A 69,650-nucleotide genomic window follows, 5' to 3' on the forward strand; every position below is an offset into this window, starting at 1 on the left:
ACCTCCTAACCCAAAAACCACCATGACAGTTGGTCTAGAAAGAGACAGAACCCATGACAAGAGAGTAACAAGTCTTCCAAGCGCCCATACCCAAGTATGTGCTCAAGATAATAAGTCTATGACTTGTCGATCGTCCAATGCAACAACCGGTTCTTAACCAACACAGATAGGGAAAACGGTGTAACCAAGCTATGCCCCGTGACCGCAGGACACAACCTTTTACACCCACCAATACTCAAACCATATCCCTGCCCGGTCACCATTTTGCTTTCCACCATTTACATTTTTCAAGTGATAATAATACAGCAATATATTTTCTATCTCTCGTGAGTGGCAGGCAATCACTCGACTTCTATCGGAGTCATGTAGCATAGCAATCTACACGATCCTGTCAAACTAGTAAGACTCATAGGATAAAGATAAATATGCAAGTGGGTTTCATTCAAGTCCTTAAAACTTAATGCATAAATATAATTTAAAGTGCAGAAAAATAGAGGTTATGCACCGAGGCTTGCCTGGGTAAAATATAACCAAAAGTTAGTATTTGCATCTTTAGATCATCCACCATCATCTGAATAAAAAGCCCATTGCATCATCTCCTGGAGAGAATATCATTACACCATCTTTAGATTCCCACTCATCCTTCACTTGATCTGTTGATCCATTATCGTACCTATAAGATATGCAATGCAAAGACGTAAATAATCGACTGCAATCGTGACTCATAAAAATACAATTTACGCCTTTCAAGTCAACGAGCTAGTTCTAACGACTAACGTATTAATCTATGTATCAACATCATCGAGAAAGATATCATTTCCCCACAAGTGTTTTAATTATACAATTTCAAGGTGTTTCTTTATTCCATTCTATTAATTTAATCTTTATTCGAAATTGGACATCATTAACTACTCTAGTAAACTAATTATTCTGGTGCTACAGAAATTACATGGAGCCGCCAATAATATTAGTAATTTACTGTAAAGTTTTTAGAGTCAACACTATCACGAAAATTCCTATAAGTTTACATTTTTAACGATATTAAGCATGTTAAAACAATTAGAGCAACCTTGTAAACATTTTAAAACTAGATGAACCAATTACGTTAATACATAGATCATGATTTTAGGAGCCTAACAAAATTGGTTTCATAATTTTTGGATCCCTATAATATTTTATATTGATTTTACAAGTTAAACTAGAAACCTATATTAGAAAAGCATTTAGGAAATTGAAAGGGTCGGCGGTCACCCCTTTCGGCCCAGCAGCCCTTACGCGGCCTCATCGTGGCCCACTACCGGCGAGTGTGGCTCGGTTCGCAGACGCACAACACGTGGCCCAGGCGCGACGGCACAAGGCCGACCTAGCGCGGGCGAGCCCACAGGCGTGCTCAACCGGCGGCAAGCAGCAAATGGTGCGGACGGCCCAAGCAAACATGCAGGCCGCAGCCCAGTAAGTTGTCCCACACGGTCCGAGCGATGGCACGTTTGTGAGTGGCCCCTGAGCTTCTAACAATTCACCCCGTAGTACAACCGCACTATTCACTTGGGTCACGTATTTTACACCGAGAACCCTCTATTAGCTTCTATTCACCTTTTCTCTTCTTCAAAAGCAAAGCACAGCCAGGGGAACCGGCCGTCGGCCAAATCCGACCGTGAGGTCGTCGACGGCGGTGAGGAGGCGGCGTCGCGGCTTGACCGCTGCCGGGCGCACCCGCAGGTGGACACCGCTCGGCCAGAGCTAGAGCGTGGAGCTCCGACCATGTGTGTAGGCGCATCGGCGCGGTACACGGTGGTTCCCAACGCTGACGGTGGGGCACTACGGACGGACCGGCTGGCAAAGCGTGGCTCCTCGGCGATGCGGGCTCGGGCGACGACGGGCACGGCCTTGGCAGGTGCTCCGAGGCAACGCGGGCCAGGCATGCGCTCGCGCGAGAGGGGGAAAACCGACGAGAGGGAGGCGCAGGAGCAGGCGCTGAAGCGGGCGACGGCGAGGCAAACGCTCGGGAGGGGCAACACAGTAGGACCGCAGCTCCAGCATGGGACCGTGGGGTTACGCGCGCAGGCGCGTGAGGGGAAACCGAGTGTTGGCGAGCGGGAGCTGGGGCACATCCACCGCAACCGTAGAAAAAGGAAGGGAGGGGGCGGCGCGTGCGCTCGCGCGGGGGAGGAAGAGCAGAGGGCACCAACGCTGCACCCGGAGGAGAGGGAGCAGTAGGGCGCAACAGTGGGTACTACAGGGCAGCGGCATGGCAGGCGTCGACCCGACAGCCTCAGGAAGCGACGTGGCCTCAGGACGTCGTGGCGGCCGTGGTGCTGCGGGCACGCAGAAGAGGCAACGATCTAGAACGGGCCGTGGGGCGCGACGTCAGGCCGACCTAGGTGCGTCCATGGTCGGCTGTAGTGCGACTGTAGGACACGACGACGATGCCTCTTGCTGGAGGGAGCGAGGGCAAGGATGAGGAGAACTAGTGCACGGTAGAGAGAGAAGCAGCGCGAGGATTCGGTCTCCACTTGAACGCGAACGCAGGACAGCGCAGGGATAAAGCCAAGATAGACAGAGACAAGCCGAGGCAGGCAGCAGAGGCATCATGACAAGGTCATTAGTTCGACAGGACAACGGAGGCAGTGGCTACTCGGTGGTGCACGGCAGAGAGAGGGGAAACGGACGGAAGCAAGAAAGAGCAGTACACGGTAGCAGCAGCAAGGACGCACACACATGGCGTCGGGTGCATGACAGCAGTGGTATTCAAGGTGCAGCAGAGAAAATGCGACGAAGCTGGCAGCGACCACGAGCACATGGCCCGGTTGGCAAACAAAAAAAGACTAGGCGCGATGCATTGAATCGTAGCAGGGGGTCCGAGTAGGGTCGCACGAGAGGAAGATACAGGCGCTACGACTTGGGTTCGTCACTCGGGCACCAGTTCACGAACTGAGTTCCGGAACATGAGTTACAGCGCGTTTCGAAAGAACTTTGGGATATTTTTGGGGTAACCCCGCAACGTCAAACCAACCTATGAACTACACCAAGCCAAGGTACTCGCCATGAATTATCGAACTATACAAAAACATGAATATATTGTTTTATCATTTTATGTGAGTTTAAAAATTTTAAAACATGAGAGCTTGGTTAATTAATTTCTTTTAGGCCTTAATCAAGGTGCTAAGCGAGCTCGTAACACCAGAGGTGTTATAGCCCATAGAATCTCCATCAAGGAGAGGTTAGCAAGCCACCTGAGTAGCCCTTTGGAACGGCTCGGGCATCTGCTGGGAGGCGGGTTAAGGAGCAGTGAAATACCACATGAGGGCTATACCGACCCCGTCACAAACGACGAACCCAGATTCCACTCGAATATGCCCGGTAGCGAGCTCACCGAGCACGTCACTCGAGGCATTGAAGCAAGTAACGTTAGCTAAACCCCTCCAGTTGCGGAAACCACGGATGGGGCGACGATCGCAAAAGACGAGCCAACCCTCGACCGAACCCCTGCTACACGTGGGGGCTCAAGGAAAGTTGGACTCTCAAGGAGACCGAACGCGCGGTCGCAGAACGATGGCTCAGAACCTAAGGAGGGGGTATGTGCGAAAACAGGAGACGTTTTCTCCTACTAATTTCACTATCCTTTCCTCGATCTTTAGTGAGACCCGACCCCCGCAACGGCAAGGCGTCGGATCTCACTCGGGGGTTGATAAGGGTATAAATACACCCTTTCTGAAACAGTCGCCACGCCCGACCCCTTGCTCATGTTAAACCTAGTGGCTAGGTCTGCGGAAACGAACGACTGAGCAAGGCTAGTCGGACTGCAAGAAACTGCAAGAAACCTACGCCACAACAGCTACGACACTCTTGCTTACCAGCGTGATCAGAGTTTTCCTTCTACACCTCGGGCCCTACGGTCTTAACAAACGGAAGGGTCAAAACACATGAACCCCTTTTCACACATAAAAAGGGAGGAAAAACAAATTCGATCAAACGAAACAAAATGATAAGTTTGTTTAGATAGTACAGAGGGTCGGATCTTGCCCACTTGTTACATGAATGATTGCCCAACCTATCTGGCTAACTAACCCCTCTGTAGGAGAACTATGCTCTCTATTCTGTCCGCCAGGTCCTGCGAAAGGGGAGCCACCGCCGCTTCCATCTCCTCTAGCTCGTGGACTTCATAGCTAGGCGCGAAGCCGTGGCTCATCGCCTCCAGGTCGATGTTGTCCCCATAATGAGAACGAGCAATCACGAAGGATTGGTTGACCCCGGTGCAAAGCACATTCCTCTCGAGCTGGCGCACCCGAGCCATGATCTCGATGGCAAAGGCCGCGAGCGAGCTAGTCCCCTCCGACCGCACCACGTCAAGGTCATCGCAGACCATGCCAAGGGCGACACTCAGGATACTAAGCTCGTCGCTCTCCGCTTGAAAATTCCTCCTCACCTCGGCGAGGTCCACGGCCAGCCCGACAGAGACGCTCTCGACCTCCAGCTTCTCGATCGTTGCGTTTTCGAGCTCGGCCTAGAGGGAGCCGACCTTCTGCTGCGCGTCGTCACTCGTTTGGCAGGCCCGGTCACGCTCTCGAAAGGCCTAGTCACGCTCCTTGCGAGCCACGCCACGCTTCGAGCGGAGCCTCTCCATGGTCCAGAGCAGCTCATCCCGCTCCTTGCGCAGCTGGGCGATCGCCTCGACATCCAGGCTTGCCCTCTTCTCTAGAGTCGCGAGCTTATTCTCAGCCCCCAGATTCAGCTCCCTTTCCTGCTCAACCTCGGCTAGAAGGTCGAGGATCCACTAGCAGGTCTTGGCGTCCTTCTGGAGCAGCTCATCCCGCTCCTTCCTAACCTTGGCGGCCTCCTCCTCGTCCCGCCGCAATCTCACCGATAGAGCCTCGAACACCCTCTCGGCCTCATCAGCATGCCGATGGGCATCGGCCACCCGCGACCGAAGACTGTCCGCCTCCTCGACAAGGGGAGTCAGCTTGGCCACCCTCTGCTGGGCGGCAACAAGCTGAGCGGTCACTTCCCCACGCAGCTGTGCCTCCTCGACGATGTGGTCTCAAGTTTCCTTCTGCTCACGAAGGAACCGAGACTTCTCCTGGCTATGAGCGATAAGGGACTGAAAGGCGACGATGGTCAGAAAACAAAAAATATAGAGAAAGAAAAGGGCGAGAAGCAGGGTCAAGCGAATACCCGGCCGAAGGGAATGACAACGTCGCGCAAGGCACCTCGAGCGTGGTCCAAGGCTTTGAGCACGGAAGCAACCCCCACGTCGAGGCTCTCCCGCTCCTTGCTCTCTACAGCATTGTCGAGAGTAAAGAGCATCGACGTCGGATCCTCCAGACTCGCCCACCGGGGCCCGCTCCAACCGCCGCCGACCCTTCTCGCCGTGACGTCCCTGCCGGGACACTCCCTTCGGCGCTGGAAGGGGTCAGCGATACAGGCGCTGACTCCTTTCCCAGCACCATGACCTTCGGGGACCCCTCGGCCGCGTCCCCCTCCGTCTAGCCCACGCCAGACGCCGTCACCTGGGCCACCGACGTCGTGGGTCACACCGGTTCTTCAGGCGCCACCACAATAGCGCCTGGCTGTGACCCGCCTGTCACAGCTGCCGCCACCTCCTCCTGTGTCGGTGGAGTCCTGACCGGTTGCATCACACCCGCCACGGTCGACGCGCGCGAGCGCGGTCGGTAGCCCTGTCCGCCCCGTCGTCGGCAGCAGTATCGCCGCCATTGTTAGCTGTTCCGCGACCTCCGAAGGTGTCCCTTGAGCCCCCGCGTTCGCCCGTCCTGTCGAGGGCACGAGCGCCACCGTGGGCGCCACCTGACCGGCCGGTGACGCAGTCACACTGGCGCCGCTCCCGCCCGATACGGGCGCGACGCCAGCCGACGACGCTTGAAGGGCGACGCTCTTCTTCGACGCCAACGCCAAAGGATTACGCTGCCTCCCGATGCTGCAAGAGACAAAAAGATAAGTCACGATGAAATCCGACCAAGACAGGGGAAAACAGAGGAGCTGATGACTCACCTCAGTGTCGTCGGACGGCAGATACGTTTGGGGGGCGAACCCCCTGACCTTCGCTCCGCCTCATCGGAACGAGGCCGTTTCGAGCCCGCCCCTGCTCCTAGGCAGAGGGGCTAGCTCCCCTTGACTTAAGTTGCTAGCCCCGGTCCCCTCTAAGATTTCGCTCAAGCTCCGCCACTATCTACCACCACAGTGGGCGGTGCCGCCTCGTCATCCTGCCAACAACCTACCTCTACCGACAGGCTAACAACCTCCCAAATCTCCCACAAACCTAAAACCTAACCCAAAGCCTAACCAGAGTGTGTCCTATCGCCGGAGCATCACTAGAGCACTGCCACTATCAATGGGTTACACCGGTTGGGTCTTTGTTGCCTCTTCTATTTATGTTCTTACTTCCAATTTTGTCCTTTTTCATCCCATTTTTGGATTTCCTAGTTCAAAAAGAAATTTGGTTTCCAAATTAGGGGGCTCTCAATTTAATCCCTCACGGTTTAGCTTTTAGGTTTAGAAATTGGGGATGGGACAGAAAATTGAATATGTGCATTCAAACACTGTTGGCTCCAACTTTGATCAAGCTACTGGTCTCAACCCCTAAATATTATGCTCAAAGATAAAAGAAGACATAACACTAAGTAAGTGCTCCCAACACTAAATTGTACTTAGACACTACCATGTCCTCAGCGTTCACGAATGTCCTTGCTCCATATGCCAAATCCAAAATCTGAGGGCCAAGATAACTATATGGCCTTGACTAATCATGTATCATTAACCCAGCAAAACAAGCACTCGAACCAGAAAATAAGGCCTCAATGCATTCACAATCGTGATTTAATTTGGGAGTGACTACCCATCACCCGGTTGATAGTTGATACAGTGATCATTCAATTTTTGAGCCAATCAAAATTAAACGTCATCTGTAGGATATATATTTTTATAAAAGGCAAAAAGAAACCGATTGAAAAAACATAATAAAACCAACCAGATTTTCTATGCAGAGCAGCAAAAAAAACTGATTGACAAGAAACAAAAAATCAACCAGATTCTCCATCTCTACCAAAATGCAACAACTCAAAGTCACGTGCCCCTCTGTACATATCCAACCACACCCTTTTTGCAGTAGTCTATCCAGAAGGTTTCTTAAAGTTGAGCATATTTTCCTTTCTAAAAAGTAATATAAATAATACTGAACAAACTCAAAAGATTTGGACAGTGAAAAATCTTAATACATATGTACTCAATATCAATGACAACATACCTTCCGCTTACAAAAGTCAATAAACTTTTCCAACATTTCTAAATGAGCAGCAAACAGAACAGACTGAAAAAAGAAAACTCGAAACTAATAAGAATGTAAAAACTGATATAAAAAGGGTTTCAAGAAATGATATGATTACATTCTCCTTATCCTGTAGATCTTCAAACTTTAAAAAGTTGTGGTGTTGGCCTCCTCGTAGAGAAAATGAATGATCAACATGCTCAGTACGATTTTTCCTTTTTTCTGCCACCTAATTCAGAAACACGACAAGCTTTGAAAAACAGTGACACTTGAATAAATGTATCAAGGCTATTTAGCCATACACATATAAATACCAATAACTGAAACATGAATAAAGAAACACAAGAGTGAACTGAACTACAAGACAAACACACTAAGAATGAATAAGCCATTGCTGGTACACAAGAGTTTTGATGGATAATCTTGAAGTACATGATATTAGCTAGGGTTCTCAGTCAATAGAAATAAAAGAAAAACAAAATATAATAAATAATTCACTGACTATCCACAGCAACTAGAAATTGAGACAAGAGAAAAAGGGTGGGTGCGTACGTAGATACTGAAACTGATGAGATTTTGCTATGTGCGCAAGGGGCCATGTGTGCATTGCAGGCACCAGACGGGCAGCGAGTGGAGACACAACAGATCCCTCTCCCTCTCTCTTTCTTGCACCAATAACACACTAGAACAAAAAGTCAAGCACCAATTTGTTCCGGCACAGACAACACAGGGAAATGTGGGAACAAGAATCCTGGACATAGCAACCAGAACTAAAGTTTCCTTTGAAGACGGTCCAGTCCTATCGTCCCTGAAGCAGTGGCGGAGGAATGAATTAAATTAGGTGTGCCAAGATGCCGAACTAGAGGATATAACTACTTAGGTAGTGTAAGATTTAAAACTAATGTTGCTTTCTATGCATATAAAATTTAATGATTTCTGTTCATCAAGCATGAAAAATACAAACAAGAATATATAAATAATATGTAGAAGAAATCTAACATTAAAGAAGAATACTAAAAAGTGCAAGTGACCCAAAATATTTTTTTCAGTTCCAAGGTTATGTCAGGAAAGGCTAAAAAAACTATATGGGTCAAACTCCGAACTCACAAATCTGAAAACTGAAACATGTGCACTACAGAAAAAAAAATAGCGGAAAAGTTCAGGTGGACTATGAAACATGAGCCACACAAACAAACACTGAATCTCTGAACTCATTCAACTGAAAGTAATGGAAACATGTTACTTGCAAACATTTAAACTGAAACAGAGTTTCTGAAAATCAGAAAACTGAAACTGAACATTGACAATAGATCACCATTGCTTGAAAAATGACACATCATACAACTGCAACTTGCAAAAGGAACTGAACTGAAAAAAATAGCAATGTGTGATGAAATATTGAATCTCTACAGTGATTTTCAGTGTTTGTCATACTCATACGAGGCAACTAACCAATGCTTCAATAATCAATGGTAACTGCGAAACGAAAGAGGAAACCAACCAGCCAGAAACATCATCATCAGCTAGTAGCTTAGCAACAGAGACCTACTACATTTACCTGCACTAGCAGTGGCCATCCCAATTAACGAGAATTTTTTTTTTCAGAAGGCACACGAAGTACACATTCCACTAGCTGGAAACTGAAAAAACCATCAGCATCAAACGGTGTCAGGCACAAGCATCCGGAGCGGGACACCAGGAGGTGAAAAGGAATGCGTGTGAGGGTGTCCCATCCCATCTCGGATGAACCTGAATAGATTGGGGGATACTAAATCACATTAAACAAATAATCATCACACGACTACAGTGCATGAAAACACTACACAATGAATTTACAAGACAACTAACTGATAGCCAATTAAAAATGTCGCATCCAATTCAAAAGAATAAACCTATGGCGAACTAATTGACACATCACGCTGGAGGCGAAATGCAGAAGGGGATGGAGCTGCCATCCGCTGAACCTAAATAGAATGAGGGAAACTGAACCGAATCGGAGAAACAATCAACACTGAACTTCAGAGACGCGCACCTGTCGGGCGGAGCAGCCCACTCCGCCCACCGGCGACATCCTGTACATGGCCAAGGGACCCTCTCTCGTAGCACAACAGGCGCGGTGCGACGAGACGGAAGCAGCTCAGCTAGATCTCAAAGAAGCATACCTCCTCCCTCACGTCGATGATAAGTACTCGCGCCCGCAACTTCGCCGGGAAGGGAACAACTCTGTATGGAGTATGGAAGAAGGCGAAGCTGAAAAGATAAGACCAAAGACGAACAGAAACTATCTCGAATCTCTCCTCTCCACGACACATACTGCAGCAGCGCAACAAACAGATGAAATTGAGCCCACGACACACAAATGGCAACCAACAAACAGTGGATGATAATGTGTAGAAGAAATTCCGTTTGCACCAGCCTACTCTATCTATTGGCTAAATGGGCGCTCAGCTGTGAAATGACTCATGGGCTCACCAAAAATGTCCTGGACTCCTGGGCCAAAAACCAGATATTGATTGCCTTTCAAAAAGAACAGTTGGGCTTAAATCTAAGATACAGCTTGTGGGCCCTTTGGTCCTTAAAAAGAGTCCCACTTCAGCGTACAGCGTTTTCCTTTTTCCTTTACGATATTCTTCGCTTCTACCTGAGGAAAATAGATGCACTGGGAAATCCATCCGTGCTTTACTCCATTCTGTTCATGATGATCAGAGCTCAACCAGCAACTGGGTCATCCCAATTCTTAACCAATTTATTATCATCAACATTATTATCATAATCGTTTCCCAATAATTCTAGCCTCATTCCGGCAAAATTTGTAGATATAAACAACAATACAGTAGTTGAGTTGGCACTCACCGGCCTCCACTAACTATGTACGGGACGACGATTCCCATCCCATCCCATGTTTATTTCAATTTCATTCATCCCATTCCCATTATCAGGTCTGCTCTGCTCTGGATATATATTAATCATAATGCCGTACGTCCCTGGTATCATTTGGACGATGGCCGGGCCCCCAGGACCACCACCTGATCCTGAATCATGACGAGCTCCACCGCTCCACATCCATCCCAGTCCCGGAGAGATGAAGATGATGCGCCGAGCCCTCTGTCATCCGCCATCAATGGTGGTGGTGCTGCGAGAACGGCCACCATCTCCTCCTCTTGGTCGTCGTCTGTGATCTCGGTGCATCTGCAGTGTTCACAAGCCACAAATCGTCTTCACCAACAACGAACAGAGCTTGCTTGCATATGGTTGCACAGGATTCCTACTACTACTCAAACAAAAGAAAGACTATTGACAATATACAGCATGTTGGTTGCATACATTGGCGGTGAAGGCCCGGCATGCCAATGGCACGCCTACTCACCATTCTGCGGATATATGGAGTTGTAGTGCACCTCTGCCCAGAAGCTCAACAGTACCACTGCAACCACAGGCAGGGAGGCACACTTTAGATGCCTGACACCAATAACCAGTAAAGGATTGAAATACCAGGCGGTTAGCCCTTGAGGACTGCAAGGATCAAATGTTTACCTTTGTTGGACTTCTGAACCTTAGGCTGGATCTCGATGTAGCAAGTATCCTTGAACGATGTCATCACGAAGATTTTTACTCCATACTGCACCAGATTGTTGTCTTACATTACATTAGGACGACTAAAAAAATTGCATTCTTGTCAGCTCCTATACACAAGATATGCCAGGAATGACAGCTGGAACATAGATTGTATAAAGACTAACCTTGTCAGCAGCGGCCTGTAGAGTCACATGGTCACCCCATTCACCGTTTCTGTTAAGTTTATAAGCAGTAAAATGCATGTTAGACAAGCATCCACATGCACTTAATCTGTGCTCCGTTCTAAAAAAATTGTTTGGCATGGTGTGGAACTGACCGTGCAACTTTCTCCAAGTAATCATCATATGCCATGGGAACGTATCCATCATAGGCGTCACGGTTAGTTTTAAGCTGTAAGGGATGGTTTATCAGAGAAAAGACAAAAAAATGTACACATGGCTAGCAATTGCAAAACAAAAGTTTATGTGGTTAAATACCTGGTTAATTATCTGCTCCCTCACAAACTCATGGTGATCTGGACTTTGGTAAAGCTGGTCTGATAGTGCTCGGAACTGTGGAATTGGGGGCGTGCAATTAGCATCGATTGGTTGTGAATGTGATACAGACTCTCAATTTGTGAGGAAAAAAGAGATAAAAGGCGGAAAAAGGGAAGAGAAAAAGAAAGTGCAGAGATCACTTGAAAAAAGGAAGACAGGAGGTGGTGAAGGAAAGAAAAAATAACTATTTGGGTGAGGAATACGATGGATGATACCTGACAGTTGCCATCTCCTTGCACCTTGTGTTCAACCAGCTCATACAGCTTCAACCTGAAAGATGATAAATGAACATTGAACAACTCCAGCAGAAAACGTTTTGCAAGAAAAACTAATGGAGCAGAAATAATATTATTATATGCAAGTAATCTAGCCTGTTATGGAAATGCAAAGCCTAAAAGACATTTAATGACAAACAGAGCCAATGATAAGTTAACACTAGCAAGCATACTGTAGAACATAACAGTAGTAGTAATTCACTACGAAATGAAGCCAAAGGACTGACCTTTCTGTCAGCCTTTCATGGTCCATAGTGGCTTCATCAATTGATGGGATTTCTCCATTAATTTTGGGGACATGCTGGACAAGGCAGACACAGATTATTGGACCACAGTTGGAAATGGAGTCAGAGGCACAGAAAAAAAAATACAGATACAGCACAGCATTCACAACAGGTTCATTTCCTTCATAGCAACAAGGATAGGGTGTGGGGGAGGAAAGTTTGCCACACTGTTATCAAGATTATTGGATAGTAGCATTCTAAAATTTAAAAGCAATAACAAATAGGAATACTATCTGAGGGCAGTTGAACTGCTAGTAGCTTTGAACAAGTCATACAGTGTATAAGAAAAGTTAATACCTACAGCTTTGTTCACAGAGGTCTACCAATAAAAGTAGGTAGACATAATTTTCGCATCCGCATAGGATAACTTTTCGAAGATACACATTAAGACCAAGAATATGCAAAGTTAATTAGCCATTCAGTTAATTAAAGACTTCTAGTGGAATTTGATGTCAACATCATTTCTTAAAGTCATTTGGCATTTAAGGTCAGTGGTCCAACTGAAAGCGATATCCATGTTGTTTTTTCCTCTTCCAATGAGATTTTGGCTATAGAACAAACATATACAGGAAATTTTGCTGATGATCTAGGTAGGCTTCCTTAGAAGCGAAACTTTCATTATTCTGGTAGCTGACGAAGCAGATCCAAATGTTAGCCGAATGAAGCTAGACAACACAATTTCTTAACCTGACTTCAAAGGATCAGTAGACTCACGGGAACTGGGACCATGGGGTAAAACCTCTTCCCTACTTCCTCCTCCATCTCAAAATAACCGTCACCAGCTGTGTCTGGAGAGGAACTAGATGGCTCTACATATACTGTCTCGTGCTCATGCTCATGGGTGCTTCCTGCAACTACCAAGAACATTAGGAAAAACGTAAAAGTGGTATGCTGAGAGAAATAAAACAATCAAGTCAGATTATAGATATTTCCAGCACCAGGATGGTAGATGCCTACTGATGGGTTGTACAAATCATATGTGAGTTGAGAAGAATGCAACTGAGTCTCATCTGGATGTGCTGCTACCAAAAAAAGAACATATATATACATGAGTTAGGAATACTGTCTACATGTTCCATGGTTTATCACATCCACGAGATGAAAAGGAAAATGAAAAATCTGCATGTATTCCACAAGTCAGACTACTACCTCTACCGTAATGGAGGTCACAACAGTGACCGTCACAGTAACCGGGAGGAGGCCCGTAGTACCCGTTGGGAGGAGCAAAAGGGTCGCGGAACAGGTCGTATCCCCATGGCAAATTCTGATCTTTCTCACACATGCTCATCCGTCGAGCTCAAGCTGTCCGTCCGTGGGAGCGGAGCGCTGCTGCAGTAGCAAACAGATTCAAGCGGTTTACTTCAGTACCATGGCAACAAAGAACAGGAAACAATGCCACAGCTAACTTCGCTGGGCTGCATCGGAGCTAAAGCATCTCCGGTGAAAAGCGAGACCTAACAGAAATCAGCGATTCAATTCATCGCGCTCGCATTAACGCGCGGAGAACTATACTAGTATTATTATCAACTATATATACGAAGAAAAGATTGCGGGCAACAAACAAAATCATCGCGCAATCCTCCGCGGAGCACTAAGAGCATACGTGAGAGCCGCGCGGAGCAGGGCTCAAAAGCAGCGAAATTTAGGAAGCAAAAGCGACCGAATCGAATCGCATCGGCCGCGTACAAGAACCGGGTGGGTTGGATTCCTCGCGGCGAGAAAGAAAGATTCGGACAGGATTGGACTGCTCGCCGGCCAGGACAGAAACAAAGCACCGGCCTTGGAGCAATCGAAGCGAGCTACGCTAGGGGTTCCGGGGCGGAGCGCGGGAGAGGAGAGTTGCCTCACCTTGGATTGGAGGCGGCTGGGTGGGGCCTGCGCGCGTCTTCTCCGGCGCCGGAATTGGATCGCGACGAATGGGGGAGGGAGGGGAAGCCGTGGGGAGAATGAGGAGTCCGGGGTATATATGGGTGTGTTTTATTTATTTATTTTGTTTCTTCTTTTCTTTTCTTTTTCTTTTTTTTCTTTTTTGCTGGCACGCGGCTTGCGTTCACTATCAGAGCCGAAAGATGCTCTCTTGTGAATAGTACACCCTACGTTTTTTTGGGCGAAATTAAATTATTATTCCTATGTATAAATATGTATATAATTATATATGGCAATAGTTTTTTTTTCATGGTTTTGAGCAATGTTTTTTTTTCTAATCTTGTGGATTGGAGTGAGCAAGATGATCTTGTCATCCTGTGGCGGCGGGAGAACGCCCTCTTCAAACCTTGTTAAAATTTGTTTTATGGTTTTGTTGACTTTCTATTTGCGTTTGTTGAGGTAGGAAAGTAGGCTAAATAAAGCACGCACCATTGATTGTTTCTTAAAACCTATTGATTGATAGTGCTTAGTATATTATATGGGTGGGATTTGATTCCATTTATTTGTACATCAACCAAAATGTGAATAAAGAGGAGCATTATATTCTCTCTTTGTTTCAACTTGTTCGTTTCAGTCGGGCTTATCAATCATGGTACAGTGTTTTTCTATCACAACAAATCAGTCGTACGAACCAGCACAAACAGCTTATCGAACAAGCGAACAGGCCGTTTAAAAGGCGTCCGTATCTCCCTGTACCATCGCGTTTATCGTGCCAAAGAAAAACGAAATCAATGAGGAACTTTAGGTCCTAGTTCAATACTCCCTCCATTCCTAAATAATTGTCGTTGTTGGTGTGTGTGCCACAAGTTTAACTCGGTTTATACAAAATGCGTGTATCATTTGTATCTCCAAATAAATTTATTAAAAAATTAGATTCAAAGATCTTGCCAATGATACTAATTATGTACCATAAATATTAATATTTTTTAATATATATTTACTCAAAGTTATTTCTCGGAAAACGAAAACGATGGATATTTAGGGACAAAGTGAGTACGTATCGGTCAAACAATTTGGCTTTATTAGATACACAAAGAGAAGACTAAAAAGCTTCCACCTTTTGTGACTTCAAGGTTTTTTCTCTTACAGTTAAATATATAGCAGCCCCTGAATTTATAAAGGGATCTCACTTACATCTATGAATTTTAATTTTTTTAAGATCCCTAAACTTAACAAGTTGTTAATTTTTCTTTTTCTTTTTTTTAATCAAGTTGTTAATTTTTCTTATAGTTCAGGGGACCATTTAACATGTTAATTCCCCCCTGCCAACTCACTCTTATGGTTTCCGACTCTCTATCGCGCCATCCCATCCTCGCGAGGCCCATTTAGTGCAGCTCCCGTTCTTCCGGCGACACACTCAACCCCATCGACTCCCTCCCGTGCACCATCTCTGGCGCTTCTCCCCTCATCTCCCATTGCTCATTTGATTGGAGTGACGATGGATGTGGCTGAATGACAAGTGAGTTCTTATATGCTAGTGTCTATTGAAATAGATTTGAAGGCTTTGCTAGAGTAGTCAAGAAAAATACCTAAAAATAAAGAAAGCTCACAAATCAAAATTAGAAAGTCTATTTTCGTGACTTTTGCTCAGTCCCTAGCTCGTAGGAGCCTTGGTAGGGTAGACCCTTTATCACGTCAAAGGTTAGGGGGGGGGGGGGGGATAAGCATAGGGTCTGTTTGATACACGTGGCTAGTTACTAGTTGGCTAAAAATTACTCCCTCCATCCCAAATTATAAGTCATTTCAAAAATCTTGAAGAGTCAAAGCATCTCAAGTTTGACTAAATTTATATGATAACATAATCACATTTATGATAACAACTAAATATCATTATGTTCTTCATTAATTATATTTTTATAGTATATCTATTTGCTGTCATAAATATTTATAAATTTTTCTATAATTTTGGTCAAACTTGGGATGCTTTGACTCTCCAAGATTCTTGGAATGACTTATAATTTGGGATGAAGGGAGCAGCTTAAATAAGGTATAGTTGTCTAGCTAGTTGGCTAACATCTAGTTTGAAGACTAGGTAAAAAATTAACTCATCTATTAACCCTTCTTCAACTAAAATTATCTAGCTAACAATTAGCTCATGTATCCAAACACATGCCCTTAATATATGAAGCCAGGGAAATTGTTCAAAAGAATGAAGCAGGGAATTTCCTCGGAAAAAAATATGTAGCAGGGAATCTTTGCATAGGGGGTGAATTTGGATGGTACTCCTGCGGGCACCACGGGACCGTGACGCCGGACCAGGGGAATCGCGGCGGGCCCGGGGCTGTCAGTGTCAGCGTGGGGCGGCGACGCGGCGCTCACTCGCGCTCCGAGGGAATCTGGGCGCTCTGCTCGGCATCTGACGGCTGTCAGAGGCGGCGGGACCCGCGGATCGTACCCGCTACAAGTTAGGATCAGGATGGGCTCGGCCCTCGGCTCATGGGCTCATGGCCCACTCTGCAGTCACCCTTCCCGCTCTTGCTTGTCTTGTCTCCTCACGAAACGACACAGCCTCTAATAAATTTCAAGACAAATCTACAATTTGATGCTGTTCTGATGTTTTGATGAAACTGTTCATTTTAATTTCAAGACAAAATCTACAATTTGAGGCTGGTAGGCTAATAAAAAACCATGATGCTTTCTGCCTCTGTTTCACCTCAGAGAGACTGAACATCAACTGATAAAACTAATAAATAATGTAAGTAACTTGTGGATCTTAACTTTGACTCTAATCGCGTCGTGCGAGAGGCTGACTGGTTACTTACATTCCATGACCAAGACATCTTCCAGCTTGATGCTTGCTGCATCTATCTCACATCTCCATCTCACGCGGCTCAAAGAAAAGGTTCAGAGCTCTTTTGGAAAGCAGCTCATTTTACAGAAAATGATATACATGAAATTTACAGGATTTAGGGCATGTTTGGATACTATAGGCTAATCGTTAGTGAGCTAATTTCAGCTCAAATTATTAGGTCTAGTGCATCCAAACAAGGTGATTAATTGGTGGCCTAATTTCTTTTGCCAAATCTTCAACTAGTTATTAGCCACCTAGCCACCTAGCTAGCCAACCATGGTTAGTTTTCGCAGAAAAACACATGAAACATGAGAAATCCCGCAGTCTAAAGGGCCTAAATGGTTTCTTCCCTCCTTCCTGGCTACAACATACTCCGTTCCAGAAAGAAAGTCATTATGGGATGTATGTAGGTCAAATTTTTTTTAACTTTGACTAGGTTTCTAGAAAATTCGTGCAACATTTATCTCTCTAAATAAGTTTATTATGAAAGTATATTGAACGATCTATCTAATGATACTAATTATGTATTATAAATATTAATATTCTTTTATATATAATTAGTCAAAGTTAAAAAAAACTTTATCGGGAAACGAAAGGGAGTACTGTGGTATAGTGCGCTATGTCTCTGCTGCATCTGCATTTGCATCATGAAAACTGATTATTGCAGCGCTGCTTGCCTGCTTGAACAAATCAAGCACGCAGATTCGGATCCTGCATCAGCATCATCATCAACAACAAACAACAAGAAGGTTGCTGTTTGTGTACGTTCAGCTGTTGCTGACTCTGCATACATCCATGCATGCATTTCACGAGCTCTGTTTGTTCGTCGTCCTTGCATGCTGAAGCTGCCGTGTGGTTTCATTTCAGTCCCAGGCCATGGCTGGTACGTACATGAACATTCCTCTCTCTCTGCGATTACTATAGAAGGTGCATGCCATGACGATGCTGCCTACTATCCTACTACAGCACGGCCTGACGAGCAGCAGCTCGTTCGTGCTTTTGACTGTTCCCTGAAAGCGATATGAACTGAACATGATGGAGCAAGACAAGGAAGGATTATTTCCGATCAGGATTAGTACTCAGAAAGCAGAGGATCCGGTCACCGCGCACGCAGATCTTATTCAACCATGACCTGGATCCAACGCTGCTGGATCCCGTCATGAGACTGATCGACCCGTCGCCGTCGGCGGCCCGGCCGGCCGGCGGCGGTTTGGCGCCTCCAAAGCTGCGTGTCCCATAGAGATATTATTTAGAAATTTTTAGAGGGAGTGCATGACTTGTGCATGCCTCGAGCCCTCGACGGAGCAAAAGATGGCCAGATTAAAATGTCGTTTGGATCTGGCCCAGATTAGAATGATGCATTCATGGTCTCTCAGGAGGATTCATCTGCAAGCTTCTTTCTTTTTAGCCTTTTGTTTCCCCCTCGGTTTTGGTTTTGGTTCTGAGAGCAGGAAACGGCAAAAGGATGCATCCAAAGGTCCGATGGCGACTTGACGACGATAGGATCGAGAACTGAAGAAGAGCCTTTGTTTTTCCTGACCTGAAAAAACATTGCCTTTTAGTTTAAAAAAAAAATTGCTTTTTTGTGCGTGGTTTCATCCGAACCTAACAAACTCAGTCGGCGTTTGGACGTTTTTATTAACTTTATTTATTACGTGATCGAGAGGGAAGGTGGAGCGAAAGGCGCGAGGAAAACAGGCGGAAAACCGAAGCGAAGTGCATGAATGGTGCCGCGATTCAGGCTTTGATGATGGGTGCACACCGCAATCCGACAGTGACACGCCTTTGCCCTTTTGGAGTTATGGCTACCACCAGTCTTGCCCCTTGACAGCTACCGATCTCATACATACACCATGATAAAAACAGTCGATTTGGTAGAAAGAAAAAAGTTTTTCCTGGTTTTGTTGTTCAAGTTGGCGATCGTGGGCACTCACATCACAGCGTGTTCATCCAACGGGCAGCAGCAGGCCAGGAGCTAGCTCCTCCAAATTCAGCAGAGCTTGTGGCAGGAGGGTTCAGAGAAAGAGAGAATCTCATCCAGCTGGGCGCTGCAGGAGGTCCAGCGTTGGCAAGCAGGCAGAGGCAGGATCCTTGGGCATCATCCAGGCATCCCCCTCGCAATGCAAATGCAATCCGGCGATGGGTGCAGAGAGACGACAAGGGCACGCCATGTGCGTGCCTCTGCCTCCGGAACGGAACCTCGTCTGAATTCGGTCACTTCTCGCTCGTGCACTGTAGCGAAATTCCATTCCCTCTGGATTGGATTTGCATGCATACAGCAACAATCTCTGCACTGCACGGCACAGGGATAAGAAGGCAGGCTTCCTTGTCATTCATCAGGGTACGTGTACACTCATCCTCACGCCCTCCTCTCCTTTGCTACAGTAGCTGACATTACGGGTGGTGATTGATTCAGAAAGCTGGAATCTTTCTGGATGCCCTGATGGCTGTAGGGTGTGTTCGGTTGGGTGCCTTAGCCCCAACCATGGTACCGTTTAGTTGGCAAAATTTTTGGCGAAATGCCACTGTAGCACTTTCGTTGTTATTTAACAATTAGTGTCAATCATAGTCTAATTAGGCTTAAAAGATTCGTCTCGTGAATTTCGTCTAAACTGTGTAATTATTTTTATTTTTTATTTATATTTAATGCTTCATGCATACGTCCAAAGATTCGATGTGACGAAAAATCTTAAAAAATTTGGCATTTTGGAGTGGAACTAGAAAGGGCCCAGGCTTCCTGCATTGCCTGTTCTTCACACCTTAGCCTGGAAACGCCGGGGGTGGCCGTCCAAGCCATTCGCCCGTATCGGGTCACCTCCACACCACCGCGCGCATCTCGCTCCCACCCCGCCGCCACTGGAGCCTCGGAGCTAAAAAACACCCCAACAAAAATGAGGTGACTGTACCAAAACTAACCTGCCAATAAACAAGATCTTAGATAGCTACAGGCAAACCAAACAACCGGTCTATGCAAGCTTAGACTAGCCAGGTTTATTTTGCTAGCCAGGCCCTAGTAGGAAACACAACCAAACACACCCATACTGTACCCAAAGGTCCCGATTCAGACTCAAGAGCCAAGATGATGAATTGATGATGGAGGCAAACTGGATTTTCTCCATGCATGCATAGCGACTGTATGCCTCCTTTTTCTCTGCATCCAAAACCAAAGCTAGTACGTACTGCCCAAGCTGATGAACACTGGTGGTAGTGGCAGTAGTAGACTCCAAGGTCCTGTTTAGTTCGACTTCGTTTTGCTAAATTTTTCAAGATTCCCTGTCACATCGAATCTTTAGACGCATGCATGAAGCATTAAATATAAATAAAAAATAAAACTAATTACACAGTTCAGACGAAATCTACGAGACAAATCTTTTAAGTCTAATTAAACTATGATTGGACACTAATTATCAAATAACAACGAAAACACTACCCTGCTCGTTTTGCAAAAAAAATTTGCATAAACTGGGCCCAAGCTTCATTTCGACACGCGGGCCGAGGCTATGAAGCGGAGCTGTCAACGCTGAAAGTGAAAGGCGCCGTTCAATGCCTGCCTGCCTGCCTGCCCACCACCCCCAAATTCCGCAGAATCGTTGACTTGTGCTCGAGGTATATATGAATATATATATCGTGTGGTGCCGCACAAAGGAAGAAGCTGACGTCCGAAACTGATGGAACGGAAAGGGCCAAAGGTGTGCAGTGTGCACACAGCAGAAGCTTTCTTTCTCCTGCCGCCGTCACAAAAAGAATACAGTTTTACTCGGTTCGAATTGAGTTAAACTTTCCTAAATTTAACTAAGTGATAGAAAATATTTATCGGGACCAATATTAGGGTACCCGAAAAGGAGAAGCTAATAATCATCAACACTGATTCACCCAAGCAATCAAGTGCGCGACTATGGCTTCAACCGGCCCCCAGGTGCGCAGGCTCCGCCTCACCCAACCACTGAGGCGCGGGTCCTCCTCGGCCGACCGCTAGGGTGTGGGCTCTGCCTCGCTCGACCCCTTAAAAGGGATTCCGCCTCGTCCGACCCATGAGGGCATGAGCTCCGTCTCGTCCGATCCTTGGGCGCGCGGGCTCCGTCTCGCCCGACGAGGGCTCACACCGCCTCCAACCACTACGGGTCAGAAGGTACGACCCCAAGGTCAACCTTCTGACACCGGGCAGGAAGCAAGCACGTCTCGACGTGACCTATGGCCACGACAGGCCACTCCCGGAAGATCACATCGTCAACAGTGACGGGTGCGAGGTCACTACGCTGCCTACTCCCCGTACGGCCGCTGACCAGCACGTCGTCCGCCGGGACGGGATGGGACGCTACGACCAGCTGATGACGCCGGGGCATGGCACCAGTGGTGAACAGGAGCCCGCGTGGAGCCGTCCCTGTCATCATCTACAGCGTCGACAAGACTCGCATAAAAGCAGAAGAAGGACCCGACGGTGCGAGAGGCCTTCTGCTCCCTCGCTTTTCTCTTTCTTTTTCTCTGTAACCGGCGTCTTCCCCTTCACCTATAAAAGGGGAGCCGGACTCCCCAACGGGGGAGGCGAAGAAAGAACACACACTAGAGACTTGAGAACTTCTCCCTCTCTCATCCGTTTGTAATCCCTACTATAAATTTTCAGTGCTGGTAACACGAGTAGCGCCGAACTAGACGTAAGGACATTCAGCTCGAATCTATATAAACCATTGTGTCTTTCGAGCACACCATCCGAACCAAACGCGCAATCTAGAAATTTACTAGTTGGTGACTCGAAACACCGACAATATTACTCCAGCTAACACTAATCTAATGATACTTATTCAATATCATAAATGTTAGTAACTTCTTTTTAATAAAATTTGGTTGAATCTGAAACTACACTGAAAAGTAAGATGGAGGGAGTATTACTCTACACCTACAGGTTGGCCTGCCAAGCAAAGCATCCTAGCCACAGGCATATGAAATCGGAAGCCTGGTGCCCTTCCCTGAGCTAAGCAAAAATCCGTGCATCCTACCTTACCATTACCACCACTCGATTGCATTGCACAAAGGCTTTGAGGAAACTCGAAGTTGGCTTGACAGCCCTGGATTCAGTTGGGCAGTTGGCTACCAGATAGATTGTTCAGTTCAGGTCTCCATCCTCCTCCGTCCACCTCCACTAAAGATGGCAACGGGTAAAATCCGCGCGGATACGAGGTTCAGGTATCCATATCCGCAAGCTAAAATCCTCGCCCGTGCCCGCGCCCGCGCTTGCTATCCGCCACGGGCAGAAAACCGCGCCCGCACCCGCTATCCGCGGATAGCGCATGCCCACGGGCATGCCCGTGTACCCGCATAGCTACACGATGGGGCGACGGGCAGAGTTGCGGTCTTGCGGACGACGGATCCGGTCCTTCGGCGACGGCCGGCGCGGGAACGGATGGCGCTGGCGGGCGGCGGCACTGGGGGGAGATGGGGGCGGCGCTGACAGCGCTGGCGGGCGGCGTCACTGGGGGAAGATGGGGGCGACGCTGGGGGAGATGGCCAGCGGCGGCGCTGGCGGCGGCCGGCCGGCGGCGGCACTGGACTGGATCGGGACTCGGCGGCTCGGCCACCCCAGGAGTCGAAATGGGGGAGATGGGGGACGGGGTCACGGGGGGAGTTGCGACTCGCGACGGCGGCACGGCGCGGGAGTGTTGTGTGCGGCGGGCAGAGGGAGATTGAGAGGGAGAAATAAAACCCTAGACTCTGAGTATATATGCATGGTATTGGGTTGAGGCCACGTGTCAAGTATTAGAGCGGGTCTAGCGGGTTTGCGCGTGCGGATATCATTTTTTCACGCCCGTGAGCAAATATCCGTTGGGTTTAGGGTCGTGCCCGCGCCCGTGCCCACGAGCACATACTTAGACCCATATCCGTGCCCATCGGGTTTCATATCCACGGGTTTGCGACTTTACGGCGACTTTACGGGTATTTTGCCAACTACAACCACCACTACTTCTCTCCCGGTTGGACAAGAGGGCGGGTCTCTTTCCGCAGCCACAGGCCACAGCCGCCGAGTCTCTCTTCTCATCTCATCTAAAGAATGGCTGGCGTCTAGCACCGCCCATCATCGGCATCGGATCGTTCTGAAGTTGAGCTCAGGATAGGCCGCCGATTCTTTCGGATTGGCTGCCTGCGACGGCAGTCCGGTCATCCAGGTCACATCTCGCCTGAATCTCAACCATTTTCCCATTCATTTTTCCATACTACTGTGAGAAAAATAGCAATCCTTTATGTTTCGCACAAACAGAATTACTCCCTCTGTCCCGTTTTCAGAGTCGCTCCAGCCATCAATGAAGTCCAGTAAAGATTCCACTCACCAGGACGCTGACTGTGTCCAGATGCAATGAAAATTCTCGTCACCTAGACACTTTAATGATGTGCCAAAACGACATACGTATCGGGACAGAGGGAGTACTGCGCTATCACACCCAACGGGTTCGAGGAGGAGAGAATTTCCTTCGATGCTATTCACTTTCCTTATGCATTATTGAAAATTTTCACTTCCTTTTATGTCATTGGTATATAAATCGGATCCAAGCATATTCGGCACGAACAGCTTAGTGGACAGGGTCTGCACAGCAAAACGCAAATCTGAAAGTCGTCTCGATATGTTTATTTTAATTATTTTTTACACTGAAAACTATGCGTGTGGCCCGAAAACACCGTCCAGATGCACGACGTGAAACGTTCATGGTCTCGTGGACATGATATTTTTCGTCAAAAGAAATGAAACTGGCTTTATCTGGACAATCCTAGACCGACAGCCTGTTCGGTTGGCTGGTTCGCGAAGAAATACTATTGGCTGGTTTATGTGAGAGAAAAAACTGTTCCGACTGGAAATGTACGATCGTTTATGACAAGCCATAGCCAAACAACAGGCTGCAAGAAATAGTTAGTTCTAGTTCGAATTTTGTTCTCTTCTACGCTACTACCGCTACCTAGATTAGATAAGATCACCATTAGAGTTTTGATTCTTGACAATTGTTTTAAGAAACTTCAGGGGCTTACCATTACTCCTCACAAACACGTTGTTTTATGAGGCAGTACGTTTTTTATCACCTCCTTCACTAGGGTACCAAAACTACTATCCATATCAATCCTAACATGTGGACACCACATGATAGTGGATGCCTCATTTATTTTTTCTTTTCGCCTTTGCCTCACCTCCTCGTTATCTCTATTCTCTTTTCTCTCGTCGCTCCTCCATACTACCATTGTGCCGCCTCATCATCTATTCCCCTCCCTCTTTTCTCATTTTGGGTTTGCTCCTTCCTTGGCTTGCAGATTGCAGATCTCATGCGGGCAAAGGTGGATGGAGGAAGCGGTGAGCCCGTGGCCATCGTCGTCGATCTCCACCCAGATTAAGGAGCAGACGAGCATAGTGAATCTAGGTGGAGATCCACCTCCACGTCATCAAGGTATGTCGCGGTCCTCAATCTCCACCTCGTTGTGCTATGGGTAGAGGCAGATGAAGGAGCAGGTACGCATGGTGAATTTGTGCGGAGATCTGTCTCTACACAGTCGAGGTATAGGCCACCGTCCTCGATCTCCACCTTGTTGTGCTGTGGGTTGAGGCGGATGAAGGAGCGGGCAGGCATGGTGAATCTAGACGGAGATCTGCCTCACGGCGTCGATGCATGTCCCCATCCTCAATCTTCACCTCATCGTGTTGTGGGTCAAGGCAGATGAAGGAGCACGCGAGCATAGTGAATCTAGGCGAAGATCCGCCTCCACGCCATCGAGGTATGCTGGCGTCCTCGATCCCCACCTTGACGTGTTGTGGCCTGTGGGTCGAGGTAGATGAAGGAGGAGACGGGCATGGTGAATTTAGGCGGAGATCCGCCTCCATGCCATCGAGGTATGTCGCTGTCGTCGATCTCAATCCCATCGTGCTGTGGGTCAAGGCAGATGAAGGAATAGGCAGGTGGGCATGGTGAATCTAAGCGGAGATCTGCCTCCGCACCGCCGAGGTATACCGTCGTCCTAAATTTCCATCTCATCGTGTTGTGGGTCAAGGCCGATGAAGGAACGGGCAGGCGGGCACAGGGAATCTAGGCGGAAATTCGCCTCCATGTTGTTGTCCTCGATTTTCACCTCGTCGTGTTATGGGTTGAGGCCGATGAAAAACCATATGGGCATGATGAATCTAGGTAGAGACCCGCCTCCACACCTTTGAGGTATGCACCAAGCTCCTCTTCCCAATCCTCTTTTTTTTTATTGAAAATCTTCCCCCATCCTCTTTTCTCTAGTGTCTCCCTTCTCTTTTTTTTTCCTTTGCCTCCAATCCCCGTTATCTCTCTCTCTCTCTCTCTCATCTCTCTTCCACTTCACCCTTCTCATCCATACTTTCTCTTCTATCTTTTGGCATCTCACCTCTCTCCTTCCCTCATCATGGAAATCTATCAGGAGGTGGTGGATGGGGCAGGGTTATGTACGAGGGCTGACAGAGCGAGTCTGTGACCTCATCCTCGTCCTCCACCTCGTCGTGCGGTGGGTCGAGCCAGATGACAGGGGAGGTGGGCATGGGAGATATGGACAGGATTTGCCCCGTCCTGATGCGCTGCCAAGCTCCTCTTCTTCTTCCTCATTCCTTTCTCTTCATTTTCTCTCCTAGGCCCACGCTCAACGTGAAATGTGGTTGTGGTTGCGCCAAAAAAAAAAAAAAATGGAGATTGAGGATCGCAGTCCACGATTGGAAAGGAGGGTGGTTTTATTGGTCGAGCTTTTGCTGATCCGCTAGAGTTGCTCTAGTCTAGTGGTTGTTGCTCTGACCTTAGTTGACTAACACGCTCGAGTTACATTTGAGGCCCTACTACCCTAGAATGATGGATCAAAGAAAGGGTTGGGGCTCTGCTATTGGAAGTAGCCATCCATGCTGGCAGAGTGGCAAAAGGGTGGACGAAAAAATGAGACCAGGATACCCTGGCCATCAGTCAAAAAATGGCATAGAAGGGAATGGGAATCTGAATCAATGGACCAGAACCGAAGCAGACTTCCCCCGAAGACCATTCCTATTTTCTAATTCTACTGAAGGGATTCTCCCAAAAACGAAGAGCCAGCAGAAATTGCACTGAAAACACAAGGGGCCCCTATAGATCACCATATCGCAGCTCACACATTGTGTTAACCACAGGAGTCAAAACCAGGTGAATTACACACAGCACTACTCTACACGAACGCCACCACTCAACTGTGCACCTTGTCTTTCTTTCTTTCTTCTTCTCGACTGGCATGCATGCATGAACTGACCCTATACCAACCAAGCACTACAAACGGTGGAACTGTTACCACCGTCTCTATGAACAGCTACTGTACTTACAGCACCAGAGCAGAGCCACTCCCGCCTCCTCAGAGGTCCTTCACGATCTCAGGCTTTCCAGCCCCGCCACACGATGTTTAACCCGAACTCCCGGAGCCTCCTCCTCAGCGACCCTTTCTTGGCGCGCTTGGTGCCCGGCTCCGAGGCCGAGCCGCGGTAGTGCAGCAGCGGGGGCTGCGGCGGGCCGGTCCCGACGCTGTCCACGATCTTCTGGACCATGTCATACACTTCGCTCATCTTGGGGCGGGACTTGGGCATCCGGACCAGGCACCGGTTCGCGACGCTGGACAGCTTTGTCATGGACTTGAGGTTGTAGTGCCCTTCCAGCCGTGGGTCGACAATGATGGGGAACCGCTTCACGTCAGATATGTACGGCTTCACCCAGTCTAGAAGCTTCTGCTCGCTCTTTGGACGGTTCTTGTCGATGGGGCGGCGGCCTGTGATGAGCTCGTACAGAAGGACACCATAGCTCCATATGTCGCTCTTCGCAGTGAGGCGTCCAGTCTGCATGTACTCTGGAGCTGCATAGCCTAGAGTTCCAACGACCTGTTCAAAATGAAACATAACAACAGGATGATAGTTAGATGGATGTTAACTTCAGACTGCTCTAGGAACCAACTAGTGAAATGGTATGGAGAGGACATAAACGTAAAACTATCAATGGCAAATAGTTATGGTAGCTGGTAACTTGGCAAAAGCAATCTTTAATAATGTGCTGCTCTATTTGTTATCAAGAGGTGTACCATATCTTTCAAGTCCAATGAGCAATGAAATCCTACTTTCCTGCTCTTTTTGGCTGCAGAAAACTCCTTTTTAAATATATAATCAGTAGGGGGGCAACCCCTCCTGTTTCCTAAAAAACTTGGAACAAACAGTTTAAAATTGAATTATCGTAACCTACGATTACAAAAAAAGAGGTGACTTCTGTAACAACCAACCCCCCCCCCCCCCCCCCCCCCCCCCCCCCCCAGGCGAGTAATTTGCCTAGAACACAGTGACATGCTACATTCTGAAGCTGGTCGAGAAATGAATATAGTACTTGCAATGTTTTCAAGTAACCGAACCTCTCTATTACTTCAATTCCATTCTCAAATTTTTTGACTCTGTTCTTCATGTCTGGTACAGAAACTAAATATATGCATTAAGAGGTTACTTGTGCAAGTAGTAAACAAAAATAATTCGTATCCAATTTCATTGGCACAAAAAGTCAACAATGTTATAGAATTACAGCTCAAAGAGCTTACTAGTTGCCTATTTTTCTTCATCATAATTATCTTTTGTTCAAGTAATAACACATTTCATCACTTGAATACCTACTTACCAAGGATACAAAACACTATTCAATCAAAACACACTAATGTAATAAACTAACTGTCGGCTTGTAATTGTGCATACCGCTGTGGAAACATGGGTCAGACCTTCTGCTGGTCCATGCCTAGCCAAACCAAAGTCTGACAATTTAGCATCCCAGTTTTCATCCAACAAAATGTTAGATGTTTTCAGGTCTCGGAAAATAACCTGCATGAATATCTTAAATTTAGAGGGTAGATATAACTTATGGAACAGTTAAAGCATACTGCAGCATTTGGTATTTCATTTATTCCTTGTGCGAGGTACAGATGCAGAGGGATGCTATTGTCCCACAGATGTTTCAGATTGTGCAAGTGTTATGGTCTCCATGATCATAAAGTAAATGAGTTACCTGGAATTCCATTTCTTCATGCAGATACTTCAGTCCCCGGGCAGAATCAAGAGCTACTTTTAGTCTCATTGGCCACGACAGAGTAGAAGTTGACCTACTCGACAAGTGATCATCCACACTTCCATTAGGCATATATTCATACACTAGAAGCCGTTGCACTCCCCTCTCATCATCATCAGCACAGTAGCCTATTAGTTTAACTAGGTTTGGATGGTCCACAATTCCAAGCACATTCATCTCTGTTAACCACTCCTTCTGCCCCTGGAGAAAGACCATATTTTATTAGAATCAATACAGGAAGCTAAACCTAGACAGCATACGTGACTTCAAAATGACTCATCAAGCATGTGGGATTGAAAGGATTTCGAGGTATGCTTGGCTTTATATTTTGTCTACTAGCGTTTTCTACTTTTCTATATGGCAACTAGTTGACTCACTAAGCCTAGAACAATGAGCATGGAAGATGGAACTGTAAATGCAAGAAAAGTAAAATAAATTACTGTGCATTCCCTGAAGCAGGTGGACCTACTTAATGGTTTCTTTCCTGAAGAAATGATGACTGAAAATTTTTGGTTTATTTCTGCTATGCTGAGTTTGACTATCCATAGCTAGGTCCAAATAAGACTGCTGGTTCTACAGAATGACGATGACAACAATAGCATTTGTATGTAGCTATAATTTAATAACTTTAAGAACATTCAACAGTAACCAGACTAGCTTGCTAGTTTTAAATGGTAGGGAACGAAAAGATGGTGAGAACTGGCAAAAACTACGGCAGCTTGTGTTGTAAACTCTAATTATTTTCTACCTGATACAAAGATACGCTGCTCTCATACATATTCTATGGGGGAAAAAAAAACAAAAGATGGTGAGAAACACTTGCCTGAAGTCCTTTACGATTCAACTGCTTAACAGCAATCTCAATTCGTTCACTCGGTTCGTCAGAGGTCTTGATGACACCCCTGTACACACAGCCAAAGCCACCCTCGCCAACCATGAGAGACCGGCTGAAGTTGCGGGTGGCACTCTTCAATTCAGCAAAGGAGAACACCCTCAGGTTAGACGGGCGGTCAGTGAAGCTGGGGTACTGCGTCCTCCTTATCGACTCGGCGCTCATGTCTGAGACATTCAAGGAGGTGAAGTCTGAACCGGAGCGGACATCGCGCTCTGTTGATGTTGTGCTCATGGACCGTACAGAGGCCGACTTAGTGACAGGATCCTTCTCTTTGGCGTCTCCATGCAAGAAAGGCAGGCACCTCATTGCTGCAATGCAGTGGGAATCAATTAGTGCTTCCCCTCATAAAACACAAATGCCGATTACATAATTGGGGTCATGCAAAATAATGTTTCGGCAACAGGTGGTGCGGGACAAGAACAGGCAACCAAGTTCAGATTTTTTTTTTCAGATGGTAAAAATGCTTGGAATTTTTTAGATGCAACAAGTGGAGATAAATTGACATGATTACTAGTACTCCGCAAACGAATGGAAGCTGAAGTGAGAACCTAATTGGCTCTGTAGGCAGCGACCATGGCTGTTCAACTGTAACAGATTTGATAAAAAAGGGGGGAGAGCCTTTAATCAGTACAAAGCCCAAAGAAACCTCAAATTCAGACAGCGCCAGGCCAAATACCATGCCTTTAATTTGGACTGAAGTAGCAGAATCTATGCGCAAGAGTTCTACAACCGTGACGAGGTGAGCAGCGCAAGACAGCAGGTACGAGGGGAGCGCAATAGCATCAGTCATGAAACAACCCTAAGACTAAGAATCAAACCAGGAACTACGAACAGCCTTAAATCCCACCGAATCAACCTTAATTAACCCCAAGCCTGGAACCGGCGCTTGATCTCCACGAAAACCGGTGAGAACGGACAGGACACGACGAAGCATAAGGAGAACTAGAGCAGGAAGCATGGAAAAAAAAAGAGGCCTTTACAGCAGCAACACACCTGCCTATCTTGCGGCGTCGGGGCTGATCGATTCGGGGGGAGTGGAGACGCCCGGCCCGGCGGTGTCCCGTGGACGGAGGGGAGCTCCGATCCGGGACGCGACGTGGGGAGACAGGGACTCAGGGACAGGGAGCACACGGCGGCAGCAGCAGCAGCAGCAGCAACGGCGGTCAAAGCTGGGAGCTTGTCTGAAACGGGAAGAAAGGTGGCTTTCTCCTCCGCTCCTCCGCTCTGCCTCTCCTCCTGCGAGGCTGAGGCTCGGACTCCGCAGTGTCACCAACCAAGAAGCTGCGAAGCAAAGACCATTCCTTCTGTTTTATAATATACTATATCAGAGTGTTTGTTTACGCTCAGATTTTCTTTTCCCTCCGCGAACGCAGCACGCAGGTGAGAAGACGACGGGCGGACGGGGCGAGGACGGAGGAAGAATTCCTTCCTGGTCGTCACGGGGAGTAGAGATGAGGGTGACGGGAGGAGCACGAGGGCAGGGAGGTCAGCAGAGGTGGGGGATGGATCGCCGGACGCGACAAATTTATTGCAGTCCGCTCTATCTGTCCGCGCCGCGCAGGCGCAGCACGAGAGAGAGAGAGAGAGCAGCCAACGTTGCAGTGTCACTGCTGCTTTTCGAATTTCTTTGGCATGTTTCTGTAGGAAGGCTGCCTACCTTTTTTGGTTGTTGAGAAAAAAGCTAGTATAAAAGATGTTTTCTTTGTGGGGGCAGCGTCAGGAATTAACCAACTGCTCCAACTAACGTCGTCTTTGCCACGCCCTTCAAAGCGGCCGTTTACACGAAACCACACGACAGCCCATGGCAACATGGCATGAGTGGATCTGCACACAGTTTATGTACAAACCCTAAACATAACCTTGTTTTTTTTAAACTACCCTAAACATAGCTTGGCGAGGCACAAAAGGAAACAGTTCACCGGAGTTTTATCCCGGATGTATGGCCATAAGATGCTTGAAATGTACTAGAGTAGTAGCACGTGGGATTCTAAAGGAAATATAAATGTTTGTTTGGTAGTACTTCGCTTCGCCCTTTTCGTCACCCGCTCCTAGTGAAAATCAAGTCAGGTGATTCGCCCTTTTTGCGCTGACCGACAAGCAGCCTGTTCGCTTGCTCGTAAACGATCGTAAATTTCCAGCCAGGGACAGTGTTTTTCTCTTACACCAAACCAGCCAGCAGTAAATAATCCACGATCGTTTACGGCCTCCCGAACATGCTGAAGGCAAACTTGCTCCCCTGACTCCACATCAGTTGTGCCCGACCCCGCAGCCAAACACGCCCCATCAAGCTAGCTGAAGTTGAGTTGAGAGAAGAAGCAAATGTATTTCACACATGGAGCTAGCCGCCATAGTTCGATGCAAGCCGCCAAACCGAATACTGCATCACCCTTTCTGAGTCAGATGTGGGTCTGCCGCGCGCGTAGGCTGTTACCCTACAGCCTGCAAAGGCACCAGATCCGAGGAAACTAGAGGAAAGGAGAAGGTGGAGAGGGGAAAAAAAATCTCTGCATGCGTGATGCAGAAACTCTCACGTGCAACACTGTTTTGCTGCCGTCCATGCGTCCTAAATACGGATATTTTTCGAGCGTATTTGAAACCGAATCTGTTTAGAGGGGTTGAGATCTGTCCGTATCCGAGTCCGGATATCTAACATCCGAGACCGTATCCGTATCCGAATACTCAAATCGCATATTTATGATGTCGATATCCAATCATATCCTATCCGACATAGTTGATATTATCCGTATTCGAATCCGAATCCGGACAGAAATATGAAAACAAATGTAATATCGGTGATATCCGTCCGTATCCGATCCGTTTTTATCCCTAGTCCTAACTCAACTTGTTCTGTTCGGCTTGTTCTGTTTTTTCAGCCGGCTTGTTCTGAACAGAGCACTTCATCGAGAGAGTGTTGGACTGAACTGGATTATTTACTGTTTATGCTGAAAAACACTGTCCATGTGTCCTAACTCAACACTGTTCGGCTGGCTGGTCATCCGGTTTGTTCTGTTTTTTTTCAGCCAAAGCAATATTTTTCTCTCATAACATTCCAGCATAAACAGTATTTTCAACATTAAGTAAATAATCCAGTTCAGCCGAACACTCTCTCCATGAAGTGCTCTGTTCAGCAGAAAGATAGGGCGGCAGCCGAGACCAAGCAGGCAGCATGCAACCATGCACGACGCTGGCCAACAGATTAAAGACCAGACGACATACGATCGGTGTTGCACGGGATGTTTTCTGCATCACGAGTGCAGAGTATTTTTTTTCTTGGAGAGGGGATTTGCCTTGCCGTCATCGTCATTATATCTACATGGACCTCCTGTAACATGAGCATCTCTTCAAAGGATTAGCCAAAAAGACTAGCTATAAATTTACTGATTTAGTTACTCTTTAAAATAGATTTGACAAAAAAAAATACCAGAGTACTTCAACAGACTTTGTAAAACCAAGAGGCTGACTGGCTAGCGAGGTAGGCTATCTAAAAGTAGAGAACGAATGAGGTGAGATAGAGAGCTACTAAATTTGGATAGTCATTGGAGACATTTTTTCTTTAATAATAGATAGATTTACGTTTAGAAAATGATTTGGCTCATCTCTTAGAGATGCTCTTAGACGACAAGGTCTTAGGATAAGCTTACTGGTTACATAGATAGATAGGCCTCTGGACATAGTCTCTTATCCTCAAAGTAAATTAAAACAACATTTATTTTTTAGATGCAGTTTTATAAGATTTATCGATGTAATGGCGGATAGTGGCGTGTGCCAACTGCCAAGGTACGAGAATGAGATGGGGGCAGCGACGAAGCCAGCGGGGGGGCTACCCGTGCTCCAGCCCCCCTACGGCCATGATTTACATGGAGCCCGGGCTTAGCCCGGGCTACCGCCACGAGGAGGAAGAAGAAGGCAAAGAGGGGCTGGAGGAAGAAGAAGAGGAAGCCAGCCCTGGCTTCGTCGATTCCTGGCTTCGTCGCTGGATGGGGGTGATGATTGTGGTCTCGTGCCAGATGTTGGAGTGCACCTAACTGTAATCCGTATAGATCCATCCATCATTCCAACTTATCATATATCGGCCTGTTCGGCTTACCCCATATTCGACTTATTTGGTTTTTTTTAAGCCGGAACAGTATTTTTCTTTCACAACAATTCAGCCGGAATAGTGTTTTTCAGCATTTTTTAGCCAAGTTTCAGACCAGCGAACGGGGCCGAAGTATATGGATTCATACACACTGACTTTAATTTAAAAACTAAAAAAAATCCCAGGCACCAACTGATGACAGCTAAGCTTTCTATGTAAGATAACTCTATTGTCAAACACTTGAGAGAAGGTCCAGGCGTGCATTAGATCTATTGTCAAACACTATTGCTGCTTCCCCCTTATAGGTTATTAGTAAACGGTCCTTTCCGTTTACGTTCAGAAACACTACTACTTTTATCCTCAGACCACGGCAAACGCTGTGTTTGCTTGATCGTATCAGCCATGCTTATCAGTTATGATATAGTATTTTTCTCTCACAACAAAACAACATCAGCCGGTTTATAAGCTACAGATACGATCAAGCGAACATGTGAAAATATGTAGACGGAGATAACTTTGATAAATAAGCAGGTAGATAATAAGGAATGATCTGTTGTCAAATACAGTAAGTACTAGTCTGGCCTACTATTTTTTTTCAGAAAAAGAAAATGTGATGAGCTAGGAGGCAATCGTGCTGCAGTTGTCACGAATTTATTTTCTTGGTCGCAGGTGTCGTCGCCTCGCCCTTGATCTTTTCTCCAAAAAAATAATATCTTAAAAAAATACTAGTAATACCATAATCTGGCCTCTGTAAGACATGATCCGCGTAACCAGTTATATTATTTGGTGCATTGTTGTTTGCGTTCTAATCACTTCCTCCGATTCAAAATACATACATGTCGTTTCACGATTTTTGCGCGGTCAGTTTTTAAAATTTTGTCCATCAATTTAATGCATCAAGACTTAGGAGTACATATCTAGACGGGGTATGTAAGTAAGGTAGGCACTATATATAGATTCACCAGGAAAACGTTTTTTTTTTAATATTTGACCACTTCCTCTAAAGTGTCTTATTTTTATAGTAGGAATTATTGGTCAATCGTGTCGATGTTGTAGATAAAAGTGTTAAGAACCAAAAGAAGTACTATAAAGCACGGATATGGTAGGCCTCTTGGCACTCTCTTTCTCTCCATCATTAGCAGCATAAACACAACAAGGACGAGTGTGTCTTGTCACACCGATGCTTAGCTCAATCTTTTATTTTTAATTCGATATGAACTCCAATTAATCAGGTTTCTTGTGGCGTGGCATGGTCATTCAGGACAAATTCCATCGTTTATTTTGGCCCCGTTCGCTGGTCTGAAACTTGGCTGAAACTGGCTGGTTGTTGTGAGAGAGAAATATTGTAACGGCTGGTTGATGAACAATGTTTTGTGAGGAGAAGCAGCCGGCTGGTCTAGAAAAACCAGACCAGTGAACACAACCTTTAGCGTACCCCTCCATTTCGAATAACAAGTCGTTTTAGGCTTGTAGTACTAAGTCAAATTCCTCTAGCTTTGACTATAAACACTGAAGTACACAAGCATCTACTAACACATAAAACTAGATTCATTAGATACACCATGCAATAAAATTTTGATGGTGAATAAATTGTAGTTGTGAATATATTTTTCTCTCCATACATTTAGTCAATTATGACAAACTAAAACAACGAAGAAAGCATATAAAATATAAATAATAAAAAGAAAAAAGGAATGGGCCCACCGGTGGATTGTCCCGCCGCTGCCTGGAAGACTTGGACCAAGACTTTGACTTTCTCAACATTTCATTCAACTGCATTCGTTCCTACGACCAGTTCTTTCATCAGTCCTTGGACAGAGACAGCGAGGTCGGCGTGCGAGCCCACCACCACCACTGGGCGGGGCCCATCGTCCTCCCATCGAACCAAACTCTAGCTGGGCTACGGCCCAAGCGGTGCCATTCCGCAGCCCGGCTTGGTTTCTTATGGGCCGTCCGTGCCAGCAGCCTAGGCCCGCGGCCCGTCCATTCGAAAGCGAAGGCGATTAGGCGAAGCGTTCCTCACCAACCACCACTCTTCCTCCGGCCGTCGCCTCCTCTTCTCCCGCCCGTTATTTCTCCTCGCCACCAACGCGACGGCCGTACGTCCTCCACCTCCTCCGGCCCCGCGCGCGCATGGCGTAGGACCGGACCGACCGATGCAACAATGGCCTGCTGGGTGGCGGCCGCCATGCACCTGCTGCTGCTCTGCAACGCCGCGGCCGCCGCGCGCGCAGCCGTCGCCCTGTTCGCCGCCGTCGACGGCACGACGCCGCTGCACCCACGCCTGTCCCTCGCGGAGGCGGCCGCGGCCGGCGCAGGAGACTACGACGACGGCACCACCGGGGATAAGGGGTCCCAGGCCATCGTGGGGAGCCCCATCGTGGCCGGCGCCATGAACGACCGCCTCAGGGCGCTCACCTCCTCCTTCGCCATCGCCATCGGCAAGAAGCTCGACTACTGCATCAAGGACACGTACGTGCGTGCTGCGTCTTCATTCCTTTTTGTTTTCATTGCTTGCATTACCTTGTATACATATATATATATATATAACAAATATGTATCTATGCATATATATGCAGGGAGACGGAGTGGAATCAGGCCTTCGATTTCTCTAAGGACACCACCTTCCTCACCAACTGCATGAAGGAGACCAAGGGTACGTACGTCAGCGTGAGGATATATATATATGTATGTATATCATATGTATAAATAAATGTGATGTATGATGAAAAAAAATGGACGACGATGTGATAACAGGAGACCTCCAGCAGCGGATCTGCACGGCGGCGGAGATGAGGTTCTACTTCGACAGCCTGATGGGCGGCGACGACACGGCGGAGACCAACTACGTGAAGCCCAACGTGAACTGCAACCGGTCGTCGTGGATCGACGGGTGCGAACCCGGCTGGGCGTGCAGTGCCGGTCCCGACCAGAAGATCGATCTGCAGAACTCCAAGGACATCCCGTACAGGCCGCTCAAGTGCCAGTCCTGCTGCCCAGGCTTCTTCTGCCCCCATGGCCTCACCTGCATGATCCGTAAGATCACCTCTTGCATTGCATTTGTTCCCATCCATCTCAGTGCAACTGAATGAAGATGCATCCATATTTATATGCAGCTTGCCCTCTGGGTGCCTACTGTCCACGGTCCAGCCTGAACACTTCCACAGGCATCTGCGACCCGTAAGTCCGACGAATCCACACATAGAGCGAGCTAGAATGTCTTTTAACTCTCAAGGTGAATTCATTCATGCAGATGATATGATGCATTGCAGGTACAGCTATCAGCCGCCGCCCGGAAACCCGAACCACACCTGCGGAGCCGCCGACATCTGGGCGGATGTGGTCACAGCAGATGATATCTTCTGCCCTGCTGGATTCTACTGCCCCAGCACTATACAGAAGCTCCCCTGTAGTAGTGGGTAATCCTATCTATCTAATGTTTTCCAACCTTGTTACAATTAATTCCCTGCATATTTAGTGTACATACCTTTAAAATGCGTCCCTTCCTTTGTCGAAGCATCTTCTTCTTTTAATCCCACCACCCACTTTGAGTATGGGTTCTCAGTTCTCACTAATTATATAAATATAATAAATGCTGACAGTATAAGGTGCATTTTTATTTGCAGGTATTATTGCAGGAAGGGGTCAACCTCACAGACTAGTAAGCCCAGTCTTGTTCACAGAGATGGAAATCCTGACCATCAATATCAGCTCCTTTTGTTTCATTCAAGCCCATCCACTCCTCCTAAATCCACTGCTGCTCACCTTACTGCAGGATGCTACAAGAAGAGCTCTTGCCCACCAAACTCTGCTACTCAGGACATCACTATATTCGGCGCGCTGCTTGTGGTACATGCCACTACATCACTAGAATGGCGATGATATCTCCTGGTTCCTGTAGTCCAATGTTGTCATTGCCCCTTTGTTGTTCTTCAGGTTGCATCCTGCTTAGTCCTTCTTATCATCTACAACTTCTCCGGCCAAATCCTGACCAACCGCGAGAAGAGGCAAGCGAAATCTCGAGAGGCCGCCGCAAGGCATGCGAGAGAGACCGCACAGGCTCGAGAGAGGTGGAAGTCAGCTAAAGACGTCGCCAAGAAGGCGGGCGTGGGACTGCAGTCGCAACTGTCCCGCACCTTCTCGCGCAAGAAGGCTGGCCAGGCACAGCCCGGACCGTCCAGGGTAGGAGACGCAGGTGGGAAGAAGAACAATCTTACTGACATGATGCGCTCGATTGAGGATAACCCAGAGAGCGATGAGGGGTTCAACCTGGAAGTAGGAGACAAGGCCCTGAAAAAGCCCACGGGGAAACAGATGCACACCCGGAGCCAGATCTTCAAGTACGCGTATGGTCAGATCGAGAAGGAGAAGGCCATGCAGCAGGAGAACCATAACATGACCTTCTCAGGCGTTATATCCATGGCAAAAGACCATGATGTCAGTACGAGACCATCCATTGAGATCGCCTTCAAGGACCTAACTCTGACATTGAAGGGCAGCAAGAAGAAGCTCTTGAGATCAGTGACAGGGAAGCTCTCACCTGGTAAGGTAGCTGCCGTCATGGGCCCGTCTGGCGCAGGGAAAACCACGTTTCTGAGCGCCATTGCCGGTAAGGCAACCGGGTGTGGAACATCGGGTCTGGTATTAATAAATGGCAAGATCGAACCGATTCGAGGGTACAAGAAGATGATTGGCTTTGTTCCCCAAGATGACATCGTCCATGGCAACCTAACTGTTGAAGAAAACCTCTGGTTCAATGCAAGATGCAGGTACAGGCTGGAAATCCGAGTAGAGTCCTTTCACTAGTTCTCGACTTTTTAAGCTGCTATTATTACTTGATGAACTCACATATGATAAACTGATGCGTTTCAGGCTGTCAGCAGACATGTCGAAAGCCGATAAGGTCCTCGTCGTGGAAAGGGTCATCGAGTCCCTTGGGCTGCAGCCAGTTCGAGATTCTTTGGTTGGGACGGTAGAGCAGCGTGGCATCTCTGGTGGCCAGCGCAAGAGAGTCAATGTCGGCCTCGAGATGGTGATGGAGCCGTCGGTGCTGATCTTGGATGAGCCGACGTCTGGTTTGGACAGCGCCTCCTCCCTGCTTCTGCTCCGCGCTCTTCGTCGTGAAGCTCTCGAAGGCGTCAACATCTCCATGGTCGTCCATCAGCCCAGGTTGGTCTCCAGACTCCGAATCTGAACATGTACTAGCTAGGTCGCTTGGTGCAGTCAAGTTTCTGGTTGATGATGGATCAATAACTGATGCTTGTGCTGCTTCAGTTACACTCTCTACAGAATGTTTGATGACCTGATACTTCTAGCCAAAGGGGGCATGACGGTGTACCATGGGCCAGTGAAGAAGGTGGAGGAGTACTTCACAGGGCTGGGCATCGTCGTGCCAGAGCGGGTGAACCCACCAGACTACTACATCGACATCTTGGAGGGCATTGTGAAGCCCAACTTAAGCCCAGGTGTCAGTGTGAAGGATCTGCCGATCAGATGGATGGTGCACAACGGGTACGATGTCCCGCGGGATATGCTGCAGAGTTCTTCACAATCAGAGTCGACGTCCAGGGGAAGCATGGATCATGCTCCGAGCCAAGAGGATGCAGCGCCATCCATTGTTTCGGTACTCTGGGGCAATTTCAAGGATATCCTCGGGCAGAAGAAGGATGAGTATGATTACAACAAGACTTCAGAGGATTTGTCGAAACGTAAGACTCCCGGCATCCTGAGGCAGTACAGATACTTCCTAGGAAGGTAAGGCCCTCTTGTCTTGCCTTCAGAAGATATAAGCCTTTGTGAAATTTTATCAAGTGTGTCAAACTAGACTTCATGGCTTATGATGTAGCCATTCTTCTTCAGGTGCGGCAAGCAGAGGCTCCGTGATGCCAGGATACAGGGAGTTGACTATTTGATCCTTTGTCTTGCCGGTATATGCCTGGGAACACTGGCGAAAGTGAGCGACGAGACGTTTGGAGCGCTGGGATACACTTACACTGTCATCGCTGTCTGTAAGTATGAAAAGCTCTCTGAACAATGCTGTTTGCTTTTTTTCTGATAGCACACTTCAGCCAAGTGATGCACCCAAAATGTGGCTGCAGCTCTGCTCTGCAAGATCGGAGCCCTGAGATCGTTCACGCTGGACAAGATAAACTACTGGAGGGAGAGAGCCTCCGGGATGAGCTCCCTGGCCTACTTCATGTCCAAGGACACCATAGATCACTTCAACACCATTGTTAAGCCCATTGTCTACCTCTCCATGTTCTACTTCTTCAACAACCCAAGGTCGTCCATCTGGGAGAACTACATTGTCCTCCTTGCACTCGTCTACTGCGTCACTGGCATCGGCTACACCTTCGCCATCTTCTTCCAGCCAGGTTCTGCACAGCTGGTGAGTCATCTGTGTATTGTGTATGCTTTACTTGCTCGATATGTCTCACGAGCCAGGTTCACTTAGAGCCAGAACTATCCTAATAACACATATGGTGTGCTTGCAGTGGTCTGCTTTGCTTCCAGTGGTTTTGACTCTGATAGCGACACAGCAGAAGGACACGATCCTTGCCGATCTGTGCTACACAAAGTGGGCTCTGGAAGCCTTTGTCATTGCAAACGCTCAGAAGTATGTATGGCTCAGCTCATCCTGTCTGATGACTATCATATGGATTCAGATTCAACTGGCCATAGCAACACCGCAACCTGATAAAAACACACCATTTCTGTTTTCTCTCTGGTTGCAGCTATTCCGGAGTGTGGCTAATAACAAGGTGTGGCTCGCTGGTCAGGAGCGGCTACGACATTGAGCACGAGGCTCTCTGTATAGCAGTCCTCATTGCTAATGGGATACTCTTCCGCTGTGTAGCATTCTTCTGCATGGTCACCTTCCAGAAGAACTAAAAAATCAAGGAAAAACCATAAACTTTCTATGCCCATGTAGCAGGTCCGTTTCGTTAATTTCAGTGTGATAGGATTGTAGATTAGACTCCCTCTTGGTACAGTCCCAGGTGTAGATGAGAGATTCTTGAATAGCAAGCAACTGTCAGGGATGCCCTAAATTACAGAGGTGTTTTTTTTTTTCATTTTCAGGCTAGCTGAAACATTAGGGTTCACTTGCTTACCGCCAATGTAAATTTGATATGCAAATTCAGTGTATGTATGAGTATGACAACAAATTATGAAATTTGTAGCTCTTCACTTGGAAACAGTTTTCTTACTTTCAGAGCGAGTTTAAGTTACAGCAGAACTTAGCGCATTTAACTCTAAATAATCATAGCAATCTGTAAGCTCGTAATAGGAGCATATTTAACCACACACAATACACGAATGCTGATACACAACTGAGTACAGAATCAGAATGTGGGTAGTTCACAAGAGACTCACCATATTCAATTTATGTGGGTTTACAGCTCCTGGATCCAGTTTTTGGTATAAAAAAAGCTACACTGCAACAGAATCACAACAGCACGTATTTGATGGACTTGAGAGCTACACATGACAAGCCACGAAGAGAGGCTTCTACAGGTACTTACTCGACCAAACCCTATCATTAGGAACAATACTAACTTTGTTCAGAAGGCCCCTTAGAACTGACCTGAGACCCAGCCAAGTCGTCCAAAGTAAAGTTGAGAGTATCCGTTGAACCTTTCTTCACCTCCTCTCCTTGCGTCGCTAGGAAGTCCTCAATGCTCCCTGGCTCCCCGAACCATCCAAGCCTATCTGCTATGAGGTGGAGGTTGTTGCAGCCACCGCACCGCACAACCACAACTCCATTCTGGTACGAGTCCTTGCTGGCCATCTTCATAGATCTGGTCTCGCACACCTTGCACGTAAAGATCATGGCGAGGTCATGCCTTGGTGAGATCTTCAGGTTGGAGGTGTCCCTGACTTTGAATCCGGGCTCTGGTGTTGGGACAGAAGCCGGTGGGGGATTTCTTTCGGAGTCCTGTTGATCCTCGGGATCTGTTGCAGTTGCAGTATTGCTCGCTCCGGTAACTGTTAGGAGGGACCTTAGCCCGGCACTTGCAGGTGGAGGAAATGAGAATCCTGCAATGACATGAGTTTCCAGTTCAGTGCTTAGCTAATCTGCTTTGCAAAATTGTAAAACAGCTATGGTACAGGTACACTCAAGGATGAAGCAGTAACCACAAATAAACATTTGTGCTCCCAAGTCACAACTAGGAAGTCGGTGTTTATTTTTGTAACAATTATCGTTAGCGCTTTGTGAAAGCAGGGTAGTAGCAAAGCATGAATTGAACACAGCACGAATTTTTAGATTTGTTGAACCTATGTTTAAGGACAGCATACATGGCACACGAAACTTTCAGCCACAAATCCAAACCAATCAATCCTTAGCCTGAGCTTAGTGCCATCAACCTAAATAAACCAACCCTGAATTAATTTCACCAGCTTTTAAAGGGACGTAGCTAGGAGTATATATACGAGTAAATATAACATTAGGAGCAGTTGTCCTGGACGAGGCGAACGCCTGGATCGGTGCGGGCTACGGATGCCTGGCGTTGCTCACAGCTATGGCTGCTTAATACCTTGCTGTGCTCCACCTCCACCTTGTCGCACCATCAGTTATTTAGTTAGTACAACCTTACTTCCCCACCACTGGTTGGTGATTTGTGTTACGTGTTCCTCTAAGATGTGAACGGCTCCTCGCCGTGACTATCCTTGGAGCTTGTAAAACTTCCCACTTCCACTTAACGAAGCACGTGCTAATGCACGCTTTCGAAAAAAAAAGTGTGGCCATCAGACAGAGCAATGCAAGATTTTGGTCTCTACAGTGTTAGTCAATAAAAGGCACAAGGTGGAGACTGCTCTCGTTGAGTGAGTCTATGTTAAACATACGGAGCTTGCTTGCAAAAATTAAGGCACACATCAGAGATAGGGATTCCTCTCGCAAACCCAAAACAATTCTGAACAGCACAGCCTAAAGCAAACCCCAGTTAAGTCTTAAGACGGACGGGAGAGAGAAAGCTGGATGGATCACAAGCAAGCCATGAACCGTGAATTGATAGATACTATAGCTCGGAGCTCCCCTCCCCATCCGAGGAGCTGGAGGAGACGCGCGAGCGCAGCTAACCGAGGGAGAAACAGAGGAGGGCAAAGATGTGGGGATGGGATGGGCCTACCTCGGTGGGAGTAGGGAGCAGGCGATCCGGAAATTGCGGCGGCGAGGCGGCGTCGGAGCAGCGGAACCAGCCGGGAGGCAGCCATGGCGGCGCAGAGAAGGCTGTAGAGGAGGAAGAAGCTTGCGCTTCGTCTGTCTGCCTGCCTGCCTGCTTGGAAATTGGAATTGGATTGCTGAGGAAGAAAGAAAGAGACAGAGCGCGGCCGTGGTATGTTCTGGGCTTACTGATGGGCCTTCCTTGACTACAAATTAAATTGGGCTCTTAGAGCAAGATCAATAATAAAGCTAAGTAGTTCTTCCACCCTAATTTTTTATTATTTAATCTTTTTTTAATAAAGACTTAAACTCATCTTTGGACCCCGAGGGTCGACGCCATGAGTCCCGGCGCCGAGGTAACATATCTTGGCGCCACAGATCTTGACGTCGAGGTACATGACCGTGCACAGACGAAAATCCAACGTGGTTGATACCTCGGGCGCCGAGGTCGGCGCCACATATCTTGGCGCCGACCTCCGACACACTGATGACCACGGCGCGGTCAGGCGCGTGCGATGGCAGTCCGGCGCGATCAGGCTCGTGCGATGGCGTGGTTAGTGCTACGGTGACACGCAGAGGCGTAGGCAGCGATGGGACGAGGCGGGACAACTCGCCTGCCTCTCCCTGTGCGCAAAATCCCCGGTTAAAAAAACGGGAAAGCTATACCTTGCGCAAAATCCGTGGACGACGGACTGGCCTGTGCGCCGTGGGACTGCATGTGCAAGTGATAGGGGCAGGTGCAGCGGCAGGTGCAAGTGTAGGTCTGACCGTCACATCAGCCCCTATACACATGCATGCAGATTTATTTTCTCATTAGTTGGCCCGGCCTTCTTTGGAGGCCATAGTAGTACTTTCTTTTCCCCCACCAGGACTTCACAAATAGTTTCTCGTACACGATAAATTCCACAATCAACGCAAAAACATAAAACTCTCATTTACTTGTCCAAAATGATTTACTTTAGCAAAACACCAGCCATCTATTTTATATACTACTCCGAATTCAAATTATACCCTCTAACACCCACTTGGTAGTTATATATTTTATTTCAACGAATGGGAACGAGCTACTCCTAGTCAGGCCTTGTTTAGTTCTAAAAAGTTTTTCCAAAAAGTGCTACAGTATCCATCACATCGAATCTTGCGATACGTGCATGGAGCATTAAATGTAGACGAAAAAAACTAATTGCATAGTTTGATTGGAAATCGCGAGACGAACGTTTTGAGCCTAATTAGTCCATGATTGAATACTAATTACCAAATAAAAACAAAAGTGCTACAGTAGCCAAATTCCCAAATTTCACCTAACTAAACAAGGCCTTAGACGACGGAGTGAGCAGCGATGGGATGAGGCGGGACGGCGTGCGGGGCTCAGGCACTTGAAAGTTGATTGACTGGCTGGCCTCGTCCCATCGCTGCCCACTCCGTCACTACCACCGTACCGTACGTTGCAGTCTTCCCAGTCCATTTCCAAACAGTGACAGTACCACTATGGCCATGTTTAGTTCCAAAAACTTTTCCCAAAAAGTGCTACAGTATCCATCACATCGAAACTTGCGATACATGCATGGAGCATTAAATGTAGATGAAAAAAACTAATTGCACAGTTTGGTTGAAAATCGCGAGACGAACGTTTTGAGCCTAATTAGTCCATGATTGAATACTAATTACCAAATAAAAACGAAAGTGCTACAGTAGCCAAAATCCCAAACTTCACCCAACTAAACAAGGCCTATATGACACTGCAGGAGCGAGCTAGCTAGCCAGCCCGGAGGACGACCGATCATGCATGCGGCACTGCAACAGTGTCTCGTTGCCCCAGTGGCTTGCCTGCTCTGCCCGTGGTATGTATAGCGGATTATTAACGGTGTGGTCGGGTACTCGGCCACTCGGGTGAGTACGCGCAAAGACGGTGGACAGGCACGCAGGCTTCATGGATCAGCATGGTCGTCGTCACTGTGCCTGCTACTGCTCAGGGGCGTGGGCGAGAAGGCTGCCATTCCCAATTTTGGCCACTATAGCAAAACATTGCATAGGAAAAGCAGCGAAACACTGTAGCACTGAATGCGCTAGGCCATCAGTGTGTCCGAGGTCGGTGCCAAGATATGTGGCGTCGATCTCGGCGCCATGTATTATGGCGTCTACATGGCGCCGAGGTACCGGCCACGTATGATTTTCTTCTGTGCATGGCTAGGTACCTCGACGCCAAGATCTGTGACGTCGAGATGTGTTACCTCGGCGTCAGGACTCATGACGTCGACCCCTAGGGTCCAAAGATGAGTTTAAGTCTCTTAGGGGGTCAAATGTAATTTTTTTTAAAAAAAGGTTAAATAGTAAAAAATTAGGTTCTTCCACAATGCCTAAAAAAATAGCCCTTCCTCAAAAAAAAATTAAGTAGTAGTTTCTTAAAAAAAGCCAAGTTAGCTATAAGTTAAATTTTAAACGGTAATGCCGGGTCATGGTGTCCGGACGGATGGACGGACGCGGCTTCCAAAAATTTCCCCACTCGCTATCGCGCCGTCCGCTCGCTCCATCGCCCCGCCTACCTTCCCTACTCTGCCTCCACCGTGTCACCCCCCTTTCCCACTCCGCGCTCCACCGCGTCGCCCACCTCCACCGCGTTGCTCGCTCGCCTCGGCCGCTCCACCGAGTCGGCGAGCCTCCGCGACAGATGCTCCAGCAAGCAGACGAGGGGAGGAGCTTCGTGTGATGCCGCGCCGCCGCCAACCTCCACGTCGGCATCGAGCTCTGCAACGACGAGCCTCCATTTGTCCAAGCAGAAAGGTGAAATTGTGCTAAAAGCGCATGTTGCAAGCGTATGTTTCAAGTATTTTAGATGTTTCATAGGTAAGTTGTAAGTGTTTTATATCGATGTTGCAAAAGTAGATCGGGATGTTGCACATGTTATAATGACTATACACGTATGTTTCAAGTGTATGTTCCAAATGTTTTAGACGAATATTGCAAGTGTTTCATCTAGATGTTGCAAAAGTAGATCCGGATGTTGCAATACCGTATGTTGCAAGCGTATGTTTCAGGTGTTTCATACGTATGTTGCATGTGTTTTATCTGAATGTTGCATATGTTTTGCAATGGCTACACATGTGTTTTCAAGTTTTCTTCTGGCATTTTTCGCAAGTGTTTCAGATGTATGTTGCAAATGTTTCAGTTGTTTTCAGACGTATATTGCAAGTTGTTTCATCTGAATGTTGCAAAATTAGATCTGTTGCTGCACATGTTGCAATGGACCCACCTGCCGCAGCCACCTGTTGCAGCTGTAGGGGCGCCACCGTGGGTCATCATGCGGGCGTCTAAGGCCGTTAGACGCATCTGTAGCACACCATCCATAGGCGAGGGTAGGTGACTAGGACCCACATGGGTTCCTGCATGCGGGCGCGGTGGTCAGGCGAAACAAAGCGAGTGCAATGGTAGGGCGGTATGCAACGTGGGGTCCACGCGGTGGTGTGTGTGAAAACATATGGCATGGGCTCCTTTCGCGTGTAGCGCGGCCTCTCGTGCGAAGGACCTGAGGCGTCCAATATTTTGGAGCGGCTCCGGACGTCCGGGCCTAGCAACGTCCAATTTTAAAAGCTAAATTATATAATAGAGTTATCTTATTTTCTACATTTTTTAGTATATGATATCATATGTCACATTCTCTTTCCTATTTCCTTCGCACATACACTTTTATCTTGATCCACCAATGTCTAGACTCATGTGTCCAACATGTTAGGGCCTGTTTGATCTCCTCCTCTAGACTTTAGAGCCTTAAAATTTAGAGCTAAAGTCTCTAGGTGGTCTAAAGTTATCTCTAAACTTATGTCGAGTTTGTCCCTCTGCTTGATCCATGGCGTTGTTTGTGCGTGGGTCCAAGGAGGGGAGGTGTAACTCGACACCATAAATTGAAACTGCTGGTTTCTTTAACCTTGGTTCAGGAGCTGACCGGGAGAAATGATTTCTTCCCATTTTAGGGGTGTTTGGCAGAGCTTCATGCAGCTATAAATCCTAAAAAACTGAGTTGTTCCTATTTTTTTCAGAAAAAACACCCCATCTCCACGAACTTTAGATCCACCAAAAATTTGGATCTAGCTCCCAATTCCACCAAATTCATGGAGCATCTCAAGCGTGCTCTGGAAACTCTAATTTCGTGTAGTTGGTAAAAATTATCCATCACTGTCACTCATTACACAAACATACCAGTTCGATCCATTATTCATTCTCTCTCGCTATTTCTATTTCTCGTCGTGTGCGTCGCTCACCGCTGAAAGGGTCGAGATGGCGACTAGAGGGGGGGTGAATAGTCTTTTCTAAAACTTAATCTCGTCGGCTAACCGAAACAAGTGCGGAATTATAACTATCGGTCTAGCCAAGACTACACCCCTCTATCTATATTCACTAGCACCTTTTCAAAGATACTAATTAGCAACAAAGGTGCTGGGCTAGCTAGAGCTCTCCTAACCAATTCTAGAAGCAAGGTCACACAAACCTATGCTACTAGTACTTTAAGCGATAAGGGAGCTCCTACACATGCTAGTAAGCAAAAGCACAAAGCCAACTAAGCTCACTAGCAATGCTCAATAACAAGGCAACCAATGTTAAATTAGAGAGCGCAATTACTTAGCTACACAAACTAAGCAATGTGACTAACAAGGTTACGCAAACTAAATTAGCCACGCAAGGGAGCTACTTCTATGCTATACAAGCAAGAAGGTAACTAGTAAGCTACACAAGCTAACTAATTACAAGAGCAACTACACAAGCTTAATATGTATAAAAGTAATTGCAAGCTTGTGTAATAGGGATGCAAACCAACGGGAAGAACAAGGTTGACATGATGATTTTTCTCCCGAGGTTCACGTGTTTGCCAACACGCTAGTCCCCGTTGTGTCGACCGCTCACTTGGTGGTACGGTGGCTAATTAGCATCACCCACTAAGCCTGCACGTCGGGCGCTGCAAGAACCTACCCTGGAGGTGAGGGTAGCTCAATGACACGCTTTACTAAAGTTGCTCTTCGTGGCTCCCGCGGGACGAGCATAATGCCCCTCACAAAGCACTTCTCCGAAGCGCCGCACAAGCTTCTTGCGGGCTTCTACAGAGACCACCACCAAGCCATCTAGGAGGTGGCAACCTCCAAGAGTAACAAGCACCACCGGCTTGCAAGTCGATCACCTAGTGCCACTCGATGCAACCTCACAATGCAATCATACTAGAATCGATCACTCACACAATCGGATGATCACTATCAAGTATATGTGAGATGGAGGGCTCCTAAGCACTCCCAAGCATGGACACAAAGTCCCCCAAGGTGCTCAGCTCTAGCCATGGCCGAAGGCCACTTTTATTTATAGCCCCAAGGGCTAAACTAGCCGTTACCCCTTCACTAGGCAACTGTCGGGTCGATCGGACGCTCCGGTCGTGTTGACCGGACGCTGGACCTCAGTGTCCGGTCGTTCGATGACAGCCACGTGTCACCTGCGTTCAACGGCATTCTTTCGATCTCAACAGTCATCTTCTAACTGGACGTAGCAGCTTCAACTGACCGGACACTGGACCCTCAGTGTCCGGTCGTTTATAGTAAGGTACCGACCCCAACCGGACGTGATCGGACGTAGCCCTAGCGTCCGGTCACTCTCCAGCGACACTGCTTCATCCGATAACAGGACCGGATAGTACCACCAGCATCTGGTCACTTTCAGAGCTAGCGTCTGGTTGATAGACCGATGCTGCACGCTGACTGCCACTACTGATCGGACGCTGAGCCTCAGTGTCTGGTCACTGCATGACCAGAGTCCGGTCCACTCTGTGGGACCTTTCTCATCTCCGTTTCTTCACCGAGTTGATCCACATCAACTCCAACTTTATCTCCTTTGTAAATGTGCCAACACCACCAAGTGTACACCACCATGTATATGTGTGTTAGCTTTTCACAATCATTTTCCAAAGGATTAGCCACTCAACTTGCCACGCCACTCAATCCTAGCGACGATTGCAAAGTTAGATCACTCGAGTGGCACTAGATGACCGATATGCAAATAAGTTTGCCCCTCTTGATAGTACGGTCATCTATCCTAAACCTAGCCATAAACTTCTCTACACACCTATGACCGGTGAAATAAAATGCCTTAGGTTATACCTTTGCCTTGCGCATTTCATTCCATCTCCTCCAATGTTGATGCAACACATGCACCAACATGATCAACAATGATGTGATCCACTTCATATCATCACGTGATTATATTGGTTTATCGATCTTGACTTCACTTGCTCTTCACCGTTGCCATCGTCCATCGGCGCCAAGTCTTGCTCAAGCTTCACCGCCACGCGGTCCATCACTCCAAAGCCTTCGACTTGCCCTTCACGCTTGCAACCGGTCTATCAAGCCAAGTCTTGTCTTGATCTTCTCCACCTTGATCACATGACTCAATGTCATGTCTCATGTGCAATGAGCTCCTTCATCATCACATGTGTGAGCTTTGCAACATCTCCAAGCCATTTTCACCTTCATGGCATATGTTGCTCACACACATGTACCTGTGGATTAATCACCTGTGTATCTCACATAAACACAATTAATCCACCTAGGTTGTCACTCAATTACCAAAACCAAACAAGGACCTTTCAATCTCTCCCTTTTTGGTAATTGATGACAACTCTACAAAGATATGGAAATTAAGCTCTTTTGGATTCATATTGCTTGCCCAAGCAATTTTACTATGTGTAAATGATTTTGGATAAGTACCACAAACCCGAAATGGTAGTATTAGCTCCCCCTATATATGTGCTAGAGTGTTTGATTTGAAGCTCGCACATATGCATAGATTAAAATTGTGGGAGAGTAATTACTACAAAATGATGCTAAGGTGTATAGAGTAAACCTTTGAAGCGTGTACCAATCGGAGTTGCACCTTTAAGTTCATCCTTAGCACCATGGTTAGCTAGATATCACTTGGAAATAAAAGCACTAGATACCTTGTGAGATCAACATTAAAAGCAAGGTACTAGCATTACTTGAAAAGCATACCAAGTGTCTAGCTATCATCCTATGCATGCTAGTTATCAAATCATCATTTAAGTTTTACAACTCGCATACACCACACAAGCATGCATATTGAATTTGAAAGCTTATGCAATGCAAGCAAGCACATGAATATGCACATATCAAATGCAATCAATCAAAGTTCATGAGCTTGCTCCCCCTTCTTGTGTGCTTCTCTTATCCAAGAAATTTTGATCCATCTCTTTTCTTCAATGTTGCTCCCTCTTTGTCCATATCCATGTCCAACCTCTTAAGCTTTCATATCTTATCTCTTCCCTTACATAATTTATCTCTCCCCCTTATAAAAGCTTTCATATCTTTGTACAATCTCTCCCCCTTTGTCATCAATTTCCATAAAAGGTGAGTTTCTCATTGATGCAAGGGTATGCATTTGGGATAGATGGTTGAGGCTTGAATCTTGCATTTTTTATGGACATCACTTGATTGTTGGAATGACACCATTTGTAGATACCACTTGTAACTTGTACCACTTGTATCTTGTGTAGGGCTTCTTGAGATACCACACATATGATCTTTGATCTTGATATCAATTTGTGGTACACCTCCCCTTTGTGATAGCATGGGTCATCCAATTGATACACTTGAGCTCTTGTAGGTGAGGGATGCATTCTTCATTTGATGATCACTTAAAGTTGAGGATCACTTGTGGAACCATCATCTTGCATGATTGATATTATGTGTAGATGTGATATCACTTGAAAGAATCTTCTAGTATGAAACCACTTGTTGGATTTATTAATAAAAACCACTTCTTGAACATTTGTTATCTTCATGAGTACCACTTATAGGATATCACTTGTGAGTTGATCTAGACATAACTTGTAGATTCTTGATGAATTACTTGAGTCTAGATACTACTTAAAACAAACAAACTAGATATCTATTTGCATTGTTGTCTTGTGCTTGTACTCTTATCACTATCATGAGCTTCTATGATTGACTTGAACTAAATTAATTTGCCTAAGCTTCTAAGTCCGGTTTAAACCAATGACAAGCTTCTTCACACCTCTTGCAAGGGTTATCTTGCCAATATTGTACTTGTCACTTGTTAGCAATCCAAATTGAGTCAAGTACTTGGTTCACTAGCTCATGAACAAATTCATGTACTAACCACTAGATCAAGTAATCATTCAAACAATAGTGGTAGGCTATGAATTTAAGCATTTCATTTGTTATGCATGATCCTATGAAGCATGTACTATATGCACTAACCGCATACTAGTAAGAGATGAAATGATCATGCACATTGCAATGATACATTTGCTATGTTGGAGTAGAGGATAGTCACATAGATTCCAATTCATTACTCCAATAGCAATGTGAAGTCCAATTATAAGCTTGGTGAAGACCAATAGATACCATTTTGAATTCCATTCTTCACCCATTTGAAATGAATACCACTTATGATCAAGTGCACCTTCTTGTTGTGGTTGGCTTGCTTTATCTTTTGATCTTTGCTTGCATGAGAGTATCAATTTGAGAATACTACTTGAAATATCATGACTAGCTCCCTTTTGGGTGTTGCTTAGTTTTCTTGATCAACCCTTTTGATTGCTTCAACTAAGCATCTCAAATGTTCCTCGGATCACCACTTCCATGTTAGCCTTCCAAGTACCACACTTGGTTTACCTACGCATAGGCGGCAAGTCCCTACACTAGAGAGAAGTGACCTCTCTCCAAGAACCATTCTTGACACTCACTTGAAATAACTTGATTGATTGATCCAAGTGATGGACTTAACTTGATGAGCAACCTTGATTCCTTCTTTAAGTCCTTTTCTTTCTTCTTGTTTAAGTCATTTTCTTTCTACCAAATGATTTCCAATAGTCACTAGAACTCAAACTTCAACTTCATCTTGAGTTTGATCTTGATCTTTCAATTTGAGTACCGAATGTGTGCAAAGTATACTCCACAATCAAATAGCCTTGTACTCTTTGCTTATCATGCTTCTAGATCATCTCAAAACCAAACTTAGGTACCTCAAACACTTGTAAACATGTTTCCAACTTGAGGACCTTTCAATCAAAGTGACTCTAGATCAATCCAACATTTGTCACTTTTCTGACAGATTTTGTACCCTTCAAAGAAATAAGCATATATCCCAACGTACAAATCCAAATACCACTAAATTTGGTGGAGGTGTGCAAAACTAAGTTACCTAGCAGCTGTAAAAATTTAAGATTCATTTGATTTCTATATTGCTGCCATATTTCAATTCTTCCACCACTGCTACATGCTGAAAACTGCTGCACTATAGCTGACAAGATCCACTCCAAAACTGAAGCATTTCTTATCCAATTCTCATAAAAATTTTATAGCATCTTATACCATAAGTCTAGAGCATGTACACCAAATTTTATGCCAATCCAATAAGTTTGGTTTACTCAAACATGGCTAAGATCACAGCTCACTCAGATTTTCAATATAGGACAGATTTCAATCACTTGAGCTATACTTCATCAAATATGAATCAAACTTGAAATTAACTTGTTTGAATACTTCCATAAGACATAAATCCATTCAATCCACTTACTAAATGTCATCTTATGAATTTATCCAACACAAATCAATCCAAACTTGATTACTAAGCAATTATCCATTCAATCAACTTATAGCAAGCAACTTTGCATATTTATCCAATTCAATCAACTCATATGTACCCAAATGAAATGACCAACAAGAGATATACCTTGGTTAGCTCATGATCATCCAACTAGCAAGCTTCAACTCAATTATTTGCAAGTCATCAAATATATCCAATGAATCACCAACAACTTGAAATTGACACTTGTATGTTGTAGCATATTTGGACTTCACTCAATTTGTCATGTCATTGGGATAATGATCATCACTTAGCAATACTTGGCTCAACTACATGATCAACAAGATGAATATCATTTGAACCAAGCCTCCAGTGCTGATGGTACCTACAAACAATCATCCACTTTTTGATGGTACCCAAACAACTTTGGGTCCTCTCAAGTTAGGAGCAACATACTTAGGCAATACCTTAGTATGAGTAGCGTGATGTTTTGCAATAGCAACCATAGAGGTACCATTACCATCCTTTCTAAGTACATTATTATCAATAATTGAAATAGGCTTAGAAATATTACCTAGGGGACATGAATGTGCCATGTGTCCCCTTTCCCGGCATGAGTAGTACTTTCTCTTTGCTTGAGCCTTCTCTTCTTTGCTCATGTGGTGCTTCTTATTGCCTTGCCTCTCATGGATTGCTTGAGCCTTCCTCTCAAGCTTGGTAGGACACTTAGAGGCAAAGTGTCCCATATTTCCACACTTGAAGCACTTGATGTGAGCATAATCTTTCTTATCATCTTCATTCTCATCATCTTGGCATCTTGAGTTTGTATTGGATGCCTTGCCTTTCCACCCTTTCTTGTTTTCTTCTTCTTCATCATCAAGTCACCACCATCTTCATGATTGATCTTGATTTGCTCTTGGAGTGTTTTCTCTTGCTCAACTTGTGGCTTTGATTGAGGCTCTTCTAGTTGCTTTACCAATTGCTTGGTTGGGCACATTGAGGTAAGGTGACCTCAAGTGTGACACTTGAAGCACCTCACATGTCTTAGCCTCTCTTCTTCTTTCTTCAACTTGAGCTTTTCTTCATTGGGGCAACCATTTGCAAGATGTCCCACTTCATGGCACTTGAAGCACATGAAATGAGAGAGCTTCTCTTGTTCTTGCTTCTTCATTTCTCTTTCATATCTTCTCTTGCCCCATCTTTTGCCCTTGCTCTTGCTCTTGTTGAAGCCAATGCCACTTATGTCATTGTGACTTTCTTGATGATTGACTTTGCTAGTCTTGAAGCCAACTCCACTCTTGTCACCAAAGTTTCTTTGAGTCTTCAACATATGCTCAAAGGTGATTTAAGAGTTGTAGCACCTCTCTAACTTATTACTCAATTTCTTCACTTGTTCATTGAGCTCATTGTTCTCCTTCAAAAGGTTAGTCTCACAAGACATAGAAGTAGAACAAGTATCTATATGTGAAGAGCATGGCATATCTAATAAATCATCACAAGAGGTGGATACATGCTTCTTGCCTACATCACAAGGGTTAGCAATAATATGTGATTGATCAATTGACCCATGTGATGAACTCTCATTATTTTTAAGTTTCTTGGTAAACATTTTAATGAGAGAAGCATGTTGTTCTAATAATTCATCATGAGATGCAAGTAGTGTCTCATGATTCAATTTTAGCTCATCATGTGAAGATTTATAAGCATTAAGTAATTTCTTATGTTCTTCACAAGAATTCTTTAGAAATGAGTTTTCATTTTCTAATTTTAATATTTTAGCTTTCTCATTTTCTAAAGATATGGTCATGCTAGCAAGTCTACTAACAAGCTCATCATATGAATCAACATGATCAACCACATTATCAATTGATACCTTGGTGTCACCTTGTGACATGAAACAATGTGGTGTAGTTGGAGAGCATGTAGTAGCATCTTCATCATGGCTTGAGCATGAATCATTTTCACCATCAAGTGTGCATGGGGTAGCATCATCACTTGCAACAATTGTGGCATCATCATCAACCTTGTTAAGTGAACTTATAGTGGATCGATCATCATCATCATCACTTGACTATGAGGTGGAGCAATCTTCCACAATCACCAAATTGTGGTTATGCTCAACACACTCATGTGCCTCCTCCTTGGGCTCATCATCATCATCAGAGACCGTCCCATATTTCTCATTGAGATAACTCCAAATCTCATGGGCGGTCTTCATGTCTATGATCTCTCCAAATATGCAATCATGCAAAGATCTATACATGATGTTAGTAGCATGGATGTCGAGATCTAGGCATTTCTCTTGTGTTTGAGTTAGATTATCTTCATCCAACACATGAGAAAAACCTACATCTACCATCCACCACATTTGAGGGCATACATACTTAAAATTACATATCATCCAATTTTTCCATCGTGCAAAGTGTGTGCCATAAAAAATGTATGGACAATCATCTAGCCCATTAGACACCATCCTCTCGGGTCGGTGAAGACCACAAATGAGAGACCTCGCTCCGATACCAATTGAAAGGGTCGAGATGGCGACTAGAGGGGGGGTGAATAGTCTTTTCTAAAACTTAATCTCGTCGGCTAACCGAAACAAGTGCGGAATTATAACTATCGGTCTAGCCAAGACTACACCCCTCTATCTATATTCACTAGCACCTTTTCAAAGATACTAATTAGCAACAAAGGTGCTGGGCTAACTAGAGCTCTCCTAACCAAATCTAGAAGTAAGGTCACATAAACCTATGCTACTAGTACTTTAAGCGATAAGGGAGCTCCTACACATGCTAGTAAGTAAAAGCACAAAGCCAACTAAGCTCACTAGCAATGCTCAATAACAAGGCAACCAATGCTAAATTAGAGAGCGCAATTACTTAGCTACACAAACTAAACAATGTGACTAACAAGGTTATGCAAACCAAATTAGCCACGCAAGGGAGCTACTTCTATGCTACACAAGCAAGAAGGTAACTAGTAAGCTACACAAGCTAACTAATTATAAGAGCAACTACACAATCTTAATATGTATAAAAGTAATTGCAAGCTTGTGTAATGGGGATGCAAACCAACGGGAAGGACAAAGTTGACACGATGATTTTTCTCCCGAGGTTCACGTGTTTTCCAACACGCTAGTCCCCGTTGTGTCGACCGCTCACTTGGTGGTTCGGCGGCTAATTAGCATCACCTGCTAAGCCCGCACGTCGGGCGCCGCAAGAACCTACCCCAGAGGTGAGGGTAGCTTAATGACACGCTTTACTAAAGTTGCTCTTCGTGGCTCCCGCAGGGCGAGCACAATGCCTCTCACAAAGCACTTCTCTGGAGCACCGCACAAGCTTCTTGCGGGCTTCCACGGAGACCACCACCAAGCCGTCTAAGAGGTGGCAACCTCCGAGAGTAACAAGCACCACCGGCTTGCAACTCAATCACCTAGTGTCACTTGATGTAACCTTACGATGCAATCGCACTAGAATCGCTCACTCACACAATCGGATGATCACTATCAAGTATGTGTGAGATGGAGGGCTCCTAAGCACTCCCAAGCATGAACACAAAGTCCCCCAAGGTGCTCAGCTCCAGCCATGGCCGAAGGCCACTTCTATTTATAGCCCCAAGGGCTAAACTAGCCGTTATCCCTTCACTAGGCAACTGTCGGGTCGACCGGACGCTCCAGTCGTGTTGACCGGACGCTGGACCTCAGCGTCCGGTCGCCCAATGACAGCCACGTGTCACCTGTGTTCAACGGCATTCTTCCGATCTCAATGGTCATCTTCTGACCGGACGTAGTAGCTTCAACTGACCGGACGCTGGACCCTCAGCGTCCAGTCGTTTATAGTATGGTACCGACCCCGACCGGACGTGTCTGGTCAGATATGATTGGACGTAGCCCTAGCGTCCTATCACTCTCCAGCGACACTGCTTCGTCCGACAACAGGATCGGACACTACCACCAGCGTCCGGTCACTTTCAGAGCCAGCGTCCGGTCGATAGACCGACGCTGCACGCTGACTGCCACTACTGACCGGATGCTGAGCCTCAGCGTCCAGTCACTACGTGACCAGAGTCCGGTCCACTCTGTGGGACCTTTCTCATCTCCGTTTCTTCACCGAGTTGATCCACATCAACTCTAACTTCATCTCCTTTGTAAATGTGCCAACACCACCAAGTGTACACCACCATGTGTATGTGTGTTAGTTTTTCACAATCATTTTCCAAAGGATTAGCCACTCAACTTGCCACGCCACTCAATCCTAGCGACGATTGCAAAGTTAGATCACTCGAGTGGCACTAGATGACCAATATGCAAATAAGTTTGCCCCTCTTGATAGTGCGGTCATCTATCCTAAACCCGGTCATAAACTTCTCTACACACCTATGACCGGTGAAATGAAATGCCCTAGGTTATACCTTTGCCTTGTGCATTCCATTCCATCTCCTCCAATGTTGATGCAACACATGCACCAACATGATCAACAATGATATGATCCACTCCATATCATCACGTGGTCATATTGGTTTGTCGATCTTGACTTCACTTGCTCTTCACCGTTGCCATCGTCCATCGGCGCCAAGTCTTGCTCAAGCTTCACCGCCACGCGGTCCATCACTCAAAAGCCTTCGACTTGCCCTTCACGCTTGCAACCGGTCCATCAAGCCAAGTCTTGTCTTGATCTTCTCCACCTTGATCACATGACTCAATATCATGTCTCATATGCAATGAGCTCCTTCATCATCATATGTGTGAGCTTTGCAACATCTCCAAGCCATTTTCACCTTCATGGCATATGTTGCTCACACACATATACCTATGAACTAATCACATGTGTATCTCACATAAACACAATTAGTCCACCTAGGTTGTCACTCAATTACCAAAACCAAACAAGGACCTTTCAACCGAGCACTCCCCCATGCCGACACGTGTCGCTGCCACCCAGCCTTGGTCCGCCGCGCGTCCCCGCTGCCGGCGCGTGTCCCTCGCTGACTCCCAGGTCTGTCTATCCCCCGCCGCTTGGGAGGCCAGCCATGGCCGTGCTGGAGCCCAGCCTTGGTCTACCACGTGCCGCGCAGGATGCCCCACCATGGCCACATGCGGGAGGAAGAAGTTGTGTTTTTTAGCCTATGGTTATGTTTTCATAATTGCATGAGTCTATATCAAAGCTGGAGGTCTACCAAATGGTTTGGTGGGAGCTAAGATCTACTATAGAGCTGCTCTATGGTGGAGCTGCTGCTTTGGAGCTGCGTTTTCAGAGCTGGAGCCCGCCAAACAGACTCTTACTCTCATTCTGCTTTAATTGAATGCAACACTGCAGATCATTAATGCTTTGAAAATGTTCCATTGAGACTACCCTTATTTTATACTAATTAAGTATACTTCATGTTTGTGATTAGAGGACGTGGGCAAGCCCGGATCAGGTCTTCTTTACAGTTGAGGTGGCAGCCGATGAAAGTGAGAATGGGTAATAAGAAGGTAAAAGGACCAAGATGTAGCACTCTCGCTCGCGCCATTTCAACCAAATGCATGCATCGACAGAGATTTTGCTTATCTAAAATCTGACTTTATTTCATATATGATCATCCGTTGTGATTCTCCTTACAAACTAACGATCGAGCTGGATAATCATTCATGAGATATTCTTTTAAACTAGTACGAGTAATATAATAAGGGCTTTGCTCGGATGTCTATGATCATCTATTACTTACTACGAAGTAATATGTGAAATATTTATTTATTTAATTTTTAAATTTTATAAAGCAGGTTAAATAAGAAAAACTTAGATATAAAGAGCATTTTTAGATCTTATTGATGTCTATTGGATGCACTAAATCTTTTTTTGTAACTTTGGATATGACAAAATTTAATTAATATAAACTATTTTTATGCAAATAACCGGTGGTGCACATTGGGCACATGTGAAACATTGAATACGTGCCAACAAACGTGTCCCATTATAAAATAAAAGCGAACATCAAAGTTCATGGCTCAATTAATATGTTAGTTGGCCCCGTTTGCTGGCCTGAAATTTGGCTGAAATTGGCTAAAAACACTGTTCCGGCTGAATTGTTGTGAGAGAAAAACACTGTTCCGGCTGAAAAAAGAAGTCGAATAAGCTGAATATGAGGTAAGCCGAACAGGGCTTCATGTATGTAACATATTTTTTCAACTAAATTTGTAACTTAACCCGTGTACAACTTTAACATAACCTGGACACGCGCCCATGAAAAACTAGGAAGGGAATGGTACGCATGGAAAAGGAAGGGGAAGCCTATGTCCCCGTGATGTGGGGATGTGACATAATCCTTTTTTCTTTTCCTAGATTAATTAATTCATAAAAATAAAAAAATAAATAGCTCAGATTTATTTCAAGTAAAAGTGTACCGTAGCATTGCCCATATAATTAATAAAGGATCACAACGGATGATCATGCATGATTAGCCAGTTCGATATGACACAAGTTTTTTTTACTCCCATAAGACAAGTGCAGTATATCCTCTAGTTCAATTACTTTAGCTTCGTCGCCACTGATTCACCACTTATTGGGTGTAGTAGGCACCCATGGTATTGGATCCATGTCGCACTCACGTCGCCCTCAGGCTCAAGTTTAATCGTCATTCAATTTGTTCTCTTCTTTCCGCATCATGTTTATTAATTACCATCATTCATACACTCTGTGAAGTCAACTCTAGTTTTATATATACTATCTTTTCAAAATTTGACTGCAGGAAGTTTGACCTCAACCTTGTCCAAAATGACAGAGACTATGGAGCCAAATAAAGGAAGCTAGCAAGAGGAAATCAACAGCATGTTCGGTTAGCTGGTTCGTATCATTGCTGGTTCGTGAAGAAGTAATGCTGACTGGTCTGTGTGAGAGAAAAAATACTGTTTCGGCTGGAAATTTACGATCGTTTACGACAAGCCACAGCCAAACGAACAGGCTGCAAATCGCATATAGTGATCTTGTGAATGGGATTGTACCCGTATTTCGTTAAGACGAAACATGATATGTATGAAGGTTGGTGTAGTATACTTTGCTTGTGATTGGGACTCGACCGACCAGGTCCTTAGCTTGCGTTGAGGCGGCGGCTGAGATCATCGCCCTCTGTTCGTTTGATATAGTGTTTTTCTCCTACAACAAAACAATATCAGTCGGCTTATAAGTCGCAGAAATAATCAAGCGAACATGCTGATACTGATAACAATTAAATATTACTGCTAAGAACGAACGAGCAAACACTAGCTACCCATATAAATGACATGACATGTAATGATAATAATGCAATAACACTGACGCCGTATCTATTGGCTACCGTACCATTTCAACAACAAATTAAAATGCATCATGAAAGGTTAGTTTGGCTGCCCAATTATTTGACTCGTTCTTCTTCCTTGTTGCTTCCTCATTTCAACAAACTAGTACTAGCTAGCTAGCAATGCAATGAGCTGGTGGCCAGTCATGCTCATGCATATGCATGACAGGAGACTAGGATGATCGATCGATCGTCCCTGAGCTGTGTAATTAAGCAGCAGTAGCCGCAGCTCAGCTCATCAGTCATCATGGATGTTAACCTAACAAAACCTACTACACGGCTGAGCTAGCAGAGAACCGGCCAAGTGAATATACTCTCGGGAGTAGTTTCTCCCATAATCAATAAATCACGTTGTGTATGTGCACGTACTCATTTATTAGTTTGAGTATGTTGACATACTAATATTAAAATACTCCAGATCTTTACTATGTGAATTTTTTTCAAAAGAGCACATATTTTTTAATATATTATATAATACTATGATAGTAACATATAAAATAAGTATAACTATATACTCTAAGTATACATACATACTTGTCATATATAGTATCATAGATGGTCTAGTACGATGATATACTCCATCTACATACACTTCGTCGGGCCATATACGTCATAAATCTAAAGATATACACATGTGAGTAACTACTCCATTGGAGTAGGAAATAATTTCCATATATATATAATGGAAGTATGTATTATACGCATGCGTGCAGCATCATGTAAATATCTTATGCTCGATTCGATCGATATATGCAATATGCTGGCCTTTCCAGAAACAACAATTTGAACACCAAAAAAGTATATATTGCTATACATATTTATCATCGCTAGCTGATGATTCTTAAGCATAGGTATGTGGACTCACCACATGCATGTGCAGGAAGTTAGCAACTGACGGAATATATGATTCTCCTTGTTAATTGGCCACCCATCGGATAGATAGGTTACTGTAACAGCGTACAGTTCTGATTTCTGAATCTGCTTAGCAGATATGATTATGTAATATCTGTCGCGTGCATCATTCGGTCAACCTATAGCTACTTTTTATTTTGGGTGGGACAGTGGGAGCTTGACTGACAGACTAAGGTAGATTTTTTTTGTTTTGAAAATACAGCTGATTTACGTACAACACCACGATCACACAAATTTCAGTCGAACATATATATGTAGTGATGGAACAACGTAAAAGAATATTTAATACGATACTTTGTTTCAAATTATAAGTCATTTAAAATCATAAGTTTTAAAGTACATTTAGCATAATATAGCTACGCATACCTACAAAAGCCGAAACGACTTATGATTTAGAATAAAGAGCTAGCTTGGACACACGTAGCTGCATATAAACATGAGTTGGAGTTTATGTTCTTTTTTAGAAATTGGAAGAAACTTCCCGTCTCTGCACACAACGATGAATAAGGAAAACAAAAAATGCAAAAATTATGCATGACATAGTCTATTACATGAGTTAGAGTTTATGTATAGAGGGTAACTTCGTTATAAAAATAATACTTCATCCATTCTAAATTATAAGGCATTTTGACTTTTCTACGTGTATAGTTTTTGCTATACATTTAGATGTATATTATGTCTAGATATATAATAAAAATAATATATCTAGAAAACAAATCAAAACATCTTATAATTTGAAACGGGAGTAGAAGGTGCCCAAGTCGTACAATCACGCACCAAATTAATCATCAATTAAAGCGGATTCATTTATCTGCCAATCGATCGAGGAGGACAAATTCAAAACGCTGGATCCAAGAGCTAGCGCATCACCTTCGTCAGCACTCAGCAATAGCTTCCCCGATCGCTTGGTCTTGGCATGCACAGATTAAAAAAATGAGTTTAATTCAACACTCGTGTGATATATACATTGGACGGAAAAGTCACGCACTCACGTCGCTGTAATTGCCAACCATGCAATTTGTTCCTTTTAGTTTACTAGGTGGCGTGCACGTGTGTTGCTATGGGATAGCTAATAATTTATACTAAAAATACACGGATCGTACGATAAGATAATAATACTATAAAAATTAAATATCAACGTTAAATTTACCGTTAATCCAAAAAGCAAAGTTTGTGAAATCCTCTTGAAAAGCAGTGTAAAGAAATGTACACAATACTTGAATCCTCATGATAACCTTTGAAAAGGATCGAAGTTAGTAGGCATAATACATGTACACACAAGTAATTAGATCGAAGTTAGGTAGGGTTTGGGTGCTCGGTTTCGCACAGCAGGAAGGGAAGAGAAGGGATTGGCACACCTGGTGGTGCTCCTTGCAGGACGGGAGGGAGGTGGAAGTGCGGTAGGAGCGGAGGTAAAGACACGAGCCAGATGGGGGGGGAGGGACGCGCGGGCGCCCTCCCGGCTTCTGCTGCCGCGGGTCTTCGTCCCCGGTGAAGGGCCCGATGAAGATCTGGTGACGCAGAAGCGGGCGAGCCGGATCAAGGACGCAGATACGAACACTGACGCGGATGCTAGTGGTCGGCGAGTACCAGAAGCCTAGAGCGACGGTGTGGCGGCGGTCCGGCTCCCTGGTCACGTGGAGGTCACTGGTGTTGGTGAGGGCGGTCGGCGGAGGGGTGCTGCGGGGAGGATTGGAGGAGAGCGGGGAGGAGATTGCACGGGCGGGCGCGGGTGGCGGCGGCGCGGCCAGCAGCAAAAGACATGAAATATGGCATTGATGTGATTCTATTTAGCCAATTATTATCAAACACTAATACAACTTTTTGAAGAAAAATTAAACAAGGTTATGACATGCATAATTGGAAAGAATGTATCAACGAAGCAACATAAGAAGCTTGCCACTCATGTAACAGAAGGTTGCTTATTTCTAACCATCAATAGATGAAAGGATAACCTACTTGTCATTATTTATTACAACATCAAACATAATTTAACAGTTATTTATGTCTGCATTACTCGTCGTAGAGCTTACTATAGCAGCAAACGATCACAAATTTATAATATTATTGTTCCAGATACTGCTAGGATTACAACAAGAAATATGAAACACAACATGAAGTTGATCAATGGCGGTGAAAAAAGATTAATTTTATGGAATAACATCCTTATATGAATGAATCCTGTTGGGAGTTTCCAAGTACCAAGCAATGTCGAAATAGAATACCTTCCTTGGACTACAGAAACCATGTCAGGTTTCAAAAATTAAAAAGCCATCAGAATCAGCACAAGAAACACACATTTTTGAAAATGCACGCAAATTCCATGTTACATCTAAGAGCCAACCCTCTCTGTTCTACTCTTTGATCTTCATTACCTTCAGAAAACAACTAAGATTAAGAACCATGGACGACATAAGTGGAGCACTTTCGCAAAGATGGAAGGGCCATAAGCTAATATGACTTACTGACCTCATAACTAACTAATACTAATTACTATAATCAAGGAGTGAGTTATGTTTGGCTTGATAATTGTCTTGCCAGTAATCAACAGAAAATAATTACCTAATTGATTACAATATCAAGAAACAAAAGCCAGTTAAATAGAAACCTGTTGTTCAGGTGGCAAGGGCACCAAATATTGTGGGCTTATGCATTTGACAGTCCACTCCATCCAGGCACCTGTTGAGAAGATACACACGGTATTATGAAGAATGAAACGTATGCTCCACAGCTCAAAAGGGAATATTAATAAACCGCTAAAAAGACAATCGACATGTAAAATCCCTCAAAAGAAATTTTATTGCCATAGTAAGAAGTAGATTTTAAGTTGCCTAATTCACCCCCCTCTTAGGCGTCACGGTCCCTTACACGAGCAATGGAAGGGCGATGGTGGGGCGGCCGCTGGGGCGCTCGATGACGACGGCCGCGACTGTGAGAGCCACGCCACAGGGACGGTGCACCGACACCAATGCGCGACCGCCAACGGTTGCCCGATCACGGCAGGGGGTGGCGAGGCTTGGCGAGCGCGAGCAATCGCCTCTCTTCCCTTCCCCAACACGTGGCAATGGAGGCAGTGAGCGATCGCCTCTCTTCCCTTCCCCGGCAGGAGTTGGACGGGCGGCAGCAGCGTTGGCGGTGTTTGAGGGCACCGACGATGAGGCCTGGCTTAAGGGCATGGGAAGACGGTCCCAGCTGATGCTCTGGTTCAAGGTGTTAAATTTCTCCTAAAGTGGTTGTGCCAATGCTTCATTAGGGGCACAATGTTGTGACGTCATAAGAAAGAATTGTTTGAAAAGGGCGTTGAGAAATTTGTTTCAAGCATGGCATATAAGAACCGAAGAGTATCACTTTATATTTTGGAATCTCACAAGGGATGTCAGTGCTCCGGTTCACCTTTTCAAGACAAATGCTTATATATGAGTAAATCATGGCTAGTTAGTAAAACACCTCTACAATTCAGTAAATTACATTGGTTCATATTCTTGTCGCTTTCAGCATAGAAAAAATAGTAATAAAGAATTAGGAAAATACTGCTAATTAAGCTACATCGGAGCCAAATTAGAATAGAACACATAATTTCTGCAGTGGTGGCGCTGTATTTTAGGGTCATATAATTTATTTATGTTCCATGCATGTGTGCAAATAGGAAGGAAGCTGTATTACTGGGGGACCTAATGAACCAGGAAACCTTTTTACTTTATTCACGAGCACCATGCGTGCATAAAAAGATGTTTGGACGCTAAACATACCCCTTTGAGATCTAAAGAATAACGTGGCTTTATGATGATCTGACCGTCGATCCATCACCGGAGGTGAAAAAGAGAGGAAAGAAAGGGGCAAAAGTACCGATGCAAGCAGCTGGCATCTTGAAAAAAAGGCTTTTTGTTTTTTGTTTTTTGATATTTTCCTCTTGTTGAGTTGATGGCTGCATCTGGTACTCCAGACCAGTTGCGCTGCATAATGACTGCCCTACGGTTAGTACAGAAATGTGTAATGGTAGAGTACGTGCTCTCATTATTGCATATGAACAAATAAACAGGCAGAGCACTTCTGAAAAAAATCACTAATAAGTACTTTCTAAAAAGTCACTATTTGAAGTGCTGGTAATGTTTTCTATAAATCATTTGAATTTATAATAGTTTTACTCAGATCAAATCTAGAATTGTATTGTTTTCAACCATAGTGTATACGTGAGAATTGACAAAGCATGTGATCATCATCAAGTAGAACTGGAGGAGGACAGAATTAGGACTAGCCTAACGACTAGTAGGATATTTGACCTGACCAATCCAACGCCAACCATCTTCTCCGTTGCCCCTCTTCCCTATCCATCCGTCCATTCCAGATTTTCCAGTTCACGCACGCCGGCGAAAGGGAGGGAGATAAAAAAAAGGACCAAGCTTTCTTCCCTGTATCGACACCACGCCTGGGCCTCACGAGCGCGACACGACGCGGTAGTAGTACAAGAGGTGGGCGGCGGGTGGTTGTCCCGATCGGCCGCCTCCCATGGTCGGCCCCAAGCCCAGCAAGCCGAATCGGATGTGCAAATCCAAGAGCGCCACCGCCACCGCCACCGCCACCTCCACGTCCTCCTCCGCCATGGCGGCCGCGGCGGCGGCGGCATCCACGCCGCGGCACCACCGCTCGCCGCGCACGACCGCGACCTCCTTCCCGGCGGTGTCGTCCTACTCCACCTCCTCCTCCACCACGGCGTCCTCCGCGGCGTCCCTCGCCGCGCTCCGCGACTCCCTCCCGGAGCTGCCCCTCCTCTTCACCTTCCACGACCTCGCCGCCGCCACCGCCAACTTCTCCGCCGCGCACCGCCTCGTCCCCGCCGCGCCTTCCTCCTCCAACTCCTTCCGCTGCGCGCTTCGCGGCCACCCAGCTGCCGTCTTCCGCCGCCCGCTCCGCCGCGACGCGCGGGACGTGGCCGCGCGCCTCGCCGTGCTGGGCCACTGCCACCACGCCGCCATCACGCGCCTCCTCGGCGCCGCCGCGTCCCCCGACCGCACCACGCTGTTCCTCGCCTACGAGCTCGTCCCCGACGCGTCCCCGCTGTCCGTGCTGCTCCGGAACCCCAAGAACCCGTCCTTCACCCCGCTCGCGTCCTGGCACTCGCGCCTCCAGCTCGCCGCCGACGTCTGCGACGCGCTCTACTACGTCCACCTCCAGGCCGACACCATCCACAACCGCCTCTCCGCGTCATCCGTCCTTGTCTGCGGCGACGGGCCCCTCCCCCGCGCCAAGATCGCGCATTTCGGCGCGGCCGACCTCGCCGGCGAGCTCCCGGTCGAGCACAAGGACGACGACGGAGGAGGGTCCAAGGGCTCCTCCTCCTCCTCGGGCGGCCACCGGCGCACCAGCAGCCGGGGGAGGCGGATCGAGGGCACGCGCGGGTACATGGCGCCGGAGCTCGTGGCGGGCGGCCCGCCGTCGCGGCGCTCCGACGTGTTCGCGCTCGGCGTCGTGCTGCTGGAGCTGCTGTCCGGGCAGGAGCCGGTGCGGTACGAGCTGGTGAACCGGGGCACGGGCGAGTACGAGAGGACGTCGCTGATCGACACCGCGGCGGCCGCCGTCGCGGAGGGGGGCGGGGAGGGGATGCGGCGGTGGGTGGACCGGAGGCTCAGGGACTCGTTCCCCGTCGACGCGGCGGAGTTGCTCACCACGCTGGCGCTGCGCTGCGTCGCCAAGGACCCCCTGGCGCGGCAGGACATGGCGTGGGTGGCCGCCAAGGTGTCCAAGCTCTTCCTGGAGGCGCAGGAGTGGGCCGCCAAGTTCAATGTCCCCACCGACATCTCCATCTCCATCGCCCCAAGGTGATGGATCATCGCTGTGCTGCTGGCGCCATTCCCGGCCAAAGCGTCTTGCCGATCGCCACAATTGACCCTTGAGTTGCTGATCTTATCATGCTAGCTAAGCTTAGCGATTGCTATAGAGTTGAGGATTTGAGAATTCAGATGCTGATAGATAGCAGTATAGAGCTGTCGCTACTACCACTGAGGACATAGATTGCCTTGGACTCCAATTGATTCGTTGTTAATTTGGGAGGAGTTTAGGCTTTACATAGATAGATTAAACTTCGTTTTCCCCCTCTTGTTCTTATCGATGATGTACACATGAGTGACATGTCATATATGGTGCTAGTACATACCCTCTTCGCTTTGCTGAAAAGCCATAGCTGAAAGTACCGTTCGCTGATTTGTTGCGAGAGGAAAACACGTTCATTTACTAAAATAGTACTGCTAATAAGACAAGCGAACATGGCCATAGAGATTCAGCTTTGGTTGGTAAATATCTGATGCAATTTGGTCAGGCTGTGATTAGGCCGATGTATACACTTTTTAACTGTCAATGGAAGAAATCCAGGAGTTCGTAGAAATTGGTCAATGATGCGTGTATGCATGGATAGATGGCCTGGGCATCTCTTGGATGGATCCTGCCGACTCTTGGCACAAAATTGCCACTGTTTGTTATTTGTTGGTGTTGATGTGGATGTGTCTGAATTTTGATGGGCAATTCAACGAGGAGATAACTGCAACCCCTATTTTCTTCAGGCAGCGTCAGCGTCCATGGAATCAGGTCGCCTAGTGCGGCATGTGCATGTCGTAGACGCCACGCACGACGACGGCCAAGGAATCGGATGCTGCTGCCGTTGGTTGCTGTGTGAGACTCAGATTTCTCTTCTTCCAGCTCATCCACTCACAGGAGTAGTACATCACACATGTCGCAACGACATGGCTGCGACCATATTTGGCACAAGATGAGACGAGATAAGAACCTGATCCCGATGCATCAGAGGAACAACATGGCCGTCGAATTCTACCATAGTAGCTATGACTGAAGTCATTCCTTGAAGTTGAAGGAATGAAGGACATAACACAACACATCCATGCTTTATGATGCCATAGCAACACAAACCATTGCTACGTGACTGATTTTCCTAGGCAAGCTTACGTGCTGGTCTGCTGGATATATATATTTTTAGAACTAGACAACAAAAAAAACGACTGGAAATGCCGTACAGCATCGTGGATATGGTGCTGGCTGTTGTCATCACCCACCATGCCCACCGGATGGAAACTCGGCTCAAATGATCTGGCTATTTTTTATTGGCGCATGCCTGCTTGAATCTTTCGAATTTTAGGACGCAAAGGGGGCAGTACTCATTCACATCCTCTCATATCATAGGAGATCCGCACAGTAAAAACCAATAATAATGCATTACAAGAGTGTTAATCCAACATGGAAGATGCATAGTTCTACATCTGCTTTGCCCTTCCAGGCCCATGAGGTTTCCGCGAAAATGCATATGCCTGTTAGTTGCAGCTGCTGTAAGATGTACCCCTGTCGCTCGCAGCGCTCACCATCAGGCCATTGTCACCATCCTCTCAATGACTGTAAACAAAGAGTAAAAAGATGAGATAGTTCAATTTAGATGCTGGTGTCAACTATATATAGGTGAATCACAATGTCACTCAATAGTCCAGATGATTTTGAATTATTTTTCCTAAGTTCCTGATAAAATTTAAAATCCAGGTTACCCATCCCAATTAAGTATGAGGGCAAAAGCTAGGTGAGTTTCTCATTTCTGTTTGAAAACCTTTTGTTTATTGTTCATCCAATTATTCGAGGATGTATAGCTAATTCCTTGCATCCTCATATCTCATATAGAGTTAGCAAACAAATAGTTTGAATTATTTTTCCTAAGTGTCTGATAAAATTTAAAATCCAGGTTAGCCATCCCAATTAAGTATGATACCATGTTAAACTGTAAATGTAGCAGAGGGCCAGAGCTAGGTGACTTGCTCATTTCTGTTTGAAAACCCAACGTGTATCGATAGTTCATCCAACTATTCAAGGATGTACAGCTAATTCCTTGCATCCTCATATCTCATATAGAGTTAGAAAATAAGCCTTCTACTTCAGCTAACCATCTGTCATATTCTTGTTGTGCCATACTCAGTGGGGAACAGAACAAGATAGGTCAACTTGAAATACGGGTTCAACTGTTAGTATGCGTTGATTGTAGGAAAGGTCACTGTCAAAACCAACTATGCACTGAGTGACAATGACATGCACTTCTGCAGCATGAACCTAGAAAATAAATATGGTGGGACAAATTGAAACCTGCCCAAATATATTCCAAAGCAATATAATTTGCCATGCAACTTGGCACATATTTTCGCATGGCACAGAATACAGTACAATGTGAAAGAAGATAAACTTCGTATTCCTATGCCAAGCGTATAGTAAAGGAATTTGCAGCCATTTGCTGATATAATAGATGACTGCAAGAGATAGGCTCAACAAATGCCTATAAATCACCGTGACATCCAGTCGAGTCAACTTGGAAGTACCATTAAGAATTCAAGTTCTAGTACGAGAACTTTCTCGCATTCACATCAAAACTGAGTTTTGCAGACAAAATATTAGTAATGATGCAATTGTGTACAACGAAAGAAAGAAGACCTGTCAGGTGCAGGAGTTCTGGTGAAAGGTTTGGCATCCAGACTGAGAAATTCTTTTGAATAATCATGCATTCAGATATTAAATGGCTACATCATTTCAAAGCAAACAGTAACACTAGCATGCCACACTATCAAGTTATAATGCTTTTGAAAATTAAGAACACTACTCATATCCAGAGGGTAGGGACCAAACAATTTTGTAGGGCAACAAATTGTGCTTATTTGACAGATATAAACTGCTTCCACGTTAATCATGCATACCTTGAAGCCAGATTTGTTATTAGTTGAACCACTCAGCATCTTCCTTGCAGGCTTCAGTATTTGGAAGGAGCACATCAATGTCTCATCTACACTCATCATGGCACCAGCGTTATCGAATTCTCCACAGTAGTTAGGGGCCGAGAATATTGTTACGAGTTGGCGGTTAGCGAAAAACTCATATCCATCTTCGACAACCTGGATTCCAACAATGCAAAAGCATAAGTAAACGATTGATACACTTAGTTTATAAGGGAATATGTTGGTCACGTCTTTAAGAGCACAGCAACCTGATGAGCTCGGCAGATGAGGTCCAAATCATGCTTCTCAAGGAATTCATTAACTTTATCAGGACCAAATGTGAATGAAACACCTCGATCATTCATGGCCCAGCCTGTTGCTTCATTGGAAGGATCTGACCAAAGAAGATCACAGAGCAATCCAGTATCAGGTACGTCTGTGGGGCGATTCAGGTTGAGTATTTGCTCAAGCTTGTTCAACTCTGGAGATAGACCGCCATGCATACACAGAATCTTTTCATCTATCAATGCTGACACTGGCAAGCAGTTAAAACAGTCTGTGAATGTTTTCCAGAGCTTTACACTGAATCTGCGTTTGCACTCATCATAAAAACCATAGATGCGATTTACTGATGCGCATTCATGGTTGCCCCTTAGAAGAAAGAAGTTCTCCGGGTACTTGACCTTGTAGGCCAAAAGAAGACATATTGTTTCCAGGCTTTGCTTTCCGCGATCCACATAATCACCCAAGAAAAGGTAGTTGGCCTGAGGCGGATAGCCACCATAATCAAATAGCCTCAGGAGATCAGAGTACTGCCCATGGACATCACCTGATCAGAAGAAAATATGTGAGATCGATATTTGTCAGGAAGCTCCACTAAAGACATTTCAGGGTAACTCATACTCATATTAACCAAAATCTTTACATATATCATTACAGGTACTCAAATAGTGTTAGATTCTTTTTATCTGACAATTTATTAACTGAAGGATTTACTTTTATCTAACATGAAAGGAAGTATTATCATTGTTTGTATGACCTAAAGATCTGCACAACAGCGGAGCCAGAGTTCGTCACATACAATTTATGCCACAGCATGAAAACCTATAAGCAGGATAAAGTAGATGTGCTTTCTCAGAAATATAACACTGTCAAGGGTTATAAAAAACTCGACCTGCGCGACCCCACCTATA

The 69,650-nt window shown here is 45.9% G+C and overlaps 6 protein-coding genes and 2 long non-coding RNA genes across 22 annotated transcripts in view; 3 read left to right on the forward strand and 5 right to left on the reverse strand.

The window, feature by feature from the left end:
• Nucleotides 1–4,017: 4,017 nt before the first annotated feature.
• On the reverse strand, nucleotides 4,018–6,688 carry LOC136478376 (uncharacterized). Its single transcript, XR_010764250.1, has 3 exons — nucleotides 6,007–6,688; nucleotides 5,173–5,932; nucleotides 4,018–5,098 (listed from the first exon to the last, which is right to left on the reverse strand). It is a non-coding gene; the product is annotated as an uncharacterized lncRNA (long non-coding RNA).
• A 3,312-nt stretch (nucleotides 6,689–10,000) lies between these two features.
• On the reverse strand, nucleotides 10,001–13,927 carry LOC136478374 (OVARIAN TUMOR DOMAIN-containing deubiquitinating enzyme 9-like). Of its 11 annotated transcripts, none has more exons than XM_066476806.1 (12): nucleotides 13,799–13,927; nucleotides 13,100–13,279; nucleotides 12,889–12,969; nucleotides 12,665–12,798; nucleotides 11,894–11,967; nucleotides 11,607–11,661; nucleotides 11,332–11,406; nucleotides 11,172–11,245; nucleotides 11,020–11,068; nucleotides 10,814–10,898; nucleotides 10,647–10,703; nucleotides 10,001–10,468 (listed from the first exon to the last, which is right to left on the reverse strand). In XM_066476806.1, the coding sequence occupies exons 2-12, from the start codon at nucleotides 13,236–13,238 to the stop codon at nucleotides 10,398–10,400; spliced, it is 894 nt and encodes a 297-aa protein (XP_066332903.1). In that variant the 5' UTR covers nucleotides 13,239–13,279; nucleotides 13,799–13,927; the 3' UTR covers nucleotides 10,001–10,397. The 11 variants fall into 11 exon arrangements, with proteins under 11 accessions (XP_066332903.1, XP_066332901.1, XP_066332902.1 ...); XM_066476804.1 differs by having other exon boundaries at nucleotides 12,665–12,804; XM_066476805.1 differs by having other exon boundaries at nucleotides 12,889–12,972.
• Nucleotides 13,928–22,676: 8,749 nt separating this feature from the next.
• LOC136478378 (uncharacterized) lies at nucleotides 22,677–30,449 on the forward strand. The gene is made up of 3 exons (XR_010764251.1): nucleotides 22,677–22,825; nucleotides 23,955–24,088; nucleotides 30,020–30,449. It is a non-coding gene; the product is annotated as an uncharacterized lncRNA (long non-coding RNA).
• On the reverse strand, nucleotides 25,761–30,111 carry LOC136478377 (serine/threonine-protein kinase PCRK1-like). 2 transcript variants are annotated; one of them, XM_066476812.1, is made up of 5 exons: nucleotides 29,640–30,099; nucleotides 28,575–28,954; nucleotides 27,692–27,952; nucleotides 27,385–27,507; nucleotides 25,761–26,535 (listed from the first exon to the last, which is right to left on the reverse strand). In XM_066476812.1, exons 2-5 carry the CDS (start codon nucleotides 28,950–28,952, stop codon nucleotides 26,038–26,040), a joined length of 1,260 nt encoding a protein of 419 aa, XP_066332909.1. In that variant the 5' UTR covers nucleotides 28,953–28,954; nucleotides 29,640–30,099; the 3' UTR covers nucleotides 25,761–26,037. The 2 variants fall into 2 exon arrangements, with proteins under 2 accessions (XP_066332909.1, XP_066332910.1); XM_066476813.1 differs by lacking the exon at nucleotides 27,385–27,507 and having other exon boundaries at nucleotides 29,640–30,111.
• Nucleotides 30,450–34,328: 3,879 nt separating the features above from the next.
• LOC136478379 (ABC transporter G family member 28-like) lies at nucleotides 34,329–39,914 on the forward strand. 2 transcript variants are annotated; one of them, XM_066476816.1, is made up of 14 exons: nucleotides 34,329–35,196; nucleotides 35,304–35,380; nucleotides 35,482–35,760; nucleotides 35,841–35,904; nucleotides 35,997–36,143; nucleotides 36,351–36,385; nucleotides 36,500–36,573; nucleotides 36,661–37,493; nucleotides 37,597–37,893; nucleotides 37,999–38,478; nucleotides 38,584–38,732; nucleotides 38,823–39,112; nucleotides 39,219–39,340; nucleotides 39,459–39,914. In XM_066476816.1, the coding sequence occupies exons 1-14, from the start codon at nucleotides 34,889–34,891 to the stop codon at nucleotides 39,613–39,615; spliced, it is 3,312 nt and encodes a 1,103-aa protein (XP_066332913.1). In that variant the 5' UTR covers nucleotides 34,329–34,888; the 3' UTR covers nucleotides 39,616–39,914. The 2 variants fall into 2 exon arrangements, with proteins under 2 accessions (XP_066332913.1, XP_066332912.1); XM_066476815.1 differs by having other exon boundaries at nucleotides 36,351–36,573.
• Nucleotides 39,915–40,101: 187 nt separating this feature from the next.
• LOC136478380 (uncharacterized) lies at nucleotides 40,102–42,001 on the reverse strand. Its single transcript, XM_066476817.1, has 2 exons — nucleotides 41,856–42,001; nucleotides 40,102–40,761 (listed from the first exon to the last, which is right to left on the reverse strand). The coding sequence occupies exons 1-2, from the start codon at nucleotides 41,938–41,940 to the stop codon at nucleotides 40,277–40,279; spliced, it is 570 nt and encodes a 189-aa protein (XP_066332914.1). The 5' UTR covers nucleotides 41,941–42,001; the 3' UTR covers nucleotides 40,102–40,276.
• Nucleotides 42,002–63,812: 21,811 nt separating this feature from the next.
• Nucleotides 63,813–66,043, forward strand: LOC136478381 (lysM domain receptor-like kinase 3). Its single transcript, XM_066476818.1, has one exon. It carries the CDS (start codon nucleotides 64,217–64,219, stop codon nucleotides 65,528–65,530), a length of 1,314 nt encoding a protein of 437 aa, XP_066332915.1. The 5' UTR covers nucleotides 63,813–64,216; the 3' UTR covers nucleotides 65,531–66,043.
• An 805-nt stretch (nucleotides 66,044–66,848) lies between these two features.
• LOC136478382 (serine/threonine-protein phosphatase PP1-like) overlaps nucleotides 66,849–69,650 on the reverse strand; it is a 4,388-nt gene continuing 1,586 nt past the window's right edge. For 2 of the 3 annotated variants that reach the window (XM_066476820.1, XM_066476819.1), the window contains 2 exons: nucleotides 68,727–69,286; nucleotides 67,142–68,634 (listed from right to left, as the gene is read on the reverse strand). In XM_066476820.1, the coding sequence (XP_066332917.1) occupies nucleotides 68,266–68,634; nucleotides 68,727–69,286 (929 nt within the window). In that variant the 3' untranslated portion in view covers nucleotides 67,142–68,265. Of the gene's footprint in view, nucleotides 67,106–67,141; nucleotides 68,635–68,726; nucleotides 69,287–69,650 lie in introns of those variants that run through there. The other variant, XM_066476821.1, reaches the window with a different exon arrangement.

This window comes from Miscanthus floridulus, chromosome 8 (assembly GCF_019320115.1).
Source record: "Miscanthus floridulus cultivar M001 chromosome 8, ASM1932011v1, whole genome shotgun sequence".
NCBI classification, from domain to species: domain Eukaryota; kingdom Viridiplantae; phylum Streptophyta; class Magnoliopsida; order Poales; family Poaceae; genus Miscanthus; species Miscanthus floridulus.

Excerpts from the sequence above, each read along its gene's own strand:
- LOC136478379 (XM_066476815.1), top strand. The coding sequence starts at position 34,889 with ATGGCCTGCTGGGTGGCGGCCGCCATGCACCTGCTGCTGCTCTGCAAC. Across the intron at positions 35,197-35,303 it reads GACTACTGCATCAAGGACAC|GGAGACGGAGTGGAATCAGG; the intron begins GTACGTGCGTGC and ends ATATATATGCAG. Across the intron at positions 37,494-37,596 it reads TGGTTCAATGCAAGATGCAG|GCTGTCAGCAGACATGTCGA; the intron begins GTACAGGCTGGA and ends GATGCGTTTCAG.
- LOC136478381 (XM_066476818.1), top strand. The coding sequence starts at position 64,217 with ATGGTCGGCCCCAAGCCCAGCAAGCCGAATCGGATGTGCAAATCCAAG.
- LOC136478380 (XM_066476817.1), bottom strand. The coding sequence starts at position 41,940 with ATGGCTGCCTCCCGGCTGGTTCCGCTGCTCCGACGCCGCCTCGCCGCC. Across the intron at positions 40,762-41,855 it reads TGCTCCCTACTCCCACCGAG|GATTCTCATTTCCTCCACCT; the intron begins GTAGGCCCATCC and ends ATGTCATTGCAG.
- LOC136478377 (XM_066476812.1), bottom strand. The coding sequence starts at position 28,952 with ATGAGGTGCCTGCCTTTCTTGCATGGAGACGCCAAAGAGAAGGATCCT. Across the intron at positions 27,953-28,574 it reads TGAATCGTAAAGGACTTCAG|GGGCAGAAGGAGTGGTTAAC; the intron begins GCAAGTGTTTCT and ends GTCTTTCTCCAG. Across the intron at positions 26,536-27,384 it reads TGACCCATGTTTCCACAGCG|GTCGTTGGAACTCTAGGCTA; the intron begins GTATGCACAATT and ends CATTTTGAACAG.
- LOC136478374 (XM_066476801.1), bottom strand. The coding sequence starts at position 13,238 with ATGAGCATGTGTGAGAAAGATCAGAATTTGCCATGGGGATACGACCTG. Across the intron at positions 11,407-11,606 it reads AAGGAGATGGCAACTGTCAG|TTCCGAGCACTATCAGACCA; the intron begins GTATCATCCATC and ends CCAATTCCACAG. Across the intron at positions 10,899-11,019 it reads TACAGGCCGCTGCTGACAAG|TATGGAGTAAAAATCTTCGT; the intron begins GTTAGTCTTTAT and ends AATCTGGTGCAG.